Source organism: Pezoporus flaviventris, unplaced genomic scaffold (genome assembly GCF_033815535.1).
Source record: "Pezoporus flaviventris isolate CSIRO_AGI_PZ_B2104156 unplaced genomic scaffold, CSIRO_AGI_Pfla_v1 ptg000031l, whole genome shotgun sequence".
NCBI lineage: Eukaryota > Metazoa > Chordata > Aves > Psittaciformes > Psittacidae > Pezoporus > Pezoporus flaviventris.
In genome coordinates, this window is record NW_026892579.1 from 17,557,821 (window position 1) to 17,608,494 (window position 50,674).

A 50,674-nucleotide genomic window follows, 5' to 3' on the forward strand; every position below is an offset into this window, starting at 1 on the left:
CCCAAGGCAGTGTAGTAAATGTTCACTTAAGTCAATAAAGCCATGGTATCTCAGACCAGGTAGAGGTCTGGTCCCCACGGTTTTCAGAAAGGGCTTTCACAAAAAGACATGGGTGACTTGACACACTGCTCTAAAATAGAAATCCATCGGTAACAGGCACAGTAAGACGAACCTTGTCAACAATGGGATGGGACAAGGCTGGCGGTGTCTGCAGAGCATAGGGCAATGTCTGCATGATAAGGCAGAAGTGGGACCAAAGCTGTAAGGTCTGAGGAGAGGCACTGAGGAGAAGAAACAAATATGGAGCTTTAGGCAGTGCAGGGGTGAGCCCCAAAGAGAAGGGCAGTGCCCCTGGCTTCACCAGGTATTTTTGCCTATGCTGGTTTATTTTCTTTCTCACCCGTGAGGGTTTTGTAGTCACATGTAACCCAGCACACCAGGGACCTAAGAGATCCTGTGGCTCTGCTGTTTGCTGCTCTGATTCAGCAGCATCCCTTCAAACAGCTCTGTGCAGAAAGGAGAGCTATCTCCCCCTTGCTGTCCTCCCCTCCTTCTTCTGCACACCAGGATACTTTCCAGAGACCCTACTCAGCAGAGCAGTGAGGTACGTGACTCAAGTCCTGAAAGCACTGACCACTCCAGCCACAGCACCACTGTATATTGATGCAGAGAAACACACAGGATCAAAAAGCTGTTTGTAGAGCTAAATGGAAACGAGTTTTTGCTGGAAACTGATACATGTTTGTTAACACTTTTCAAGCTATTGCAATGTCTGTAACAAGCAGCACTGCTACACAGATGAGTTACATGATTGAAGTCTGACTAATGACAACTGCCTGACTGACTTCACTACTTTGGTAAGGCAGACAGAAATATATATATATGCCATACCCCACAGGTACTTGAAAAGGGTTCAATTTAAACCAATTAATAAAATAGCCTGTTTGGACAAAATATAATTGTTCTTCGAGAATACGTGAATTCAACACTGCTAGAAAATCCCTGCCATCTGACGTAGAAGGATTTATAGGTTTAGTGGAAATTGCTTTCCCCACTGTCCAGATTAAATACTGCAGGATGATTTTTTGTATGAGTAAACATCCTTCCAAGAACGATCAGACCGATAATGTCTTAAAAAGAGGAACAGGATCTACATTTTGGTTTTCTTCTTTTTGTATGGACTATTTCTGGATACAGAACCTTCAGGTTACATGTTGACTGTCCATAAAATGCATTTTAGCATCTTCCTCCTGTTGTGGGGATGGGTTTTATCCACTGAATGCAGAGCCCACAGACAAGGAAAGGAAATACATGAGGTATACAAAAAAGGCAGGTAAGTCTCATTTCTTTACATTCAAATAGTTACAGTACGGCCAAATGTAATGTTTCAGGTGAAGATATAATGGCTAAGAGATAATGAAAATTTGCATTTGCAGATTGTACTCTTTCAGTCAAAAATATTTTTTGCTTCTGTTTTTGCCAATGAATGTTTTAAATGCATTTTCTACAGTGAAAATCTACATTGTTCTCCTCCCCCCAGAAAAGGGGTTTCTGATGTATCTGAAAGTTTGAAAGTGTGCAGAAAAAGAAACATTTGCTTGTATTTGTTGTGATTAAAATGTGGTAGAGTATGTGCATGAAAGCGGAGAGGAAATTTAGGTCCATGAGGATTGTTGCATTCACTGAAGATTAGATTGACTGGAGATCTCAAAAGAAAACATTCAGAATTTCTTTTATTATTCCCATACCCTTTGTTTTATAGAGTTCTTGAGAAGAAAAAGTTAAAGCCTCTCTGCAGACTTCAAGGCTATGGTCTGTTATCAGAGGAAACAGAAAGAGCTTTCACTATTGAATGTACACATTAAAAATCATTTAAAACATTGACTATTATCTCTCTTCCATGCAAAGACTGTGACTTTTTGCTCTTGCTATCTGTAGACAGCCATTTTAGGAGGTTTTGAGTTGAGGAAGGTTTTTTGCTACAACTGATTTCTGATTACTTATATCTAATTTGGGGAATATTTGGAACTCTGCATGAGGATTCTTATACTCAGGCACATAACAAGGGGCATCTAGGGGAAAAAATCCCTTGGATGTTTTTTTGAGAACATAGCTGACACATTAGTTTTCTGTCCAAATGCTGTGTACTTCTGCCTGTGACAGACTGAACCTACATTGTTTCTGCTTTGCTATAGTCACTGTTTCTGTTCTGTAATGACTCTGTATTATCATCAATACTGTAATGTGTATGGGGTTGGGAATGCAGGAATGTCACAGTCTTGAAGAACTCAAACCACTCCTGTTATCCTTCAGGACAAATGACTGAAAGGTGGAAGGGATGGCAAGCACAGTGCCTTTTTGTTTTCTTGTAGCCTCTTGCAGCAAGTCAGGGCTACATTAGAGTGACTCCAGTGTCCCAGTTGGCACTTGGGGGTCCATGAGCCATTTTATACATAGGAAATGGTTTTAGCAGTGACACCTGTTTCGTGGACGTATAACTGACAAGATGAATACAGTGTCTCTGTTCATGATCAGCCCTCAGATCATGCACTATCAGAGACAGTGTGGATGCAAGACAGGCATGAAACCTCTATTTTCACTGAGGCTCCATGACAGTGGCAGAAGAGGTGACATGCTGACTGTAGAAAAATAAAGGGGTAAGAAGCAAGGTACTGCCATTTGAGCTGAAAAGTGCCCACCAGAGGAATGCACACACACAGCCATGTTCTTGTTTAGCATCTTTAACAGAAACTCCCATTGTACCAAACACTTAACAGTGCCAGTGCAAATAAGTCGACAGTATAGCAAATCACAGCAAATCACAGAGTGTTAAAAATACATGACAACAGTAAATAAATACCTATTCAGTTCATGTAGGAAATGCCTCTTCACCCATGCCTTTTATATACAGTGTAATTGTCCATCAGAAAGCCTCGAGGTGTCATGGCTCTGAAAAACTGGGTCCACCTCCCTCCCATTGTGCCCACACTGGCCTTGGAGGTAATCTGTGGCCTATTTCTGCCTCAGTAGAGCAGTACAGATGCTGAGGAGGGCTGATGAGGAGAGAGGAGCAAAGCTGTCATGCGGCTGCAGGGCTGTCCATCAGCAGCGTGGTGCTCAGTACAGGGTTTACTTTCCCCTGTGATGGACTAGGCCGTGAAAGACCGATGGTTTTAACAGCTTTATAATTTATAAGGTGAAAAAGGTCACCTGTCTGATTTGGTGCTAAGCACAAGCAACAAAGCCTTCTGCATGAATTGTGCATAGACTCTCTAACTTATGATAATTACCTTCAGTGTCAAGTAAACTCAGAATAGGATCACAGATATTTTTTAACTTCAACCTCCACCCATTTGCTCCTGTTCTATGTCAGCTTGTCTCTTCTTCATCCATGTATTTACAGGTGGATCAAACCCCTTTTTCATCTCTGCTTAGATATATTCAGAAGGTTAAGCTTCTTATATTTGTCAGTGCAGGATTTTTCCCAAGCTTTGAGTCAATCATTTTCTTGTTTTCTTCTCACCCTTCACCCCCCACTAAACCATGCCACCCAAGGCTTTGTCCAACCTGGCCTTGAACACTGCCAGGGATGGAGCATTCACAACCTCCCTGGGCAGCCCATTCCAGTGCCTCACCACTCTCACAGTAAAGAACTTCTTCCTTATATCCGATCTAAACTTCCCCTGTTCAAGTTTGAACCCGTTACCCCTTGTCTTGTCACTACAGTCCCTAATGAAGAGTCCCTCCCCAGCATCCCTATAGGCCCCCTTCAGATACTGGAAGGCTGCTATGAGGTCTCCACGCAGCCTTCTCTTCTCCAGGCTGAACAGCTCCAACTTCCTCAGCCTATCTTCATACAGGAGGTGCTCCAGTCCCCTGATCATCCTCGTGGCCCTCCTCTGGACTTGTTCCAACAGTTCCATGTCCTTTTTATGTTGAGGACACCATAACTGCACACAATACTCCAGGTGAGGTCTCACAAGAGCAGAGTAGAGGGGCAGGATCACCTCCTTCGACCTGCTGGTCATGCTCCTTTTGATGCAGCCCAGGATATAGTTGGCTTTCTGGGCTGTGAGCACACACTACTGGCTCATGTTCAGTTTCTCATCGACCAACATCCCCAGAACAACCCCAAAGCATGGTTGCTTTGCACTTAAGTCAAAGCCAGTACCTTTTCCCACCACAGAACTAGATCCTGAAAGAAAAACAGAGCAAGAGGGGATGCTATATAGCATCAAGAAAAGCTTGTAGTGAAGATTGCTCCTGAACATTTTGATATTGACTCTATTTTCCCTCCCTTCAACACTCAGCCCTGAATATCCATTATGCAGGAGAAGAAGTCACAGCAACTGACTTTGTTACTCCTCTCTAAACATCAGTATCTCTTGCTCCACAGGGCTTGGGGTAAGGATCAGGATGGAAAACCATCCCTTCATTGCAGCCTTTACCTTCTGAAGAGAGCCACAGGCCTCAGTGGAGATTGATGGGGGAAATCTCTTCAAAGTGGAAAAGGCTGTCTCCCCACCACCACAGGATGCTCAGGGTGGCTTCATTTGCACACATGGCTTCCCTAGCCTCCAGAAGCTCTATAGGAGCACAAAACCATCCATCCGCTTGCCATACTGCCAGGGCTCAGCGCCAGCCACTGGTGCTGGCAGGCAACACAGGCACCTGCTGTAAAGACCTGCCACCTTGGGTGCGCTGCCAGCTTCCCACTGTCCCTGACAGACGTGGTCAGCTTTGCTCCTGATCTTCATGGTGCAGCTGGCAGAGGAAGTACACAGGCTTTTACCTTGTTTCTTTGGATGGTGTTGTTCTGCAAGTGTTGCTCTCAAATTAAAACTCTGCACTTTTCAGCCCAAAGGCTTGTCCTTTGACCAGCTCAAATCCAGCAGAGCCCACAGCCTTTGCACTCCTGCTGATGTGGTGGATGGGATGAATGGGGGCCTGCAGGATCAGACACCTTCTCTGTCACAATTTTTGGCACTGCAGGTACCCCAAGGCAGCCATTCTAGGATGTGACAGTGCACACTGAAACCAGCAAAGTAGATAGCTTTATTGCATGGGACTTATTTCAGAAACCTCCAATATTGTAATTCACTGTAAAAATGTCTGTGTGCCAGTCAAAGACTCAGCTACTTATTTTTGCTAATCTCCAGGGCAAATCACCTCAAAGGAATTTCACTTCAAAGAGCAGCAATATAAAAATAAAACCTTCCTCACCTTGCAGACCTGCTCACAGTTTGCAGTCGGCCATGTGCAAATCCTGCAGGGTTTGCAAAGCTTTTTACTCCTGTTACATCCACAGTGCCAAAACTCCTACAGGAAGCAGCTGAGATCCGGAACACCAGTAAGAGGGCTGTCTGCTGCTTTCCCAACTGCTCGGGCTCATGGAAAGCCACCAGGCTGCACAGGGGTCACTAGAAGGATACAAAGGGTCACTAAAGGTTACAACATTGTTATGCCAAAGCCTGTGTTACTAATTAGACTTGCAGAATCTTCTAGAGAGGATGAGCAATAGCGAAAGAACTGGCCTGGAGCTGAGCCCAGGTTGCTCTGCCAAAGCTAACTGCTGTGAAAAAAATCTCTTTTAACACTAAAATCTCCCTGGACAGCATTATAGCCACCTTTCAGACAAACAACTCTCAGCAGAAGAGATTTCACTGTACAAGATCTACAGATCATGTTTGTTTAATCTTAGCTGAGGGACTCGCTTTATGTTTTCAGTCATGTCCTTGCCATTCCCTGAACATCTTATAATCATTTTGCTTCACTCTGGTCTCCAAATAGTAACTAATTTTCTGCTCTGTTAGAACTCCCTGTCCATGTTTGTATCAGTAAGAGCTATCTTTTACAGCAGCTGAATGACATCTTCTACAATAAGCCATGGGCTTGTTATCACAGCGTCTCTCTCATGGCCAAAGATCTTTATGGCATGTTCAGATGTGATTATAATTAGCGATGCACTTCATAAGTGATGGGAACCACCCTGCATCATTATGGCCATAGTTCCTTCCCAGTCCTTTCTCAAAGGCTTAGGATCATACTGAACGTTCACAATATTAGTTACCTTCCCTTGTTTTTGTTGAATTTGGATAGCAGTTCTGTGTTGTCAACTCCTCCATACGCTGGCCACATTGCGTGCGAGATATCTGGCTCTGTAAATCACGTGCAGCTATGCTGGTACCCTCACTGCGGCTGCCTCTTACAAGTAGGGCAGCTCCTATCTTCTTGCCCTCTTAATGCTTCCTCTGGCTTTATAAATTCATCCCTATCAGGATTTCTTCCTTTGCCTCCCAGCAACCCTTAAGCCATTCTCTTGTCCTAGAGTTTTGGTGCCATATCTTATCTTCAGGATTGATCCTGAAAGCATTTATTTGTATGAACAAAGCTTACTAACTCAAGCTGTCTTTAAATCAGAGTGCACAATAAGCCTATAAAATGCCTGTTGAAAGCATTGCCTACAGGACCACAATATCAATAGGGATCCAGGAGCACCAGCAGCTCCCAAGGCACTGTTTTTGAGGATCAGCAATTTCTGCTGAGGCTTGACACCATTTGCACCAGCAGTGCTGGGTCTCAGGACACAAACAAGTGTATCCATCTTCCTTGTTGGTAACTTGCCTTTCCCTTTCCTCCTCTCACCTTCATCTCCTTCACTCCTTTTCTTTCCCCCATTCAACGTTCCTCCTCTTCTCCAACTTGATGTTTCTCTTTTGTTGTCCCTGACTTTCTCTGTCCTCCTCTTCACCTGCCTCAGTTACTTGCCCCTAAGCACATCTCTTGCACCTGCCACACAGCTCTGCGAAGTTTTCTCCTATCACTTTTAACTCTATATTATTCTGTAACTTCCTTCAGTAGTCCAGCAGCTGATGCTGCTGTCTCAGCTCTTCCACCTTCCAGAAATCCTTTTCTTCTGTCCAGCAGTACCCATCTTCTCTGTCCTGTTAGACATTAAGTAACCTTTTATTATTGCTTTGCTATTTCTCCCATTTGCCTTTCCACCCCTGTTGTTCTTTCAAGTAACTTCAATCCTGCAGGACAGCTTGGAAATCTTGAAGGTTTTTTTCTCACAACCTGACCAAAAGTGTCCTCTCTGCTTATCGTTGCAAATGAAGATGCTTTGAAAACTGTGTTTTCTACTTTCATCATTATCACCTTTCATCCTTTCTAAAACTTATTTTGGGTCTACACTTCACATAGCTTCCTATTTTCGCCCAGGTGATTCATGGCAGAACATAGTCTCTACTGGTACTTCTGTAGCTATGTTCATATACCCATGTAGTGGTCCACACTGGCCCACTAATGATATAGTACCCAGTCAATGTTGCTACCATGTAACTTGCTCAGGACCAGTACCTTGGTATTGTCTTCTAGCCCACCTCACTCTGATGTGTTTTGTGACCTGGTGTGAGGAGATGTAACAGCCTTCAAAAATCCTATCTGCAGCCCAGAAAAAAAATACCCAACACAAAACCAAACCAAAAAACCCCAACCCAACCAACCAAGCAACCAAAAAACCCAACAAAACAAACACACAAACAAAACACACACAAAACCCCCAAAACTAAGTCAAACCCAAGGATACTTCAAGGCAGTTTCCGCCCTTCTGAGTTCATATCAATTGTTTGATTTTCTGGTTTTGGGGTTGGATTCACAACAGAAATGCTATTGTTGGTCTTTCTTCTAACAACTGCCCAGCCACCTTCTAAACTCAATTGTATTTTTAGCACTCTCAGTTTTTGATGAGAGTGAATATCACAGCATGATGACATACTGTGTTTGTGTACTTCCTTTCAAATTTCTTCTCCTTGCTATGTGTTACGGAAAATCTTTAGCAACACATTCCTGTCACCTTCACCAGGCCACTCCTGGTTTTATATCATTGCACCATGCCACTTGGCTGTTGTCTCCTTTCCCACCCAGAAAGCCCAGCTCAGGCTGCCTGGAAGCCCTCCCCACCTCCGAGCTCTTTCTCTCTCCTCTTACGCTGCTCTGTCTTTTCCAACTATGGGCATTGGCTATGTGAGATGTGGACATACCTTGGTGTTACTAATAGCACTGAAATGCTTTCTATTTGGTTTGCTGCTTTACCCCTAGTAACAGCTAACCTCCTGCTCGTCTTTCTGAGCACTGTGGAACATTAAGCAAGAAATAGCCGCAATGATACTGAGACATTGTTCCTAAGCAGTAACAATTGATTTGGAGACTCATTATCTTAACATAGTTTCTTAAAGTGCAATGGAAAAAATTAAAGATACAAAGTACAAAGCTATGTCCACTTTTCTGAATTTGCTAACACTGAATTTCTCTGAAGTCACTTGGCATCATGAGATTCTGCGGTAATTCTCTACCCAGAGTTCTGATTTTGACCGTGAAAACCCTCAATTATGCTTCAGTTTCTTATTTTGCAACCATTCACATGTGGGGAACTTCCATCTTTCTGACTCTTTGATTTCTTTACAAGTCTCTGGAAAGGAGCTGTCAACACACTTTTGGAAATGGAGATGCCCTGTGTCATCTTGGTCACCCCCATCTACAAGGTCATTCACTTCTCAGAGAATTCTATTTATAGAGCAAACATCCCTCGAGAAGGTAAACTGCTTCTCACTCTTCAATATATGTTTATCTGGTGTCTACTGTTAGTGGTTTTATTGTATTTGTAGCTAATTTGTCTAGTGGAGCAGTCTGTAGCTTCAAGGAGTCCACTCGGAGCTCTTTCTCCGAAGGAGTGGAAAGTTGTCACCTTCCCCTCCTGCGACACCAAGGACAATTCAAATGCTGGTTCAGCAGTTTCTTACTTGGCTTTCTTCTGGGTAAAAACCTAGTGACTTGTTACTCTTCATTTACTTTAAATCTGCCTCTGGTGCTGTGTCACGAATATTTCTTAACATTGCCCCAACAGCAGAATTGTTACAATTCTGTATCTTTTGTAGTGCAGACAAATTCTTTCATTGCAAATGTCTTTGATTGCCCTTATAAAGACAGAGTGCTTTCATTGCTGTAAGTGATGAAGACAAGCATAGCATCAATAATTAGCTCGTTATTCCCCATTCTGCATTTGTACAACTCTTTCTTGGTACTCCATACAGTTCTTTGTATTCTCTTTTACTAAAATCCATCTTCTTGACATCAAACCTTTTCTCCAGTGTGTTAAGGCTGCTTTGAATTCTGATCCTACAACCCAAATACCTGTTCCTCTTCCATGCATGAGTTTTGTAATTCTGCCATCTGCATTATTATTGAAAATATTGACTCATAGTTTCCAGGATGGAATTTGTGAAATGTCATTTAATGTCTCTTGAAAGCAAACTAATGGCAGTTACTCTAACCATGATCTTTCAACCATGCTCGAAATCACAATTTCATTTCAACTGTATTTCCCTAATTTAGTAAGGAAATATTAAAACCCTCACTTAAATCTACTTTTCCCCCTGCTTACACTAGGGTGGCCAGTTACACTGTTAGAAAGGACGTTAGACTGGTTTGACATCAATTATTGCAAGGATTCACTTTGAGTCTTTATAATCTCGTTATCCCTGGGGGGAACAGACAAGTGGATCATGAGCTTGCCCCATTTTCTTTCCAAACATCAAAACTCCAACATCCTTATTTTGTCCCCTTCTTAAAGCCAGGTTTTGTGCTTAACCTCAGGGCTGCCCCTCAGGGACATCACCCATCTGTGAAGAGTCCTCAGAGGTACCTGCTTGCCGCTCAGAGACTGTAAAACCTGGTGCTCCTGGTGTCCCCAGGGAAGTGCCATCAGCCTCTGTTGACTTAAAATACCTCCCATCTATCTAGATACTCCTTAACATGTTCTTCCTTAATACTGCTCTTCACTGATCTGCACTGCACTCTGTTGACATCTGTTTATAAGTCAACAATCTTCTTCAAAGACTAGGGCAGACATGAAACCTTTCAGCATGTTCCGCATTGCCCCATTAGTTTCTCCTCTTCATCCATTTCTTTTTTTCACTTAGCTGAGCCTTGGCACCATGCCTGTCTGGCAGGATGGACCTCAGTCACACTCCTTCTGCTCCCTCCAACCTTTCCTTTCAACCCATACAATACAAAACCACCAAACACACCCCCTTAGATGCAGTTGGATGCAATTTCTGCCACACAGGGACCCTTCCATTTTTGCAAGATCAGGTACAGTGCCACGACCACCAGTGGCATGGCATTTTGTGAACAACCTATATGTGGAGGTTTGTTTCATTTTTCTTCTTTAGTAGTGTCCATGTCCACGCAAAGAACAAAGAAAGTGCAAAATGTAACACGTATGTATACGTCTCCTGGCCCTGCATATTTTGCAGTCTGAGATTGATCTATATTCCAGTATTACTGGATTAAAATGGGGTTCTCATTGAATTTTTGTGGCGCTCAAAAATAAGATGGTAGAACAACTCTGAATAACACTGTTTCACAGACTTCGTGACGTGAACATTAAAAATAATCCTCTTTCCCCGTTTCTGTTCATAGATTTAAACACCTGCAATAGCAGTGGGTCACCTTTCTTCACCATCTTTAAACCTACAAATCATAAAGACACATGACCCAACATAATTACAAGCAAATACGGGCTTACCAAATGCCAAGATGAAATACGTTTCTTGATTAACTTTCCTCAGTTTTTAGTGGCTAGTTTACAGCTCACAACTTTGTAGCTCTCCCAGTCTGAGTACAAATCAGTGTGTTTCTATCCTACGCTATCCCTGGGAATTAGTATATTACGCAGCGCATTGTGTCCCCTGCAGTGCAGTGCTGGATAAGGGCAGCTTTTCAACAAAGCCTTGACTAGCCATAGTTTTATGGGCAGAATGAGGAGAGCACACCTCTTGCCATCCTCCTGCCCAGCATGGCATGAAGGCTGTACAACATAGTGCGTGCATCACAGGAGGCACCACACAAGGAGCCTACCAGTCTCCACCTAGGGAGGGAGAGCCCAGAGCTGAGCATCATGGCATAGCTGGCAGGGATGGGGGACTTTTCATCACTTTCATTGTTTTCCAATTAAAATTCCTCCTGAAATCTGGCTCGGCAAGCTCCACACCCTCCCTTGCCTTGCGACAGTGGTAGGAGAGGCTGTGGATCCTCTGCACCACAGCACAGCGTGAGCTGCAGAGCTTGTATCTACAAAGTTAAGCATGTGGTGGTTTCAGAGGGTAGGGGGAGAGCGTCCGCAGTCTCTGCACCACAGGAGGAGTGGGAGCATCACCCAAGCACAAGGTATACAAGCAGGAAACAGCTACCAGGTATCTCTGCCCCAGTTGTCAGCTTCCTGGGGTGGCAGGCACCTCTGCTCAGGGTGGGAGGTTTGGAGTGAGCTGCAGCCAGAGCCACGAGCCATAATATTGCTGATGACGCAAGTAACCAAAGAGACAGAGATTATGCCACAGCCACTTGCCAACAATATCTCCCGAGACAGGATCTGTTCTGACATCTCTTCCCTCATCTGCCACCCTAAGATTACCACAAGGGATGGAGAGGACAGGCTGTCCCAGAACTTCATGAAATCTGATAATAATGTGTTAGCCCAGTTTGCCAAACCCACCAGTACCACTCCCCAAGGATGTCATCCTTTGGACCCAGGAAAGACCGTGTAAATCTGGCTCCATTACTTCAGCAACATACTTTTGCTTTTCTCTTGAGGAAAATATGCCACGTCTTGTTTTTTTCCTGAGGAACTGAAACCATGTCTTGATTTAACTCCTCAAGGAAGAAATGTTCTCAGATCCTAATGAGGTTATTCTAACAAGAGTGTAAAATAGGTCACCGTCTACTACAGATGTATTGCCTCCCGTAGAGAAAAGAGAGTATCACTTATAGGTGGGAAGAGTATGCTGCATAACTAATTACAAACGAAAATGCCAAGATTGATGGTGACTTCTCTCACAATTGTTATAGTTACTTCCAGAAGCTCTTATTTCAAAGATGAAGAATACTGTGGGTTTTCTGGTGCGCACTGGAAGTGTGAACCTGACACTCCTCTAACATATGTCCTGTGAAGCCCTGCAACACTTTTTACTGTGTTGGAGTGGCTATAAGTGCCACAGTAAATCTTGGGCTTAAAAAAAAGCTTCAGTTGCTTCATTCACCCTCAGCCCCAGCAAGACGCAGCTTCTAAGGCAGAAGCATCTCATGATCCCTTGAAGCAGTGGGGGGGTACCTGGCGGAATAATGATGGCTTTAGAGAAGTTGCATCACCGCAGCTGCCATCAGCAGCCTGAGAGCTGATGCTCTAGCAATGCACAGGGAGCACTGTGACTAAAATAAATGTCACTGTACTCCAGTTGTTGCTTTTTTATAAAGTGCCCCTGTGAGTTCATGAGCCATGAAATGCCTTTTGGCACTGTAACGGCTGGAGATAAATATTGACACTGCAGGGGGAAAAAAGGCTGTTCATTGTTCAGTGTACTTCACCTCAGGAGTTATCAGTTAGTTCTAAAGACAGCCTGTCACCCCAGTGAAGGCAGGGGCAGTACTGTCACACTGTGTGGCTGCAGTGGCAAACAGTTGTACTGAGCAATCTGTGAGCAATGTCTGGGCCAAATCTCCTGAGTGCAGCTGCCACAAACACTCAGGGACAGCAGATGTGTGAGGGCAAGCTGCAGTGGTGTGCCATTGATTCACAGCCCGAATGGGCAGGCTAATGGGATCCCATGATGGAGCTGCCATTGATCACTTAGCCAGCAGAGCACTCCCCAGAAACTGGACCAGAAAAGCTACTTATTGAACAGAAAGAAATGAGGCTTCAAAAGGCAGTAACTGGGGAATGACTGTCAACAGGTAAAGAATGTTTTGCTGACACAGGAGGAGGCAGGAGAGTGGGGAAGGCTTGGTAACCTCAGAGCTGTGACAAGGGGAATGGGACTGGCAAAAACCCAGGGGGAGGACATGAATTGAGGCAAAAATGAACAGAATGTCTGGAACACGAGGGACAGTTTGTCATAGAATCATACAATCATAGAATGGTTTGGATTGTGAGGGACCTTAAAGACTATCTAGTTCCAACAGATGATTGTCCTTCTTACGTTGAGATCCCAGAGCTGAACACAGTAATTGCAAGTGGGGTCTCACCAGAGTGGGGTAGAGGAGGAGAATCACCTCCCTTAGCCTGCTGGTCACTCTTCTTTTGGTGCAGCCCAGGATACGGTTGGCTCTCTGAGTGCAAGCACACATTGCCAAGTCATATTGAGCTTCTTGTCAATCAAAACCCCCAAGTCCTTCTCCTCAAGGCTGCTCTCAACCCATTCTCTGCCTGGCCTGTATTTGCACTTGGGATTGCCCTGACCCACGTGTAAGGCTTTGCACTTGGCTTTGCTGAACGTCATGAGGTTTGCACAAGTACACTTCTCAAGCCTGCTGAAGTCCCTGATTTGTTTATGCTGGTTTGTGATAAGAAAATAAAGTTTAGAGGCAGTGGAGAAGCACCTGGAAGAAATAAGGGGAGCCACCTGGGGTTCCTGGGTGCAGAGGATGGGGAGGATTTAGACACAAATCCTTGATGGCTATGCTTTGAAAGCTCCCTCAACAGGCAGGATAAGGCCAGGGCCAACATAAAGCATTAGATAAGCTCCACAAAGAGAAATTAAAATTAGAAATTGAAAGAACATGTCTGCTTCATCTCTGTTTGAATACCAACATTACTCCTGATCAGCCAAGAGTTTACTAGGGCATTTTAAAGTCACGTAAGTCGGTCAGCTTGTTGCCAGAATCTGCTTATCCCCAAAACACATGAAATTACTTCCTGACAGCCAGCGAATGACAAGCAGGCAGCAGTGAGACATGTCAGCAGCAGCCCAAGGGCGCATTGACAAGGCAGAAGATTCCAGAGAGCACATTTTGCATTTGCAAGTGCATTTTGCTGCACAATGCCTAGGTCCAAGAGTGCCTAAGAAGCTGCTCCTTGCAATAGCAGTGTTGCTGCATAGCCCAAGGCCATGTGTTCTGTCTTTGGGCTTATTCCCACAAGCAGAAGAAGAGCAGAAAACATCCCAGTTGGCCAACACTTTGCTTCAGGGTGTTTCAATGGTACAGCCCAGTGTGCCCCCTGCTAGCCTGGGAGATGCGGAGCTTGCCTGCTTCTCTGTGGCAGCAGGAAGATGAATTTCCCTCCAGTGCTATCGGCTTTTATAGCTCCCAGCCTTGGGAGAAGTCATCCTGCATAGCCTCTGTTTGGCCACTGCTCACCAAAGGGATGATGGTGCTCGGGTGGTGACATCAAAGGAGTTTGCTGCTGTATCTTCAGAGGGATTTGAAATGCATATTAATGGGCAGAAAGTCTCATTAGTAGAGTTGATTAGAGTTAGTTTTAATTACAGAGAGAAGCTAATTTTTTTTTCAACTTTTAATTAAGGATGAATTAAAACTGTTACATATTTAAAATGTTACTTTTGCTCAAGCTAGCGCTTACATTGCTAAAAGCAATATTGTTTCCTGTAATGATAAAGTAAAATGTTGACCGAACACCTGAGAGGAATTTTTTTAGCATCCAGCTGGGGGACAGTATGAAACCAGAAACAAGCTCTTTACCTTTCCCACCCACCCCTGAATACTTTTCAAAGGTTTTGTTCTCATGAACACACGCAGCCACCTCTGGTAAGTAGATGCAGCTCTGTACTCTCCACTGGCAAAGGCTCCTGGGCAGCCCACCTTGGCCCGTGCAGTGTGTCCTCATTCCAGGGCCCCTCATGGTGCCAGCCATGGTGTTGGAAGGAGGGAGGTGAGCTGCTTGCCTGGGTCCTTTGCCAGGCAATCAAAACCAGTGGTGTCCCACCTTCCAAATTCATCACTCCCATCCTTTGGCCCTATCCAGGCTCTGAGCCCCCTATCCCGCTACCCTCCACACCTTCTGCCATGCATTTGACACTGACCTTTGACAAAAAGGTAAATAAAAGGTAAATAAAAGGTAAGAGCTGTTTCACACATGTGACAGAAGGTAACACCATGGGATCCGGTGCTTCCTGCTGCTCTTCCTTCCTGATGCCCACACCACCCACCCGTGACTGTCTGTCTCAGTGCTCCCTTTTCCTGTTTCCATGCAGCCGGCCGCAGCGGCAGCGACGGGAAACCCACGGTGAAGGACACAAGCAAGGCAGGTAGGTGAAACCTTATGGTGGCTGCTGCTGGCTCAGCTTTCCCTCCAAGCATCCCTTCTGCAGAGCTGAGCACCCCTCACGGGTTGTCCATCACACCACTCATCCCTCTGCCACTGCCAGGGAAAAAGCACTGTCAAGTCTGCTCACAAAGGTTTTGCCAGTGACTTGCTAATACCTCTCCCGTGCCTCAGCAGGGTGTGAATCTTCCCCAGTACGTGCTCACAATGCCTACAGGTCTTTCAGAGACAAAGATAAATCTAAAGCAGAAGCAGGGGACACCTTTCAAAATGCCTGAGGGATATTGATGACTAGAGCTCACTAACGGAGGTAGATGAGTTCCCATTCCTAGAAATTATTAAAATGAGACTGATCATCTGTCTAAGATACTCCATAGTCCAGATAAAGCTCTGGGCTTGAGAGACGAGTCATTGATAACACCACTTAAGTCTCTGTTAGGAAATTGTTGTATTGGCTTCTTGGGGTACAAGTGCCCAAGAGTCTGTGAGAAGTACAGCATGGCGAAGCAGTCTCATTTAGAAGGAGCTTTATCTCAGGAACATATTGCCTGTCAAGTTGCTTTGTTTTCATTTGATCGGTTTCTGTTTTGTCTTGTGTATATTCAGACAAGTGCCTCTGTGGCCATGCCATCTTTCCTTACACTGAAAACCAGCAAAACCTTTCCTCCTGTTTCTGAGCCCTCCTGCTGCCCGAGTGGGTGGCGTGCAGCTCATTCTGAGGGCAACAAGACTTACCCTACATGATGGAGCAACCAAGAAGCTGCTGCCACCACCATTCCAGCCAAACACTGGGGGAGCTTTACAGCATTTTGCACCTTGGATGTGGAAGAGGAGCAGAACATCCTCTGCCCAGCATTTGGTGCAACTCCAACAGTTTTTAGAATGACCCTCCCAGGCTCTTTAATGCTCCATTTTATCCCCGTTAGAAATCTGGGGCAGGAGCTAATAATTTTATCCCAAGTTAGGGGATGGCCTGCCTCCTGGCCTGCTTCCCAGCCTGTCTCCATTTTGTTCCTGAGCAACAGCCAGTAGCTTATTTGGTATATTGTTTCCCTAACTCCTGGCCTCATGGCGCATCACAACTCAATGTCAGAAATGCCTCTTCTTGTTTATATTTCCCCGCTGACCCGCACACACTATTCCTCCAGCCCACACCTTGAATGATTGTCTCCAAACTGTGCTAGAAGCAGGGATAATCTTACAGAGACAAAATGTCACCAAACAAATGTTTTCTCAGTGCCAGAATTACTGCAGGTGCCTAAGTTGTGTGGTGAGTGCAGGGATCACTTATTAGTGACACACTGCAAGCCACTGAAGCAGTTGTGTGATTATGGTCTATGGCGTAAACGGTCTGAGGGGTAATGGAGTTAGGTGGGTGCATACTTCTCACAGGCACTGCTGAGGGCTCACAGCTGTGCTTCTCTCTTCCTGGTAGCCCAATCCTAAAACGAAGCCCTGACATCACCAAATCTCCCCTGACAAAGTCAGAGCAGCTGCTGCGAATAGATGACCATGACTTCAGCATGAGACCAGGGTTTGGAGGTATGAAACATGCATATTGTCATTGTTTCTGTTTTACACTGTCACTTCTTTATACTGTAGCATGTACTCAGGTGAACAAGCAGATTGGCAAGCAGAGCATTTTCCATCTCTAATTTTTGTTATTTTGTGTTGTGACTTCATGACATGCTCAGGTGGAGAGGGATGCAGTGATATAGCCTTCTTCCTTGGATGAGCAAATAGTGTGCTCAAAGGCATGGAAATGTGATTACAGACAATATGATATTCCTGGTATTCAGCAACACTTTCTTTTGATAAAAATCTGCAAATACACCTTATGTTTATCCCTCTAAGATTTATGTTTATCCCTGTAAGATGTCACCTCACTACAGTGATGTGTGTGCATAAATAATGTACCATGTCTACTGACCTGGCCGTTTCATTTGTAACCCAAAAGCAAATATATTTACTGTTAATGCTTGCTCTTAGTTTTGTGGTTGTGTGGTAGAGCAACCGAAGCTTTCAGGGAAATGGATGAAGGAGAACACATTTTCTTTCAGCCCATCAGATTAGAGAATGTTGTAATTTATCTATCTTTTCTGGCTGACAGATGGTCATTCAAATCCAGGATACCATTATATACTCTGATGGAAGAAGATTTTACTGCTAAATGCTCAATATACCAAATACCAGCATGTTCAATTAATTTAAAAAGGTTTCAGTTTCATCGGAGTCTGCTAATGTGAGCATTATTTGTCTTGACAGAGCTCCCGCCGTGTAATTGCCAGAGGTATACAAGAGCCAGTCAAAGCCTGGAGAAGGGAGAAAAGATCAAAATCCCTATTACATGGAGTCGCAGTCAGACCTCTGGGGAGCCCCAGGCTCAGTGGCACATGCTTGTGTCTTGCAACACATCCCCTCCTGTCACCCTGTCTTTTCTACAGCTGAGAAATGGGTGATGTGAAAGTCAAATACACAGAGTAGCTGGCTCTCAGGGGTGTTACTGGCCTGAGAGGGAAGCAGAAGTGAGGAAAAAATTTGGAGTAACTCTCCCACATTCCCTTAGCTGCGCCAATACTGTCCATGTAAAAGGATGTTCTGCTGGGCACCTGTCTTGAGAGCCCTGGACCCAAGCGCTAGAGCTAAAACCAATGAAAATTGCATTTAAGCTTTTAAAGGACACGTGTAGGATGACACAATAAAAACAGAAAGCCTGCAATAGGTCAATGTCATTGCTGATTTTGGTTGTTATTAGGTTTTTATTCTGAATTCCAATCCCTTCTACTTAGAATTTGTTTATTGTCATTTCTATTTCTTACTGAGCATCTATTTTTATCTCTAAGATATGAAAGCCAGAGGATTACTTTGTCTCATCAGGTTTATATTCTGCAAACTTGTAATTTTCCCCCCAGGCCCTGCAATTCCTGTTGGGGTGGATGTCCAAGTTGAAAGTCTGGACAGCATTTCTGAGGTGGACATGGTAAGAGTCACAGAAGAGCTAAGGTCAGATGGGACTTCTGGAGACTGCCTAGCCCAAACCCCTGCTGAGAACAGGGCCATCTAGAGCAGGCTGCCTGGGTTTGTGTCTGTGGGATTTGAATACTTCCAAGGCTGAACACTTCACAGCCTTTGAGGGGCAGATTCATGTTTGATCTGAATCTGCTGACAATTACTTCTGTTGATCTCACACTACCATTTCACCTCCCTCTAAGCAGAAGGCAGAAACCTGACATTCTCTTCTCTAAGACAAGATGATGCAACACTGCCAAGACTGTCCCAAAAGATGTGGGTTTCTGCATATTCTTAAAAACCGATAACACGTTTCTCCTCTCCGAGGAGACCAATTAATGTGCTGGTTTTAAAGCACTTTGATACATTGCAGACACAAGCTCACTTCAGCCATGTCCTGAGGTGGTTGGGGGCCAGCTAGCTCCCAACCAGAAGTCATGAACCATCCTGACAGCAGCACTCATTCAGACTGTTAAGTCCTGCTCTCAAAGGGCAGGGCTTCTCCAAGGGGAGAAGTTTCTCCAGAACTTGCCCTTTGGCACATTAGCAGTTTTATCACCCCCGCTGCGTGCTGGCAACCAGCATAAGGCTCTGTTGGTTATTAGGTTTTTGTTATGAATTCCACACTTACTATAGCTCATATACAGTATCTTCACACTAACAGTGAAGTAGGATTTCAGGGGCATGCAGGACTAATACTGGTGCTCTGCACAGGATAATTTCTGTACTGAGTCTCTGTTCTTCGTTTCCTACGATACAATTAGTAATGTAAACCCAGTCAGTTTTCGAATGCTCTCAAAGGATTGCAGATTTTGGTCTTGATGACTTTTGCTGGAAGGGCTTTTTTTTTATCACCAAACACTGCTGAAAGAAAGATGTTATTTCTGCAGGAGATTTTCCATGGGAAGATTCTCCTGCATACAGGACATGTAAACAACAGCCTGTGCAGAAGAGCAGGAGCATAGAAAGGGAATAGATATTTCAGCTTTTGAGTGAGCTGGGTATCTACAGTCAAACAATGACTTGCAGGGTACAGCAGGGTTGCAATGCTGAGGCACATAAGGGTGCACATTCCCCCCAGCCCTGGGGAGCCCTCCAGATGGCTCTTCTGTCTCCAGTGCTCTCGGCACTCTGACTGTCAGCCATGGGGACTCCGAGATGTCACCTCTCCTGGGATGGTCCCTGCCCTTCTGGTTGAGGAGAAAGCTTGTGAATGCAGCCAGAGAGCCCCTGAAAAGCTTTGGAACTTGAAAGCAAAGAGAAAGAACTTAACACTGAGGATTTAAAAGTAAAAATAAAGCATCAAACACACTCATTTTTTTAAGCAAGCATTAGGATTTTGAACAGCTTCCCTTGGTTTTTGAATACTGCCCTGCACATCATGCTGCAAACATCCAGTAATACACAAGGAAAAACACTGTATGGCCTCCAGTAAAACAAACAGTCAGGGTCAATACTGGCTGTTTACAAAACAATGATGGAGAATACTTTATATTGTCAGAATCAATTCATTTTAACTTGTGCAGCTTTATAGAAAAAGGCCATAGTGGTTTGCAAGACCATTGCTTGTTTTTTAAAGAAGAGACAGCAGTGACAGAGATATTCAGTCTGCACTAAATTAAAGCTCGAGGAGTTACATATATCAGTGTTTCCTTCTTTTTCTCTTACTTTCTGACTATTTGTAAGACAGTGGTAAAATAATAGCGGACATTATGAAATTTCATTAGGACGTTAGAAATCAGATTTTTTTTCCCCCAATTAATTTGAAAACTTATAAATATCTATCATAGGCCAGAGATTCTGTGTCCTGGTTTTGGCTGGGATAGAGTTAATTTTCTAGCCAAAGAGGTATTCCATACCACAGCATGTCATGCCCGGTATAGAAACTGGGGGCAGTTACCCAGAAGGGCAGATCTCTGCTCAGGTCAGGCTGGGTACCAGTCAGTGGGTGGTGAGCAATTGTATTGTGCATCACTGGTGTTTCTGGAGTTTTAGTCCTTTCTCTTTTTTCTTTTTTAATTATTATTAAATTTTACTTTATTTTCATTATTTACCTGCTCAATCCATGGAGTTTATCTTTTTTTTTTTCTTTTATGAAGCATTCCCAAGAATTATATTGGCCTCTAGTATAATAATAGCACAGAATGCAAGTAACAAACCACTTATGCTGAAAAAAGACTGCAGAACCCCCCCATATTTCAAAATGCTTGAAAAGTGCTATGGAGAAAAAGTTCAATTGTCAAGTAATTAAAAAAAAAACCCAGCACCCCAAACTTATCTGACTTCTACCTCAGACATCAGGGCTGACTTATGAGCCTTAGACACTTCCCTCAGTTTATGGGCAATATATTAAGATACACACAAAGATATTGTGCCTATAAACACTTGTATGTGAGGTTATCTTCAGATATGTGAGATCTCCCTTTGAAATAAGAAATAAGGCAAACCCAATTTATGTACCTCTGGGGTCTGATTCCAAATACAACAGAGCTCAAAGAGAAGGAGCATGCCTCTGGTCTAAGAGTACAATGTGTGGGGAGAAACAGCAGAAAACCCTATTTTCGTCAAATACTGAGTAAAAAAGAATTCAGTGGCTGTGCTGGAGGGAGAGCTCTCACTGCAACATGCTCTTTCAGCTGCCTGGGGGGTGGCAGTTGCCGGAGCAGCATGAAGGGCAATGCAGGCAGCAAATGCTTCTTCACAGGTGGGTCCAGAAATGCAGCACCATATAGGACTGTGGGATTAAGTGGTCGGTGGCACTCTCCACCTACTGCTGCCTCAGCATGTCTGCCTTTTCATCCCTGGAGTGGCTGCAGACATCAAAACGCAGTATTTGCATTTCAGAGGTGCATTCACTGCCTGCATGGCCTCTGATTTCTGAATCCAGTAAGTCAGTCTGACCTGGGGAATAAATAAGCTGCAGCCAGTCATGTCCCCTGCAGCTCAGGGGGTGGATGTTCCTTCAGGAATAGTACTTTACAGCTTGTGGTTTGTCCCAGAGAGGAGAAATCACCGCTATGCCAATAAGGTGTATGCTGTAACACAAGCCTGTTTGTTGCAGGACTTCACCATGACGCTTTACCTAAGGCACTACTGGAAAGATGAGAGACTGTCCTTCCCCAGCACCAACAACCAAAGCATGACCTTTGATGGCAGACTGGTGAAGAAAATCTGGGTCCCTGACATGTTCTTTGTCCACTCCAAGCGTTCTTTCATCCACGACACCACCACAGACAATGTCATGCTGCGGGTCCAGCCAGATGGGAAGGTACTTTACAGCCTCAGGTAAAGCTGCATTCAGTCAACGGGAGTTATTTGTGGAGCGAGAGAGAAAATGGTTTAATTGATTCCTGTATAGTGCTTTTGCATGACTTCATACTGAAAAAAAAAAGCCTAACAAAGAATGAATGTGCTGACTATCCACTGACATCTGAGTCCCTGTGCAAGTTCATTAAGTGCTTGTCGCAGGAAGTCAATCTCTATGCTAATGTCACTGCTTCCACCAGTGTGCTTTTGCCTTGTGTGCGTTGTTATCCAGTGCTCCTGCTGTCAGAAAGCTGTAGCCAGATGTCATAGTCCCCTTGGGGCATCTCGCTGGGGACCAGTGAGCTGTGGGGCACACTGATGAAGAGCCAAGGCACCATGCAAGGAAGAGAGCAGTTTCTGGTAATAAACAGAAGTCCAATGCAGCTATAGTTATCCACTGTACAACAAAGTCCCTGGGCCTAGCAAAATGTGCAATTTCTATTTTAATAGGTAATTATGAAGAAACATAAATTACACCAAGCACAACTTGAGCTTTATCATAAGCAACAAACCACGTAGAACATCCTTCAACATCTGAAGTGACAAGCTTCAGAGCAAGGGTATATGGCTCCGGGTGACTCACATGTACGGTTAAAGCAAACCAAACCCTTGACTTTGGCTTTTCCTGCTTTTTGCTCAGTTTCATGTGAAATGCATAAAAGCTCCTTGAAGGGACATTTTGGGTAAACTGTTTTGTCTTCTAGCTTGAGGGGTGATCCCAATCCTGGCTTTCTCCCTTATTTTCCAACTGGTTGATCAGCTTTGGGAGAAACATTGCTGGTCTAAGTCTGAACATTATTAAAGCAGGATTTTTTTCTTTCTGATAACTAACACTTTCATACTTGGAGAGCTTTCATACCTTTATACTAGATGGGGAGCATCTGTCAGTCTCCAAAAGAAACTAAAATCAGCGCTTTAGTTTTCCTTGGCTGCAGCTCCACTGAGAAAACAAGTCTTGCCAAATGACCCGTAAGAACCTATTAAAGAGGAAATTGCTGTACAATATTCGGATGCAAGAATGTCAACAGTCTCCACAGCAATGAAATAGTAAAACACATCCTAAATAAGCAAAGTATCAGATGACAGATAATGTATTCTGAAGGACAAAAGAGAATGAAAATCTGACTGCTAGGAGGTCAGCATCAGCAAAATCCATACATAAGTTTAACTAATGATAGGGTTGCAGAAGCTGTGAAGACCTTTAAGTGCATTCTATACAGCAACCTTAGGAGTGGCAGAGGTAGAGCTGAGCCTGCCATCAAGTGAGAAATTCATCTTCCCAGCCTGCTGAGGTGTTTTATGATTTTACAAAAGAAAGGGAAGCAAATAAAGTCTTGATCCCTTTGGTGTATCAGTTTGACAAGAATTTTCTTGTTCTATGACATTTTTATATTCCTGTACATTGGAATTCAAAGCCTGAAGAATGTCTACCTTCTCCTTATTAAAGCTATTTCTTCACTCAGCGCATTAGACAAGGTTCAGGTATTCCTTAGTCCTTTGCAAAGTTTGCTCAGGTCCTTAGCACAATAAGAAAAAAAGACAATATAATGTCATATTGCTGCATGATACCAATCACCTGCGCAGCAAACCTTTATGGTGTCTAAAGAAGATGGGAATTGAAGATCAAACTACTTAGATCCTGCCATGCACAGTCTTGTGCTTAAACATTTGTCCTTTATAAAATGGTGGTGAATGTCTTGAATAGCAAATTGACAGAGCTTAATTATTTCATTCGGTGGCAAACTGTAGGTTGGAGTGCTTCATGAACACTGTGGAAGTATGAATGCTGGTCTCCCCTTAGGAGCAAACGGGTCATTGCTGCCTGCCTGCCTTTGCTGAATGCCTTTGCCTGTAGATTGTATTTTTCCTTGATGTCTGCCTTTTTAAGGTTCTTCGCCAGACTTTGCCTCCTCTTGTCTTGAAAACCACTGTAGACCTCACTGGCACCTAAACAACAAGTCTGAGCCAAGCACTTGCACTCAAAGACTAAATCCAGATAGGAAAGCAACATCAGTAAGAGCCCACACTTGCAGAAGGACTACTTAACATAAGGGACTGCACTGTGTTTTTGTCACTATGTGACAGATGTCTGTCTACCATTAGCACTGCTATAATTCATTAATTCTTTCTCCGTTATGATTTACACTTCTATCTTCATTTACTTTCCTAGAGTTCAAGACAGTTGAGTCAAGATTTATGGATGTTTCCAGTGCAAACACAAAATCATGCTGTTAAAAATGAGATAATGAGACTATAGCATGACCAGAGCTTTTGATTGATGGGGAAGGGCATTTCAATGGTCTTTGTAGCATACCAGCTCCAGCATTGCCTGTGCCCTCTGGTGGTTGATACCCATGTGTGGTCACTGGATTCTCATTTAGCAGCTGGAAAATCAGAGTGCAGAATAAAAAATCCTACCTGCATCCCTCATGCTGCTAGGATGGCTTTGAAAAAAATGACATTATTTTAGCATACAAAGCATCCCCCGAAGGCACAAATCTCTGCAGAGAGATATTGGCTGATAGTCAAAGAGGAAGAAGGTCCCTCTCTGCCCTTTCCCATTTTCTCCTCCAGTATTTTTGTCATCTAGTAGCAATTTGTCGTGGCCTAAATTTCTAGTCACCTCTTCTAACACTGGTTTGCTTAGAGGAAAAAATGGCTTTAACTAAATTGGAATGGCTCTGTCCTGGGTTCAGCAGTAGCAGTCATGTTTTTCCTTTGTGTTAACTGGTGCAGTGCTGTGTTTTGACTTCTAGTTTGAGAACAGTGTTGGTGAAGCCGATGTTTTCGGTTGTTGCTAAGTGATGTTTACCCTGACCAAGGACTCTGAGTGGAAGGTGCTTGTTTCCAATGGACTGTTACTGGCCAGATAGTTACTTAATAAAAAACCCAAACACACAGCTTTATTATTTTATAGTCACATAAGAAGACAAGTTTTTAATGGAGTGGGTTTTATTATCCCTAGAGTTACGGTAACGGCAATGTGCAACATGGATTTTAGTCGCTTCCCACTGGACACACAGACATGTTCCCTGGAGATTGAAAGCTGTAAGTAAAGCGAAGGGGAGCCAAGGGCTGCACCTCAGGGGCACCCAAACTGTATTTCATTATATCAATAATTATATCAATAATTGAATTGTTGCTACATGCATGGAGGCTCCCACAAAGTCACTGCAACACTAAGAGAAATTCCCTGCCCCTATTTTTTCACTGGAATTGCAACAACAACGCATTGCTCTGAAAAAACAGCTATGAGCACTGTCTTGCCAGTGTCCCTGAACCAGGCTGCCCCATGCGACCCCAAGCCCAGGGCCGCTTCCCTGCACATCAGCAGTCTCCAGCTGCATCTGCTCGCCCGTGTGCCCTCAAATACACAAATAAATGGCCCTACACCCTTGTTGTGGACCGTCTGTTCATCTGTGGTATAGCAGCCATGATGGGGCACTGACATTAGTTACCTTCCTCCTACATTTCTTACACCTTTTTGAGACAAATGCAGCTTATACCCACACGTAGCTCCTTTGTCCCAGGTATGATGTACAAATGAATTAGCTAGATTGCAATCAGAAACGTTTTAAACTTCCCCCTTCTTAGGGGGTTTTCCCTTCTCCTTCATAAGATTGCAGTAAGAAATTATAATCAATTCTGCTTTAAAGCATTTATGCGTGACTTTTTTTCCCTGTCTGGGAAGAGCTGCCACTAAACCCATCCGAAGGGATTAACATTACTAAATTTCCACATTACTATTCTCCCTCCTGCGTGCCTCAGACCATCAGTAGATTGTTTCTCCTGTTACCCTAAGCAGGCCCTTTCCTCTGAGGCTCCTTCCTTTGCTCCTGATTTTAGGACGTTTAGAAGGGACAATTTTTGAAGTTCTGATGTGGCGGGTTACCCAACATACATATTATGTGCGTGAACCGATGACGTACCAGGGGTCAGGCCTGAGGGCTGTGACAAGGAGCACGCCCACTCCTTGCCGCAGACATTCCCACCCTCGGCACGGCTCTCAGCTAGGCCGTGGCGTTTGGCCCTTTCAGCCGGGACCCCGCAGGTAGCCTGAAAGGTGTGTGGGGACACGCTGGGCTGTGGGTGTGACACCTCAGTGCAGTGGCACTGCCAGGTTCGCTTTGCTGCCCTAGATGCCTACACTGAAGATGACCTTATGCTCTACTGGAAGAATGGAAACGATTCCCTAAAAACAGATGAGAGGATATCGCTGTCCCAGTTCCTGATCCAGGAGTTTCACACCACCACAAAGCTCGCCTTTTACAGCAGCACAGGTGAGAACCAGAGTGTGTCTGATAGAGAGTGGGCTAGGGGAAAAAGGGGTGCAAGCTGTCCCTTCAGACCTTGGCCATGAAGGATTATCCATTGAGAGGCCTTTCTGTGGCCCATGAGATCTGCCTCTTTTCTACGCTGAAGCTGCTGTCCCTGCCACAGACTTTTACCTTGACAGTTGTACAGTCTGGAAAGACAATCCTTCTTCAAGATCACCCCAAGCCTTAACAAGAATTAAACTCTTCAAGTGCACAGGTTATATTGTCTTCTCTGGAAGTTACGGTCCTGAAAGATGTTTTGACTTTTATAGCTGGTTCCATAAGGAGCCCTTTCTGCAAACTGCAATTATCTGTGGTCATTAACGGTGTTTTTCTAAAAGCAAATGAGGCATTTTTCCCCTAATGCAACATGACCTTACCTGAAAGTACTTCGGTATAGGTGTGACTTCTCTTTTTCCTTCTCTCTGTTATACAGGGTGGTACAATCGCCTCTATATAAACTTCACTTTACGCCGACACATCTTCTTCTTCTTGCTCCAAACCTACTTCCCTGCCACCCTCATGGTCATGTTGTCCTGGGTGTCCTTCTGGATCGACCGACGAGCAGTTCCTGCCAGAGTCCCATTAGGTAAAAACCAACCTTGCAGTCAGCAGACCTAAGAGACAATTGCTGCAGCTGCAGCCTTGACCATCAAGATGAAGTCCCCTGTGCTAAGCACTGCCCCGTTGCCCTGTGGCACAGAAATCAGCTATGCCACACGTGTGTCCCCCATGCAGGGGCCTGGCCCTGGTACAAACTCTCCATCTGTCCTGCAGTACCAAGCAATTACCTTCCCTGCTTGCACAGTTCAGTGTGAGGGATTCAGCTTTCCATTTCGCAACATCTTTCAGACAGATGAAGCCATATGTCAGAGGAGTCACCATGGGAGCAGAACTACGATACGGTTATAAATCTTCCAAAGCAGGTGCCTTGCCCTTAGCAAAATGCTGTTTATGTTTTCCAGACTTTGAGACCCAAGCTTGTTTCTGCTTACTCCAGGCAACACACTCCTCAGGATTTTATTTATTGTTAAAATCATATTCCTCAGTGGAGGGGATATACAGAGGCATAATAGAGATGGCAAATGGGGCAGTTATCTATGTCTGTGTTTAGAAACAGCATCCATTGCCTTGAGACCTTATTAAAAGCAGCATAAGGGTTTTGGCTATGGCTTTTTGGAAGATATAGGCACTGCCTTTAGCAGCACTCTTTAGCACACAGATACTCCTGTGAATTCAGTCCTTTATGCTTATATACATCATTTCAACTTTCAAAGGGATCATAAATGTGACATAATTAGCCCCTGAAATAAGAGGACCACAGAAAGCCTCCCTCAGAGCCAGGATAACACTGAACTACAGGGGTTCTTGCCTTTGCCGATGTGCTTGTTGTGCTCACCCATGGTGTAACATGGGGCAATGTTACACCTGCGGGACCCCATTAGTCTCTGCTCTTGCTCCAGGGAAGGCACAGACCAGGGTGACTTCCCGCAAAGCAGGACTTCCTAGGAGCAGATGGAAAACAGGCCTGTGGAAATGGGTGGAAGCAGTAGCAGCAGCATATGGGCTTCATGTGTGTCCATGCTGTGGAGGGGCTGAACTAGGAGATACTCAGGATCATAGAGTCAATGTCTCGAGTTAGAAGGGACCCATAAGGGGCACTGAGTCCAACTCAATGTACTTATACCCCTCCAGGGACAGACTGTCCTGAGCCTGGAGATGGGGTGCAGCCAGCACATGGTCAAAGCACTACTGCCTGGCCATGGGGTAGGAGGCTGGTGGTGTGGTGAGGAACCAGGCTGGCTACACCGTGAGACCAGAACTAAAGCTGTTTTCACCAAAAATGCAAGAAAACCCAAGTTAGAAATCAGGGCTGCCTGGACCCTCCCGGGCAGTGACACCCATCACCTGGATGTGAAAAGCAATACTGAAAGGTGAATTCCGATGTCAGGAGATTGTAACAGCAGCTCTATTTGTGATAAAGAGTCTGGCTTGACAGAGTCTTATGGTCTCTCTGCTGGCGTATTCCCAGGGATAACCACTGTGCTGACCATGTCCACGATCATCACTGGGGTGAATGCCTCCATGCCTCGTGTTTCCTACATCAAAGCAGTGGACATTTACCTGTGGGTCAGTTTTGTGTTTGTCTTCCTCTCGGTGCTGGAATACGCGGCTGTGAATTACCTGACTACGGTGCAGGAGCGGAAGGAGAGGAAACTGCGGGACAAGGTGAGGTTTTTTATCTCTAATGCAGCCTTATGCCCCTGGGAAAAGACATGGCAAATGCCTGGCAAAGTTCAAAACCTTGCAACTACAGTGTGCTGCTCCCAGCTGCCTGGGAGAATGCAGCAAAAAGACACCAGCAATGAGGCATTCCAGGGTGTAGACAAACCATACCCAAGCTCACTGCTCTTTCTTCAGAGTCTGAGGATGCTGGTTCCCTCTACATATAGTCCCCCACCACCTGTATAAATGGGATAGGGTTTAGGATTTTACCTTTATGTATTTTTTATATTGAGGATCCAAGCCTGTGAATAGCACCAGAGGGATACTGCATTTTGTGCTTTATATAACTTTTCTCCAGGCACAGTCTGAACCTACACAATGGTCCAAATTTTTCCCTCCTGCTTTTGTTACATTTAATTATAACCAAGTAAAATTTCAGCCTCTTCTCTTCAAATGGGGCAGGCCTTACACATTCCTCCTTGTGGTTTCCCCCTGCTCTCTGATTTTCTTAGCTTCAAGGTACAGGTCCAGCATTTATTTACAACCTGATAGCTGGGCTGAAGCCGAATGAGCTTTTCCACAGCCAGCCCCACTCTCTCCCTGACTACACTGTGTCTTGCAGGCACAAAAATGGAGAAGGAAAAAGCTGCTGATCCTCTAGCTCTCCCTTTTGTGTCCCAGCAGCCTGAATTCCTCAGACTTCTCTCCTCTGTTTCTGTAAGGAGAAAAGTGATATCTGTGTATAGCTGGACTCTACTAAAACCCATCCCACACTTGGTGTCCACAGCTTCCCTGTGCATGCAGCCTACCTCAGCCCCGGCCCATGATGGTGGACGGCAGTTACAACGACGGGGATGTGAATGAACTGGGACACTACATGTCTGAGAACGGGGACAAACAAGACCGAATGATGGTGCAGCTGGCGCTGGGGTCTGAGAGGGGTTCGGGCAGGAGGAAAAACCAGAGATACGTCAGCATGCGGATCGACACTCATGCCATTGACAAGTACTCCAGGATAATATTCCCTGGTGCATACATCCTATTTAACTTGATATACTGGTCCATTTTTTCATAAACATACTTAACTCCTGTAGTCACAGAGCGTTGTGACATTCAATGAAAGTACAGTCTCAAAGGCTAACAGATAAAACTCACTTGTGGCATGAATAATTGTGCGAGTTGTTGTGTATTTCAGCAAAATAGAGGTGATATGATCGGAAGTTTTATACTTACTTAAAGCTGTGCTATGTTCTTTCTTGTGCCTCATAGGCCACTGTAAACTATTTTAATAATTAAGTGACTATAAGTGCTAGTTGCTTATATACAGTGCATCCTCCATTTAGTGCCCCTGAGATCCTAATTCTTTAAGTACCCAAGCATGTGCATGCATCTTTCAACTCAGCAGAATTCTACACATTCAATAACAGTAAAAGCAAGAATATGCAAATACTTGCATGCTTGCAGGATGAGGTCAGAAACGGCCATTACATACACAAAACATCCAGTACTGGAAAACACTTTGACAATGTTATTGCTAGCTACAGCTTGCTTTCACTGGTTAATGCATGCTGCCCTCACAGTACTGTGCTGGCAAGTCCACACAGGAATACTTTCAGAGTTGTACTTTGTCCTGATCGTATCTAAAAGAAAGAAATCTCACCAAGCTATTTTGACTATCTTTTTAAAGTATGACTTGCAATGTACATTCACTAAAGAACAGCGCTAATCAAATCCTTTGGAAACACAGGAGCTCTCCTTGGATCTGCTTATTTGAGTCAGTGGGAGTTTTCTCCTTGGGTTTCCTGGGAAAAGAAACAGGTCTCTGTACAAAATGACCCATTGAAGACAACCAAGTGTCTACAAAGAGCAAAACTACTCTGTGAGAAGCCCATTTTCTCTGCGATAGTCTGGGCATTACTGGTCTGTACAGCCTGAGAACCTGTTGCAGCCTGTAAAGACACCAGTAGTTGTATTTGCTTCCAGGAAAAGCCTAGTTCATCTGGGTTTTAGTAAAAGCATAATAGAAAGGTGCTTAACAGGTGACAAAGCAGTAGTAAGGGCCTTATATTTGAGTTACTAGAGCTACCATGCCAAAAACTTCAGAGTGAAGTAAAAAAGAACTTCCACCACGAGGTAGCAGCTCCACTGCAGACCCAGGTACAACTAACTGAGGACTCTGCTTTCATGCTGCATTTGTCTCCCTGGCACCCTGCATCCCTCTGTGACCTTAAAGCAGGCCCAGCATTTTCCAGAGCAGGAGCAAAGAGACACAGCTGGAGCTGAGGGCACTTGGCATTGACTCAAGTCCTAGCTCTCCATCATGGTTTCTGCAGAGCAGCCAGTCAGTAGAAATATTCCGTATGGAAGAGGCAAAATCTGCAATGCAGAAGTAATAAAATAGCTCAGGAAGACAAGAATCAGTTGAATGGAATCAGGGGCCTTTACAATAGGAGGAGCACCAAAGGTGTCTCAGAAAGCGTAGCGTATAGCATGTCTGCTGCCACGTGCTGTACAACTACATCCACAAAGCTAACAGAGGGCTTGGGTGAACAGGACTTTAAACCCATATACAATTTTGCATGCAATTACCAAGTTTACTCCCTGCACAGCAGCTGCTGTTGTCTCTTACAGATGTAGCTGCTCTGAGAATCAGACCAAAGCAGTTGTCTCTAAAATGAAAGTGAATCTTCTGACATGAGACCTGCCCTGGCCTGACTAATCAGCCACTCTACCATCAGGCTCGTGACACAGACTTTGCAGCTATTTGATCACTGCTGGCTATTGATTTAATTCCCTATGTAAATAAACATCATGTAAACATATGCAGCCTCTCTTACAACTGCTAAAATCGTGATGTGCAAAACAAGCTATGCTCATCTTGCCCTTACAGCCTACACTCCATAGGTGATGCGATGAAATCACAAAAGCTAAAAGCCATTAAAACACACCCATCCATGAGATAGTTTTAGTACTCATTTCTACATAGCTGCTTTTTTTTCCCCACATACACATACTAGGTTTCACTTTATCAAGTTTCCTCCATATCATATTACTCTTCAGTAGACTTTTTCAAGAAATTAAAGTCTATTTGATTAAACCATAAAGGTTTCTGCACTCTGGCAAAAGCAGAGGAGAGGCTGGCCACCTTACCTTATTCTTTGCTATAATGGCACCTTTTCCCTCAAAAAGCTGCGAGACTCCTTGGGCGCTACTTGCACAGGAATGTATTTAGATTCGCAGTATTGTGAAAACCCATTTATTCCTACGATTTAAGAAGAGCACAAACAGGAGTGCCAGATCTTGTAGTAAGCTCTCCAGCTCCGTAAGAAGCTTAATGCTATGTAGTTTGCTGCAGTACTGTACATTCCTTTCTAGACTCCTTAATCTCATGCTACATGTTATTTGGCATCTGAGTAGTATGCGTATAAGGGAGATTCTGAAGATTAAAATGGGAACTAGCATGCTGAACTCCCTGGCTTTCAGTGAGAGACTGGTTCCTAACTTCCCAAGTGATTTTCAAAGTTTCCCTTCGAGCCCACCAACCTGAACAGATTTCCCAACCACCATGTTTGGATTTACATTGTTAATTTACTTGTATTTTATTTTGGGAAACTCTAGTGCCTTTTCAGTCTTATGTAAATGTGTATATAGATGTATTCTATAAGTACAGGATATGTCATATACAGGCAGTGTTTGCTATCAACAAGTGTACTCATTAAACATATTTACATACACCACCTTCTGTTGTCTAGCCTTTCAGAGCACGAGTTTCATACCCAATCATTAACACTCTGCTCCTTTGCCCAGCCACAAGAAATCAGTTGTTTGGGTTTATTTCCAGAAGCACTCAAAATCACAATAAAACTTTACATTTGTACAGCACTGTTTATTTTCTGTCTTCAAAAGAATGATCTCCGCGAGAGTCCATGAGGTGTGAAGCGTGTTTCAGCCTCCAAGAACCAAAAGTATATATGTAAAACGAAAGTATATATATAAAACAAGAAAACCAAGGGAAATTACAACTCCTGATGACTTTTTAGGGCTTATTAAATAGTTATGAACAAGGCTCCAGCACTGTAATTCTGATGAACATCAATTACATTTGTGTTTTCATCCTTCAATATGGTCTTGAGAAGCTAAGAGGAAATGGGCTGCGATTACATTTGCCCATTACCTTCGAGACCGAACAGCTCAAAAGGTAACTTTGTATAAGTACACTAGCACAATCATATGTGATAATGGTGCATAAACAGCTGTTAAGACTATCCACGGCCATGTGGACTTCAGCCTTTCCTAATTCTGAGGCATTTGGCTTCTCACTGTATTTTTAAATAAGGACTTCCAAATGCACGTGTGGCTGAGTAAACTCCTTGATGCGTTTGTCAGAAACTTCCATTAAGGCCTAAAGGAATCTAAAACTGCAGCAATCATGCCAATGTTTCCTTAGCAGAGATTTTGCGTAATAAGTCTTCAGAGGTATGCACCTTTGCTCCCTGACAAAAAGATGTGGGTGTCAGCAAGAGTCAACCAGACAGACTGGTGGACAAAGGCCCTGTGGATGCCTGTTACTTTGAGGACCAGGAAATGGCAATCTTTAGGGAAAAAACAGGAAATCATGTAGACTTTTTATTTTAACCTTAAACACTTTGTTGTAAATAAAAGCCTGTTTTAAAGAAAGCTGTTAGCAAGTTGTAAGATCACTCAGTGAATACAAGACGAAGACTCACTTTGACAGCTAATGTGTTATGGCTCTGCAGTCACAAGCAAGATTGTGCTCCTGTGAAGAAATGTAATCAGGTCCAAGTACTTAATGGCAACAAAATGATTTCAGAAGTATGATCCACAAGAACATGTAGCAGCTTCCCATTTACTGTTTGAAGAAAGGCTGCTGGACCTTTCTACACCACATTGCTCAACTCAGCATGTTACAACTTCTCTCCTTCAAATCTTCTCATGAAAAGTAATCCATCGCATTTCATGGTTTACTTTTTAAGCCACACCTATCTTTTACTCAAGTTTTAGGAAAGACATTAAATAAGGAAGCACTGCAGTTGATAGGGCAGAGGCTTTAAGTTCTTCACAAAGTCTGGACATAATCACCTCATCCTTCCGTGACTCACATTCAGCTGTTCAAAATCATTTTGGCAAGTACAGTTTATTACCTACACATTTTGATTCACTGCTAGAAGTACTATTCTTGACATATATTCCAATATTCTTAAGTTACAGGCAGCTTGGGGACGACTGCAGCTAGGGTAACTCAAAAACCATGCCTGATATTTTCATAGATTTATGAGCACATATTACCAATTTCATTCCCACGGAAAGTAAGTTTCTCTCATATATAGTATCATTGTTATAGTAAAATCCTAACATTAAATCCCAAACTGCTTTAGTTCTAGACCTAAAGAACGAATGTTCTGAGGCACAAATCAGAACTAACTTGCCTGAGGAAGTCCAAAGTCTCTACCCTTGAAGGCTTCCAGAATTCAGCAAATGAAGACAAGCTCACCTTACCTAGTGCTGGCAACAACTCCACTTCAAGCTGGAGGCTGGACAAGGTTTAGCCTCACAGAGATTCTCCAGAGAGCCCTCCCAAGCACCATTCCTATTATTCAATGGATTCTAACATGTTTTAAAACAGCCCTACAACTATATAGACTACCATTAAGTATTGTACTTGAAGAGCAGTAACACAAAAAACCCTGCTCACTAGGCAGACCAAAATGGAAAGCTTACACATCCTCATTCTTATATAATCATACCAAACTGGGGGGAGGAATCAAATACGCTATTCAAATGAAGTCATGCAGCATCCCAATATTAATCAAAAGACAAGAAAATTCAGTCGCAATTAAACTGCTTTATTGATATCAACTCATCTTTAATCAGCACTTCAGTTTCATTTTAATTCCAGCAACAATTACAATAAAATGAGGACATGATTTTAATTCAGAAATGCGTAATTAAATGATCTTGGGCATAATGCAGCCAACAGCCAGACAGTCTGGACAAAGAGACCTGAAAAGGATGCATCAGCCAGTAGGAAACAACAATGCAGCATGTATCGCAATCACTAAGATCCCAACACTGCACCTTAAAAACAGCAAAGCAAGAAGGTAAGCAGCTCGTGCAGGAGGAAATGAAAATACACTTATGCTAAGGAAATTCATAAACCACCTTGTTAACCCAACAGAACTTAATGAATTGTAACTGTGTCTGAGAACTAGCAGAATTTAAGTTAAAAATTGCAGAGAAAGTTCCTTTGACAAACCTTGGACCAATTTCAGTTGGATTTAGTATTCAACTTACAATCCTGGACACACCTACAACTCAAAGTCCAACCCTCACCTGTTTCATGTATTCATCTGTCAAAATTGCTTACTACTGAAAGCAAGGACACTGGTGTAAGGACAGGCCCTCTTGGAACCTGGAGTACTTACAGTCATGCTCTTCAACTAACTGGCTTGTAATACCAAACAAACCCCTTTAACTGCCTCTACTTCCTAGATAATCAGTTACTTTTTCAAAGGACACCGAGCAGTTAATATATTTAACAGTCTGTGTCCTATTACTACAAGCACAGAGACTGAAGTATCAGAAAGTCTAAAAACTGTCAAGTTGTTGTCTATGCAACATATAGAGGCTGTATAGTCATACATACAGTCATCCCTCTAAGAAAGGAAAGTCTCAAAAGAATTCATAAACAGCAGCCTGTGTTAAAAAGTGTGCAAAAATGCAGAGGGAGTGCACAGTTAAGCTAAGGAATCTGTTTCTTTCCAGAATTAGAAACTGAATGTAGAAATTAATAGAATATAAATTCTTATTAGAAATTCTATTAGAATTCTGGAGTTTACCATTTAGAGACTGGTTCTGATAAAAATTCAACTTCCTGGGGAATACAGTTTGCTTGACTACTTATCAGAAGCTTACTATAACACTTATGCTTAGAAAAACGTTAGCCAGTAAGCTGCTTTTTCACTCTGACTCAGCTATTTGTATCTGAACAAAAGATTAGTTCCTTCTCTACGTACTCAAGTGATCCTTTAAAAACTGAATTAGAAAAAAAATTCCTAACATGTTTGGACGCATACACCACCAACCTAGGTAAAATCTGCAATATTAGTGTTTCTGGGAAGCAAAATAACAAGGCTTAAACAGATTAACACATGGGAAGGACAACTGGCAAGACTTAACACATCTACTTATCTTACAGGATATGGGAACAAACAGGTTTGAGAAGCCAGGTACTGCACAAGCAATCCCCAGTGCAAACTTCTCAAGAGCTTACTGGTTTGCACACACCAGTTTAAGGTTAGCTTCATTTACTGCTTCACAGTACCAGGCTTGCAACTTTGTGAGAAAGATTCCCACTTTGTTAGCTAGATTTACAGAGATCCTTCAGATCAGCTAGGCTAGTGAACACCTCGTCTGCACACTGGTACTGCCTTAGAGTACAACTTAAAAAAAGGACCACATGCATTTCTCTGCAGTGGTTTAAACATGTTAATTTAAATAAATAAACATTCAGTTGCTTTCCAATTTGTTGATCAATGACTTCTCCATATCACCTCCAAAACTGTTAGGAGGCAAGCCAATGCATTTCAGGACAGTCAGACTTTAAAGATGCCATTTCCATACAAATGGTTCTGCTCCATTGCTAGCGGTTACTATTGTCAAAATCAGGCATTCTTCCAAACATACGCCCTTCTTTCCAGTGAAATCAGCTGAGGTTTTAAGCCTCTATCTTGTCCCAAGAAAAAGTGACTGGCCAGACAGAAATACTTCATAGATCTGATTCAGCCTTTGATCGCCAAGTGAACAGAGCTCATTTTAGAACCAGCATTTTCAGGTAGATGTCGTATTTCCCCTATAAAGAATGTTACTTTAGCAATACATAGAAAATCACTGACAGGGAACTAAACACTCATTTTTTCAACACTGCAGCTTAAAGATGATGTATTTGTTTCCAGAGTTCATCACCATATTGAATACAGCAAACATTACAGATAGATGAAATTGCACACTTTTGAAAGCAATGATACTGTTTGCCTTTCCTAAAGTTCCCCCCCAAAATTGAACATTTCTTCAGCTATGGGTTTATCCAGCCCCTTCCAGGATTTAAATACATCATCTCCATGAAGTCAGTCCTACTGAGAGAAGCTGAATAAAGTTTAATGGGATGCACACACTCCTGCGCCAACTCCAGATTCTTTGATAGGTTCTACTGGGTTTATTTGCCCCTCTTCTTTTAGCTTCACCTGTCTAAAGTCTTCCCTGACTTCTTCTAGAAGACCTGGCTTGAAAATGACATCCAGTGCTGTCATTGCCAAAGCTTTTGCTGTGCGCAAAGCATAGAACTGAGCATTCTGTGACCCTGCAGAAAAGTAAGAGAAATTTCAGGTTAAACTACTACTATTAGACACAAACCACTAGCATAAGGCATATTCTATAAGATCTTCAAGTTTCAATTGCAAGAACAGTTTCTTAAAAATCTACTTGCATGAAGTATGTCTATTTTCTGATGCCTCAAAACAAGTTTTCACATGTAAGTACTCAACTTTCTGCTACTGACATAAATAAGACTGAAATCAGAGAAGTGAGTGTTCACATTTTCCTTTTTAGAAAATGCAGCCTTTTATACTATATTTCCCGAGTATCGTGCTTTAAGGAGTAAAAATTACTTTCACCTTTCGGTTCATGTTTAGAAGCTCTTCTGAATACGCTGTTAGGGATAATCCCTCTAATTTCTTCTGCCTACATGGCATACTAAGTCAGGCTTTTAGCACAAGGAGAGGTCATCCTTCCCGCATACATTCAGCTTTAAACACACACACACACACACACACACATTCTACATTTTGTCAGCTCTTTTCTGCAACTCTACAGTTAGCTAATTGTCCATATTCAGCTCAGATCCCACCATGCTTGAAGAAAGCAACTCCATTTCACATGTAGCCACTTTCAGATCTAGTACTTACATTTTTGTACATTTACTACACAGTACCTCTGAATACCACAGAAGCATGTGAAAGCTTTAATCCTCTGTAACTTTAAATAATTTCTAGATCTGCTGTAGTGAAAATTCAGGAAGCAGTCACTACAAGGCACAAAGGTTCCAAATACAAACCTCTAGCCCTTTTCACTTCCGCTCACCTGCAGCTTCTGTGTACTGCTCAGTATGATTCAATGCATCAGAGCCAATATAAAAATAAGGATGAAGCCCAGGGACTACAAATGTAACATTTCCAAAGTCCGTGGAACCTAGAAGCAGAATAGAAATTTTCTTAATGAACAAGTGTTAAAGAGCTTCAACTGCTGTAAGAAAATGTATGAAAGATACATCCAGCCCCTATCTAAAATGTAATATCCTTTACCCCAAATACTAAATTAAAAGCATACCAAGTGAGTCATCCATACAGAAGTCCCCATCACCAATATGTTTTCCCTAACTAGCAATCTTCAGATGCTGCTCTCTACTGTGCATATGACCAATAATCAGTTACTGGACTGCAGGGAAGATTTACCAGCATGTCCCTATTCCATTTACTGTTGAGTTTTTAACAAGCATCTCCTGAGAGTAAGCTGTTAATTCAGAAACAATGAAAGCTACAAACCTTGTGAGGACCAGGTAGTTCAGCTATTTTCCTGCTACAGCCACTTTTCACCAATATGCAAATATTCAGCATTAGGTAGGGGACTCTGAAGTACGAACAATCTATCTTTAAACAAAACCAGATTGAGGACAACTATTTTTTTCCTGTGCCTTTTGATTATTCTCAGTTATGGAAATCTTCAGCAGCACAAACACTCCTAAAATAACAAGATCAGACTAAACTCCAGACATAATGCTGGTACTTTGTAGACATAAAATTCTTAATAGCAACAGTGAAGACTTTAATGCTTTCATGCCTAGCTAGTGTTACGTTAGCTACTGGTATCTCACATCTCTGATTCCATCCAGAAGCAGTGGATCCTTCACAGTAAACCATCCAAGAGTTTGCAATTACTTCCTAAGTACCCCCCCACCTGTTTTTTTTCTACCCAAACAGGCAACCCACTATTTGTTAAAACAACATTTAGAAGCCAGAGAAATCAACATATCAATTACTGTGAAATTCAGATACCAAAGGAAGCATTGTTCCACAGTGGGGGAAAATAGGGATTACCAACTAAGATCTCATTTAACTTTTTTTCAGGCCAATCAGAGCTGCAAGATTTATTGTTTTTTTTCTTTAGCAATGCCATTACACAGTGACTGTTCTTAAGATTTAAAGTTATTTGTAACACATCAGGTAGCCTCCATATCACAATACTTTATGGAGAGAAGGTATCGCTTAAGGATTCAGTAATGACGCGATTGAAGGATATAGATTTTACTTGGAAACATATATTTATTAAAAGCAAGTCCACAGAGCCTACATTATGTGATCAAAGACAAGACTAGCTTGCTATTTGCTCTGCCTACAAGCTGAAGTGGCAACACTTGTCCAAAACCATGATCTTTTCCCACACTGTATCTGTGTGCCTTTGGAGAAAATCCAACTCTCGGCACAGCAGCAAGTTATTTTAATTTTTAGTAGTCTACAGTACTGCCCCATTCTTCAGTCAGTCTGGAAAGACAAACCAGAAGTCTGGAAGTTCTGCCTACTTCAGACTAGGCCAAGAGTTCTAAACTTGCTTTACTAAGTCCTAATACACATACTTCTGGAAAGACTCTTGGCCTTTTTCCCTGCTCTCACTCAGCAAATGAAGCATTAAAAATTTCAGTGCATCCCAGCTCTCGGTCATGTAATTCCACTTAAATTTATGTCCATATCCAAGCGACTACCAGTTCACAAGTTATTTTTGCTGAACGTAAAGAATTTAAACTTGGTATTTTCTAGTAGGATGGAGAGTTTACCAAGCCAAAATCCAGACAGCTTTTTATGAACATGACACAGTCACATCTTTCCCTCTTTCAGAAAAAAAAAATGTTACACCCTTTTGTGGTATTAACTTAGTGCCATGTTTAAAACGTCAATTACTCCAATGGGTTCCATACAAGCATCTGGATCTGTATGCTTGGTAGAGATGTATGAATTGGAATTCCTTATAGAGGCATAAATAACTGCACAATTATCAACGCAATATATAGACTTGTGCACTGTCTTCAAAAGGAAGGTACTAGGGGCTCCAGCCTCTCAAAAATATATCCTGAAGCTGACACAGAAACCTCTTCAAGTCACTGAACACATAATGGAAATCAGTATTATCACACACAAGAATGGAAGGGAAAATGCAGAAGATTCCATGAAGCATTTATACACAGCCCCAAGCTTCAAAAGTGGTATTTTCAAAACATACTGGCTCCATAAGATCGTCTATACCAGTCTTGTGCATGAAATCCATGACTGCTAAAAATACCAAAGTTATTACAAATGCGGGTACCTCACCTAACGCATGCTAAACTAGGCCATCTGCTTTGGGAGGTAATCATTACCCTGGAGTTGAGCCACGCTACCAGCAGAAGGAGAACCAGGTTATGCCACCTGGTCAAAGCTAACTCAGATTCACATTATCTCACATCATCCTTTCTGTGTGCCAAATGAGCAGAGTGTGCACAAGGCACACAAAATGTAGTATGATTTGATGGATTGAAGGAATTCTTTGTAATGCTTAGCTGCCTAGAGCGATACCTGTGAGCAGACCGATACTAATACCCATGTAGAGGTGGCAGCGAGTATGCTCATCTGTTAAGGACTTTTCTGCTGCACAGACATGGAGAAGCAACTGAGCTATCTTCCTTCCCTTTCAACAGAAGAAACTGATATCCTAAAAGAAAACATTGAAAACCATATGAAAACTAAACAGAAATAGAGGTCTTGAAAAAGATGAGACAAAACATTCAACCCCCCCCAAAAAAGGGCAGCATACAAAATTCCACTCCTATGTCTCTAGAGATTGTGGTTTGTTATCACTCCTGAAGCCCCACTGCAAAAATTCAGAGAACCAGCTGTGGGAAGAAAATTCAGTAAAGCCTACTGTAGTGTGAGATAAAAAAAGCAGTTGCTCAAGCACATTCTGACATTTGACAAGCAATTTAAGGACAGGACAGGCATATGGGGAGTTTCAGTTTAAGCAACTTCAGAATTAACATTTTGCATATCATGTAAGTTACATATGAAAGCACTATTACAATTAGGTGTCTGTACTAAGCTCATAAGAAGTCCTCTGAATGCAAGATCACGAGTATTCACGATCTTCACCCTTAAACCAGTGTTTTGAGGGAAGCTACCACCAGAGCTCCAAAAATTTTCATTAAAGTAAACATTCTAAGAGACATTCCTCAGACCCTTTCTTAGGCTAAATGAGGAAAGCTGTAAACCTTACTTATACCACAAGGAAGAAAAAAGTTTATAGAGAACTCTGTCCCCAAGCACCAAGATCTCAAATATATTTTGCAGTTAATATAGAGAAGATTAGTGCTGTCATGAAATTGAGTAACAACTTTTTACTGAGAACAATCTCTTCCTTTTACCCAAAAAGGAAAATCTTTGACGTAAGTGGAGTAAAAATGTTTAGATACACAGTTATGGTCAGTAGTGAAGGCTATAAAATATCATCAGCAGGTTAAGACTTCAACAGAGCTCCTGCAGAAAGATTCTGAAAAAAAACAAGTTATGAGTAATGAGAAACCCACCTGACTTTTCAAGAATTCACACTCCTATTGCTTTAGCTCTGAGAGACCAAGAAAATGACATAGTTTGAGACACAGTCAAGACTCAGAAGTGAACACCTACTCGAACAGCACCCTTTGGAAAACTAATCTGTTGAACTCATGAACTAAAGTTAGAGGCATAAGATTACCTGTTAATGGAAATAGGTTTAAATTAGGGTTACTGAGATGCTTAAACTTCCACTTAAAGTCTCTTCAAAAACTCCCTCTCAAATATTAGCCAGATGCTAACAAATTTGTTTATATGTAAGCTTGGAAATATTATTAAACAAGGTTCATGAAAATAAAGTCCAATCTCCACTCACAGCAAACTAGGACTGAAAGCAACAGAATGGGCTGCAATTCATTACACATCCTTAATGTTCTCAGGAAGAGTGTTCTTCACTTTCCATCCTTCCACACCTCCCCCCAACTAAGCTGTTTTGTATTTGAAATATTTTCAGAAATCTTATCAGAAAATTACTATTGTTGGGAAAATTTCCTAGTTTCTACAACAAATACAGAAACACAGGCCAGAGGTATGATCCTTTTACGAGCTTCAACTTTCTAATTTGGCTGTTTCCTCTGACCAAGGTATGTTTAACCTAGCTCTATCCCATTCTTTTATACACTTAAGAGCTAATCAACTTAAGCTTAAATTGTAACAAAATGCCCAGATGGAGTTACCTGACAAACCATTCAAGATACAGTCTTCGGATATAAATTCTATTCCAAGCTTCTTTCCATTCTCCTTGTAAACTTTCTGCAGGCTCTTATTTGGAAGCACGTTGTAGTAATCATTTTCACCACCTTTTATTTCCACCTAGACAAAAAAACTTGAGTTATTAGAAGTTTTTCTCCAACTCCAGCCAGTTTAATGAAACCAATTTAAAGACCAGAAAAAGTAAATACATATCGATACATCAAGTCCATGTCAAAACAGACATAAGTACTAAGTTTCTTTCAGAAATTCAACATTCTGCCAAGTGTTACCCTTCATCAAAACAAAGCCGGTGTTCCATCAACTTTGCACTAGACAGCCAAATTCCAGAAGGGTGGACTTCACTGATATCATGTCCAAAAATAGGCAACACCTGTAACTGACTAAAAGTTTCCACTGCAGGTACTATTAAACTACACAGAAATCAAGTTAGGCCTTCACCAAATTTACTATTGTTTAGAACAGGTCCAGTACCACAGCCCTACCCATAAATGACTTTACACCAGCACGAAGTTTGAAAGCAAATGTAAAAAACCCATACCAATGTCAAATTTCAAGAGAGATCTTAACTTCCTGAAATCCTTTTCTAGCTAGAATGGAGAGGCCATACCAGTAAACAGCATGCAATACCTAAAACAGACCTTAAATCTCACTAACTCACATTCATATACACCACACCTATTTGTTCTGCTGAGCACTGACATTCTCTTCACAGCTGTATTAAACAAGCCTGTAACTACAGAGTAGGTAGAACTATGTATCTTAGCAATACACTGCAAGGTAATCATATTGCTGGAACCAGCTACAGGAAACATTTCCATTTACTAAAAGGAAATAAACAAACAAAAAAAAAAGACTGCTAAATGAATCACAGAATGGTTGAAGTTGGAAACCCACTCTGGAAATCATCTTGTTCAACTCCCCTCCTCAAGCAGGGTCATCTAGGGCTGGTTGCCCAGGACTATATCAAGGCAGCTTTCGAGTACCTCCGAAGATGGAAACACTACAGACTCTCCAGGCAAACTCTGCTCCACTGCTCAGTCATCACAGTCTAAACATCAGGAAAAACCTTGGTCACCATGAGGTGGGTGGAGCACTTGAGACAGGTTGGGGGATTTCATCCTTGGAGATACTCAGAAGACTACAGGGCACCAAAAAATCTGCTCTAACTGGTATTGCTCCAAACAGAGGCTTAGACTAGATGACCTCCAGAAGTTTCTCCCAACCTAGATTCTTCTATGATGCTGTGTCATTCTATTTATAAACCAAAGCTTGCTTAGATGGGACGCAGCAACAAAAGAACAAATAGTATATTCTGGCTAAATACCATGCAGATAAATGCTGCTAAGCCTCCATTTCCTATTCCAGCCTACCTTACCTTCATATATTAAATGCACAACCATTAATACATTCTTACTTTGCATCCTGTGGCCAGTGCTGCAGATTTGAAGCAGTTCTCAACCTTCTCGATCAGAACAGAAAGATCTTTCATTGAAGGGGCACGCAAGTAGAACTCCAGCTCAGTGTAAGAAGGAATGATGTTGGGTTTCACACCACCATTTTTTATTACACCTGCAGAAAGGGAAAAGTCATATTACCAGTGTTAACTATAACTACTTGATCTTCAGCTCTGCCATGAAACTCTTTGCTCAAAAACTAAATACATAAACAAAAACCAACACATCAGCCAAGCATGAAATACGAAGAATGTCAAAAATACAGTATGTGGATAAAGTTTCTTCATCCCATCAGATTAAGTGGAACATGTGTATATTTTTCAGCACAATTTCATTACATTCTTTGGTTAGACATCTGTTATAAACCTTAAAGCCAAACTAGCATTCGTAATTAATGCCCTGAAATTCAATGCAGAGTCATAAAGCAAGATGGCTGCCACTGAAATAAGATTTATAAAGGCTATCTTGGATTCCAACTTTTAAAGGTTTCCAACTTATTTTGCCAGTTTGGAGAGAAACTGAGTAAGTTGCACTGCCCAACAATACTGGAGCAATGTGCGTGTTGCAGTCCACAGAAAGTTCATTAAATTCCTCGTACTAATTCTTTAGAAATATTGGAATGTATAATATAGGTAGTTTTATTCCAGAGTGAAGTTTGAGCTGAAACTATTCCCTCAATAAAACATGTGCCAAGTACATAGTTTCAATTATGTCAGAGCCTTAGTACCTAAGTATTTCAACAATAAACATTGTAGACTTCCATTCTACATTAGATTTCAGTGCATTAACAGCTAGTTGCTTTCAACAGGGTGCTTTGCTTGTTTCCCTGGCCTCCTACCCTCAATTTATATATGTGGAGTAAGCTTTGTTTTCTGTAGAATCTGAGGAACTATCTACTTTAAATGGAAATACTGCTCAAAGCTACTGATGCATGTCACTGAAACCTGAAATGACAGCACTATCAGGAGGCAAATGGGCAACAAATCTTTACTTCTGGTGCAGAAAACCTATTAAGACTATGAACTCCCCCTCAAGTAAAACTTTTCACTCCCAAATAAAGTAAATAAAGTGCTGATTTAAACCACTATCAGTTCTAGTCCACAACAAAAGGAAAAGCACAGCAAAGGAACCAGCAGGCAATCGTGCAAGTTTGCAGGACACACACTGTCCATACACATTTGCTCAAAATAAGTAGCTCAGTAAGTAAACAATTTCCACTTGTAAACAGAACTGGATAGAGTCTGAGAGTATGTTTACACTTAAATTTCAAAGCAGCTGCAATAAGGACTGGACAGATTATCGAGCTTAAAAGTAGGCTGCCTGCACAAGACTAATAGCACCCAGCTTGCCCTTCTAGATGGAACTGTTTTGTTTTTTTTACAACCTGTTTAATACAACTTCTTAAATAGAAAAAGAAATCTACATTCCTGTATTTCAAGAGGGCAACATAACATTTACTCATGAAGTATCAGACAAACTCAAACCAACAATATTCAGGTACATAAAAAATGGCTTAGAAATTCCAAACTTCAGTAAAGAAAATTATTTCAGTTTCTGTTAGTGGGTTAAAACTAAGATTCTTAGGATCACTTCAGTCAGCAACTGCTGTTACTACAAGTCTACAACATGAGATCTCCAACACACAGTTCTAAAAAAAGCATTCCTAAAATTGAATCTCATTCTGACTGCTTATACTTTCCCAAAAGTATTTTAAGTATTTCCAGTTTGAAAACCAGGCTTATGACAGCAGATGCATCAACAAAGCAATTTAAGTTTTGCCATACTTCAGAAGTGCTACTTCTAGGACGCTTGTTCAGATAGTTAAATTTTTGCCACCTTATCCATGTAGCTTTTAGAAACTATGAAGAAAGTATTTAGGGGTTTATGCTTAGATTCAATAGAAGACTCGGGCACCTCCAACCTTAAACCTGCAACACTCTGCTTTCACACACCAGAGCTCATAATTAAGTACCCTCTTTCCTACAAAGTAATAGGATAGAGAGGCTATGCCCAAGGTGTGAAATTCAGTTGGGTATTGCTGCACAGCAAAACTGCAAACAGTCAGGGCTTCCAGACTCCATCCAGATATCCTGGAGAGAAATACACATATATATTATACAGCACAAGCACTAAGAGGCATAATGATTAGCTCAGAACTTCTGTATGTGTTTTTAGCTCATAACAAGTATTCCAAATAAACAGTTCTACATTCAGAAGTCCTGCAGAAATGGCAAACTTTCTTAATTTCAACCTGAAAAAAAAAGCTGTGTTGGGTGCAATAAGGGAAACCTGGGTTTAGAGATGAAGGGCAGCTTCCATGTCAACTTCTGAAACATTCTCACTGTACAAAAATAAATACATGATGCTGAAGGAGTATGAGTGAAGCTTAATGGTTAACATGTCTAATTACAAAAGTGACTTTTCTAATCTGAACTCTAGTAGATATTAAATACTACAATCCAGTGAACATCTAGTTGATTGGGCTACTAACTCAAAACTACAGGCTTCTGCCATCGCTCGGTTTTGTACTTCAGCAAATAAATTTCAATCACTCCAAACCCAGACACCCTTTCAATAAATATCATGTAATTAACGGAATGCCTACTACAAAAAATCCTGCAGTAACACTTTTTCGGAAGCATTTAACCTTACACCTTTGCAAGAACATGTACATTAACTATAAGGAATTCAAGGCCATGTTCCAAAATAAACTTAGCACTTCTTTTTTTTCTTTATGAACTGCAACTTCCAAGTGCAAACACTTAAAAATTGCCTAGCCTCTACCTAGGTACCACAGTCCTCTTTGGAATCCAACCTATAAGCCTATTTTCAGAAGCTAGTACTGGACACTGACATGATTTTAAAGGTGACCGAAAGCTATTTAAAAGAAATAGTGCTATTTCATAATACTTGAAGAGACTATAATAATTTAGTGCAATAATGCAATACTTTAAATTGTGGGATTTTGTAAGTTAGTATTTCAACAGCCTAAGCTCTTACTTGCTAGGCATTAGATTTAATTAAGATCTCACCATGAACTCTCCAGGTCGGTTTCATTTGCTGTCTTAAAACAGACAGATTGTTGTATGCAAGAACAGCAGCATCTAATGCATTAACTCCTTCCCAAGGATAAGCAGCAGCATGAGAAGCTTTTCCATAGTATTTCACAGTCACACTAGGAAATAAAAGGCATTACTTATTTCTTTTCCATTCACTGAAAAAACCTCTAAAATAAAAGTTCCTTTTGTTCAGAGAAATGTTTCAGTTTTGTGCAGAACACCACCAAACAATTTGCCTGGCACTACACTGGTGTAAAGTTGATATTCTTTCCCTGTACACCTCAAAAAAGCTGATGGAAAGAGATCTAATAATAAAGGCTATCTTCAAACTTCACAGAAGCCAAAATACTGCACCTGAATTTTCATGCTTTGCTTCATCTGAGGGCCATTTATATTAGCTCTACAACTTAATATTTCTAACTATATGAAAACTTTTTACATGAAAGGCAAATATTAAATACTGTTAACTACACGAGGTACTGCTATTTATCAAATACACAACTATTCATTTTTTGCCAGTAGCAGAGATTTTAACTAAATCTGTTTGTACTCAACAGTCAGTCTTTCATATTAAAAAAATCCATCTTCAAGCTCAGAGCTCCCCACAACTTTTCTCTTGGCAGAGAGGACAAGCCTAACTTGCTTGTATTGCACAAACGCCAACTTAGCCACTTACACTGAGCTGACCCTCACGCTCTGAGCCATGCTGTGTTAATACTGGCACTTAAATACTGGACAGCAAAGGATACAACAAAGTGCACTGCTGCAGCAGAAAACACCTCCTGCTACTGCCTGCAACCCAAGTATGCCCTTTTCCATTCCTCCTCATCCTCCAAGACAACCATACATCTTATTCTGTGAAGTACAAGATATATTTAAAATTTATTATGATTATGAAACCTAGATAGAAAACTTATCCATTAAAATCCCAAGTATTAGACTGCAATCCCTCAAATCAACTCACAAAGGCAGCAGGACAGATCCCTAGATATTCTCCAATAAAAATGGAGAGAAGGTGACAAAGTCAAGCAGAAAGTCTCATTGCAGTTCTTTTTTCCCGTTCCAAGAAACTTGTGCTTATTAAAAAAAAAAGTTCTTTCAGCATTCCTTTTCTTGTACTTCTATTGCTGCACAGATGGCACATACTCTTAGAAAAACCCAACAGATTTTGGTGAAAACAAAACCACCCTAAACCAGTCTAAGAGTATCAGCAGAAGAATGTGGATCCTGTTTGACCAACAATAAATAGGCAGATTAAGCAAAGGATAAGCAAAAAAGAATAAGCAAATTTTGGCATGTATCCACCACAATTATCGCACTGTGCTAATTTTACCATAGGCACAAACCAGCTTCCAGAGGCTGCAGATACAGTAGTACTAGCAATTTAGTGATTAAATTCCTTGGAAACAACTAAAGACCAATTATATTATCGAAACAGCCCTTGTACCTTTGGAATTTCATAATTACATAAATCATGACAAACTCAGTACTCCAAGCTTTCGGAAGTAGTAAGTTGTTTCACTCTTCAATTCCATGCTGCCTCCATATAACAGTTTAAAGGTTATCCAGGACTTGCATCATACAGCAGAGTCCTACATCCATCACCTCTGAAAGGAGATTTCTCAATCTTAACTTATCAAACTTAAAAGGCTATTGCAAGAGTTGAAATGAAGGGAAAGATAAAATTATCAATGAAAACTGCATTTTTAAAATTATATAGACTTAGGGTACAGTAACCAAAAAACAAGTTAGGATAACTCTTGGAAGAATAATAATACAATAAGAATACAATAACCAGTCAAGACTCTTCAGAAACACAATGATGAAATATAACAGAGAGGTAGCTGGATAAGGAAGACTCAGTGTTCCTAACCTCATCTGTTTTACCATAGAAACTTAGCAGTAACAGAAGCACTTTCAAAACTGATTAAAATAAAATGCATACAGAGGACTACATGACTTGGTGAGCAGGAAAGAAAGGAATTATCATCCATGATATCCCCTTCAGCTGCCCTCTTTTTTTCCTTAACGGATGCGATAATGGATGTTCAGACAGAAACACCCTGAAACATCAAAAGAATGGATTTTTTGAATACATGCAAGATTATCCCAGTGCAGTCAGGGACCTTTAACACTAGGCTGAACATTGCACTCCTGAATAATGGCTCAAGAGTGTCCAGAACTCGTCTCCTTAGCTAACTACAAACACTTAGCTCATCTGAAGGGCACTTGCAAGGTCTCCAGCCCTAAAGCTCAGTCCCTCCCAAAGCAGCTCCCTTACTGAAGGAAGAAAAGGCTAGTCACAAGCCCGTCCTTTCCACCTGAACGTGCTCACTCACTCATGCTCGGCCACATCGGGCAGGTAAGCTGCGTTTTCTTGCGACGGGTGTGCCATAAAAACCACATCCATGCCATCAAACGCTCCAGCGTTTATCAGGTCTATTTTGCCTCCTCCTTGCTCTTCCGCAGGGGTGCCCAGCACCGTGATCTGCAGCAGAAACGCAGAGTCAGGGCACGCCCGACCCACCGGGGCCGAGGTCGCAGCCTCCGCCCTCGGCGGGGCTCTCACCTGGACGGCGGCGGTCGCCGGCTGCGGCAGGCTCTCCAGGGCGGCCTTCAGCCCCAGCGCGGCGGCGGCTCCCACCTCAGCGATGAGGTTGTGGCCGCAGGCGTGCCCGATGCCGGGCAAGGCATCGTACTCGCAGAGGAAGGCGACGCGGAGCGGGCGCAGGCCCTGTGTCGGGGGGGCGGCTGTGCCCCACTCTGCGCGGAAGGCCGTGCTCAGCTTGTAGCGCGGCTGCACGGCCCAGGCGGCGCCCGGCAGCTCCCCGCTGGAGAAGAAGCGGGTCATGGTGTCGTGTGCCTGGTGCTCCTCGTAGGCCAGCTCAGGCCGGCTCCAGATGTCGCGGCTCAGTGCGCTGAGCCGCTCCGCGTTCAGCTCCACGCTCTCGCACGCCCGCTGCTTCAGCATCTCTAGCTCCGGCAGCACGGCGGCGGGGCCGCCCTGCGGCGGGTCGTGCGGCCTCATGAGGGAGCGGCGGGGCGGCCCCAGAGGCACCTGCCGGCCGTACAACGATCCGCAGCAACAGACCTGCCCGCCAACGTGAGCCGGCGCCCTCACTGCCCCTTTTATCGCCTCCTCCGCTCCGCGGTGCACGCTGGAAAACGTAGTTCATTGCCCCGGCAAGGCCTGCAGGCTTCGCCTTATCAGAACTACCGGTCCCAGCGTGCCCAGCGGGCCGTCGAGATGGGGCCCGCTTCAGGCTCTGCTCAGGGCGCGGGTGGCAGCCGTGGGGTCGCTTCGTGCCTTTCACCGCTGAACTGAAACAGCAGGCTCAACACACTGCTTGCACACCGTGTCTTTACCATCAAAACAAACTGAATTCAGCCTGCACCCTGTGTGTTGTTTTCCACAGATCGCATTCAAGTGCGGTGTCTGCCATAACACTGCAGGGCTTGGAAAGCAACACCTGATTTTCTCCGTTATCTCCTTCATTTTTTCAACTGGAAGCCCTCTTTGCCTGCTTTTTGTTTCCTCCCTTACGGGGTCGGTCTCCTCTCCAAACTAACAGGTGATAGGGCAAGAGGTAACGGCCTCAAGCTGTGCCAGGGGAGGTTTAGACTGGATAGCAGGAAAAATTACTTCACAGGGAGGGTGGTCAGGCATTGGAACAGGCTGCCCAGGGCAGTGCTGGAATCACCGTCCTCGGAAGTGTCCACAAACCGTGTAGATGAGGCCCTCAGTGACATGGTTTAGTGTTGGTCTCGGCAGTCCTGAGGTAATGGTTGGACTTGATGATCTTAAAGATCTTTTCCAACCTAGTGGATTCTATGATTCGTTTAAGCATGGTAAAGCTGATGCCATCTGCAGCACTGCATGCACAGCATGTGGTCTGAGCCTCTGCGCCATCCAAGTGCAGAAAGCTCAGCTCTCTAGTGAAGCGTTGGACTTGCTCCCCATATGTCACATGGCATGTGGGTGCATAGTTATGTCCACAAAAGTCCAAGCAGTAATTACCTGTGGTTTTGCTGACTTTCATAATGACCTATGATCAGATGCATGGTTTTGTGTTGTTTTCCTTCTCTGAAGCTGCTGTTAACAGGGCATTTGTTTAAAATGTGCATGTATCACTAATGATAGTTTATCAGAACTTGAATGGGTTTGGAGTTTTTAGATGCAAGCCAGATAGCAGGGACCTTGCCTATCTAACCAACCCATACCTGAAGTCAACAGGAACAAAAGGACAAAATCTGGTGTTTTTCCTGTATTTATGTAATAACCAGAAATTCACCTTTTGTTCATTTTAATCATGGTTTATCCACTATATCCTTTCCCCATGACTACTCTTGTCACCTGAAAGGTGCTTTGCTGTGCTGAACTGCAAGTTTCCCCCCTCCACAGAGGATGAGGGAGGTCCTTTTCCCAGTGACACCCAAACCCTACAGGATTCTCGGTCACTCCAAGCAGAGTTCAGGTTCCCATGCCTTATATTTGTCACAAGCTATTTTTACTCTTGTAACCCACTTCGGCAAGTGTTGTGGTTGTGGCCAGTTCTTTCCCTCTACTCCAGATCCTTCCAAGTGGAATAAAGCCACCCACCCAAAAAAACATGGGCTGAACTTTCAACTACCATGTGGGTACATGCAGTTTTTATTTTCCAGCAGTTGTAGGAGCACACACTCAGCAAAGGGGGTCACATAATTCAGGTCTGTTTGCTCAGGGATTTCTAGGAAGCCCTTTGGAGCAAGCAAGGTGTTCCCAAAG

General features: G+C 42.7%; 2 protein-coding genes across 4 annotated transcripts; one reads left to right on the plus strand and one right to left on the minus strand.

Moving 5' to 3' along the window:
- Positions 1 to 870: 870 nt before the first annotated feature.
- On the plus strand, positions 871 to 29,119 carry GABRR1 (gamma-aminobutyric acid type A receptor subunit rho1). The gene is made up of 10 exons (XM_061460301.1): positions 871 to 1,333; positions 15,048 to 15,101; positions 16,554 to 16,660; positions 18,031 to 18,098; positions 21,189 to 21,412; positions 24,399 to 24,481; positions 25,573 to 25,713; positions 26,186 to 26,338; positions 27,782 to 27,978; positions 28,763 to 29,119. Exons 1-10 carry the CDS (start codon positions 1,212 to 1,214, stop codon positions 29,048 to 29,050), a joined length of 1,437 nt encoding a protein of 478 aa, XP_061316285.1. The 5' UTR covers positions 871 to 1,211; the 3' UTR covers positions 29,051 to 29,119.
- A 6,043-nt stretch (positions 29,120 to 35,162) lies between these two features.
- Positions 35,163 to 49,043, minus strand: PM20D2 (peptidase M20 domain containing 2). 3 transcript variants are annotated; one of them, XR_009744574.1, is made up of 8 exons: positions 48,479 to 49,043; positions 48,249 to 48,397; positions 45,883 to 46,025; positions 42,811 to 42,965; positions 41,360 to 41,495; positions 39,654 to 39,789; positions 37,132 to 37,239; positions 36,334 to 36,352 (listed from the first exon to the last, which is right to left on the minus strand). XR_009744574.1 is itself a non-coding variant. In XM_061460313.1 (7 exons), exons 1-7 carry the CDS (start codon positions 48,935 to 48,937, stop codon positions 36,150 to 36,152), a joined length of 1,353 nt encoding a protein of 450 aa, XP_061316297.1. In that variant the 5' UTR covers positions 48,938 to 49,032; the 3' UTR covers positions 35,163 to 36,149. The 3 variants fall into 3 exon arrangements, 2 of the variants coding, with proteins under 2 accessions (XP_061316297.1, XP_061316298.1); XM_061460313.1 differs by lacking the exon at positions 39,654 to 39,789 and having other exon boundaries at positions 35,163 to 36,352; positions 48,479 to 49,032; XM_061460314.1 differs by lacking the exons at positions 36,334 to 36,352; positions 37,132 to 37,239 and having other exon boundaries at positions 39,362 to 39,789.
- Positions 49,044 to 50,674: the final 1,631 nt, after the last annotated feature.

Bases quoted from the DNA above. Each gene is read 5' to 3' on its own strand.
- GABRR1 (XM_061460301.1), top strand. From the start codon at position 1,212: ATGTTGACTGTCCATAAAATGCATTTTAGCATCTTCCTCCTGTTGTGG. The intron at 15,102-16,553 runs GTAGGTGAAACC...TCTTCCTGGTAG, and splicing joins GAAGGACACAAGCAAGGCAG to CCCAATCCTAAAACGAAGCC. The intron at 24,482-25,572 runs GTAAGTAAAGCG...TTGCTGCCCTAG, and splicing joins TTCCCTGGAGATTGAAAGCT to ATGCCTACACTGAAGATGAC.
- PM20D2 (XM_061460313.1), bottom strand. From the start codon at position 48,937: ATGAGGCCGCACGACCCGCCGCAGGGCGGCCCCGCCGCCGTGCTGCCG. The intron at 41,496-42,810 runs GTAAGAATGTAT...TTTTTTGTCTAG, and splicing joins CACTGGCCACAGGATGCAAA to GTGGAAATAAAAGGTGGTGA. The intron at 36,353-37,131 runs GTGAGCGGAAGT...ACTTTTCTGCAG, and splicing joins GCAGTACACAGAAGCTGCAG to GGTCACAGAATGCTCAGTTC.